The 72,089-nt window shown below is 37.7% G+C and overlaps 1 protein-coding gene, 1 long non-coding RNA gene and 1 other non-coding gene across 6 annotated transcripts in view; all 3 read left to right on the top strand.

Annotated features, from left to right (window-relative positions):
* Dach1 (dachshund family transcription factor 1) overlaps positions 1 to 7,949 on the top strand; it is a 381,684-nt gene extending 373,735 nt beyond the window's left edge. For all 3 annotated transcript variants that reach the window (XM_039093964.2, NM_001427593.1, XM_063274321.1), the window contains one exon: positions 5,210 to 7,949. In XM_039093964.2, coding sequence (XP_038949892.1) covers positions 5,210 to 5,247 — 38 coding nt within the window. In that variant the 3' untranslated portion in view covers positions 5,248 to 7,949. The remainder of the gene's footprint in view (positions 1 to 5,209) is intronic.
* Positions 7,950 to 22,313: 14,364 nt separating this feature from the next.
* Positions 22,314 to 23,172, top strand: Setl1 (SET-like protein 1). Its single transcript, NR_171897.1, has one exon. It is a non-coding gene; the product is annotated as an SET-like protein 1, transcript variant 1, non-coding (transcript).
* A 9,786-nt stretch (positions 23,173 to 32,958) lies between these two features.
* LOC134482001 (uncharacterized) lies at positions 32,959 to 61,815 on the top strand. Of its 2 annotated transcripts, XR_010057993.1 has the most exons (3): positions 33,089 to 33,200; positions 60,358 to 60,433; positions 61,599 to 61,815. It is a non-coding gene; the product is annotated as an uncharacterized LOC134482001 (long non-coding RNA). The 2 variants fall into 2 exon arrangements; XR_010057994.1 differs by lacking the exon at positions 60,358 to 60,433 and having other exon boundaries at positions 32,959 to 33,200.
* The last annotated feature ends 10,274 nt before the right edge of the window (positions 61,816 to 72,089 follow it).

Here is a 72,089-nt window from a genome sequence, read left to right as displayed (position 1 = left end):
CTAGGCATGAAATAGATAGGAAGGTTGCATTGGATCAAGGCAAAAGGCAATTTTAGCCAGTGAATCAATCTCCAGCCTTGAGCCCATTTGCAGACTCAGGACGCATTAAATGAAATGGTGGCCAGGTTAATCCTTAAATGAAGTGGTGGCCAGGTTCGCCTGAGGAAGGACCATGGTAAGGACTTGAGTGAAGTCCTAGGTTTGAGCCTTAACATCATGTAAATAGACAGGGGCATGTGACACATCCTGTAATGTCAGCACTCAGAGAGTAAGCAGGTGCATCATAAATTTGTGGTCATCCTCAACTAAAAATAAGTTTGAGACCAACTGGGCCAGATGAGACACTGCCTCTAAGATAAACAAACAGAAGAAAACTGGCTTCTAGGCAGCAAGGAGCAGGGTCTCAAGGCCTCCACAATAACACACTTCCTCCAACAAGGACATGCATCCTAATTGTGACACTGACTGGGGCAAGCATATTCAAACCACCACAATCCACAAACTTAATATTGTCTGTTTTTATGATTTTTAACATTAGTATCAAACTCTGAGGCCATGCTAGATTTCGTGTTAGATTGTTCGAACATTTGCCTAGCATTTCAAGACCGTGAGTGCAATTTTCAGAACAAAAAAAAAAAGCAAGACCTTAATCAAGTTCATTTTTACAAAGATATTTAAAATATTTCTTCATTTTGTTACGTGTAGATTTAAATCTGCATAATAAGAAGCAGCATACGAAAATACACACCTGTGATAAACTATTCAGTGATCAAGATACTTTCTTGTATACCAAATTCTGGCTGCCACTATCAAATCAGAATGAACTTGGAAACTATTAGGAATTTGTAATTTAAATAGTTTCGCTCAACCCGTACTCCCAAATGCTTTTAATTAGAGCAGACTTTTTAATTAAGTACTCCCATGCACAGAGTTTAGCCTGGTGATTTTCCTGTCATATCAACCTCCCATACAAAACCAAATAATCATTGTGTCACAGGAAAATCTGGGCTTGCTTTCTTGAAACTGGAATGTAAAATCTCCAGTTTGGGTTGCAAGCTACTCAGACTAAAGGGAAAACCTGGACCCTGGAGCAGAACAAAATGGATGAACTATGATCGGGGAGTGCAAGGCAGAGACTGAGTTTCTTCCAGTGTTCAATTAAGGAAAGGATACATAAAGGAATGGACACAGAATCTATATCCTAGTACTCTCAGACCATTGCCTTTCACATTTGTTGTTCTGTGATACCGTGTGAGACGCTAAGATTCCTCGTGAACTCTGATTCTTTTTTGGGTAAAACAATACAAATATCTGTATTTTTAGTTACAGGGAAGTGTAGACAACAATATTCTTATCAATTAGAATTTTGTTTTGTTCATTCAAGGTATTTTTATCATATTCACTTCATCCTAAATCCAGGTCCCCAAATTGCTCTGAAATCCGTTTTTATTTTCAAATATTTTAATAACCTAGTACTATTTGTGCTGCCCATATATATTCTCATGGGTGTGGGATTATATGCTAGAGCATAGTCCACCTACCGGGTGACCTTTAACAAAACTGCATCTCCTTTCCCCAGAAGCCATCAGCTGTCAGTAGCTTCTAGTGGGGTGAGAGGCTTGTGGTACCGTCCCCACTTCATGCTGGTTCAATCTACTGTAGATCTTGAGCCGGCACCCACAGCTGCTGTGAGTTCATGAGCTGAGTGGGACTATCATATGCAGAATATACCGATCCTCCAGTCTCACCTGCTTAATCTTCCAGAATGGTCTGGGAATCTTGTGGGAGTGGGTAGAGGGTCATATAAATGTCCCATTTTTAGCTGAGCTTCACAGGGACATATCCTGTGAAGTATTACCAGTTGTGAGTTTTGGTTTTAAATACTGGACACAGTAACCAGGAACTGTGATCAAATTCAAGAGCATCACTGTCCCATGTGTTTAGAGAGTCGAATTAGGAGGACAATTTGATGCTATGTCCATTTAGCAAAATAATAGAACTTTATCCTTGGGACCTACAAGCCATGAGTTCTTGGCTAGTTTTTCCATCATCAGGCATACCCTTCCTCCTGTGGTCCTAGCCTTAAATCCAATCAGAACACAGTTGATAAACCCAATACATTTGTGCCCTGGAAATATATCCATGTGATTCATACGTTCAATTCTTGGGAATATCTTATCACATTGGTCATGATAACTTTCATTCCTCCAGCTTCCTGCAGAGAACTTTGCGCTATTATAAAGGAAGGATCCTGATCCGTATCAACTTAATTTTGCTGTCTTGTTTCAGTAAAGTATGTACTCTCTGAAGCAATAGGGTCTTACCATGGTAATATGGCAGGCCACCCGTGACAATCACAATTGCTTGCATTGTTTAGGGGATCTCCAGGACAAATATGACCAGTAATCGGGAGGAAGTTTAAACATCTGTCAATGAGATTTTAATTTGTCAACTTCTAACTTCAGAGAGAAACATTCTCTCTCATGTAGGAAAACAGAAAATCAATCTCTTCTATATAAATGTGTGTGTGTGTGTGTGTGTGTGTGTGTGTGTGTGTGTGTGTGTGTGAAGTTCATGAAGTAGTAAATTTCCACAAGGCCTTTTCAAATCCTTCTTTGTGTTATCTCTGCACTTCACAGCCATCTCTGCTACCTTACTCTTCAATGTACCGCCACACTTAAGACTTAGCAACCTCTAATGGGTCTGGGGAAATGTTATCCCTGTGGATAAATAATCACTGTTGCTGATTTCTTTGAGATTAAAGTTTTTATTCTTTTGAATTGTGCATCTTGCAATACTTTCGGTAGAGTTTACTCAGCATCAGGAATAGAGGTTTTTCTGTGGCTGCGTTACACAGAAATACATAAACATAGTATAGATAATGGTGGCGGGATACTTGAAGGAGGTTATCTAGCCAGGGGTTATGAATAAAGCATGGTGCACCAAGCCAACCTTAGGACTGGAGAGTTTACCCTCCAGTGACTAAGAGTACTTCCCGTTCTGTAATAGGATAGACACTTGGTTCCTAGCACCTCAATCAGACATCTCATAACCTTCTGTAACTTCAAATCCAAGAGACCTGATGCCCTCTTATGGCTTCTGTGAGGCATATATATATATATATACATATATATATGTACATATATATATGTACATATATATATTCACTTACACATGCAAACACATGTAAATAAAACAGTTGATATGGGCTTGCATTTTAACATTTAGTAGTAATTTATTTAAATGTTTAAATACAAGCTTTGCAACATCCTGGTTACTGTTATCACGTACTCATTGCTTCTTCAAAAGTTTAACATTTGGGCTGGTGAGATGACTCGCTATGTAAGGGTGCTTACCTGATGATTTGGTTTCATTTCCCTTAACACACATGGTGGAAGGAGAAGACTGACTCCTGTAGTTGTCGACTGATGGCCCCACCATGTACACCCATGAAGGGTGGGGCGCGCACACAAATCCACATGTGCGCATACACACATCCACATAGCAAATATTCTAAGAAGCTTAACATGTGCTACATCAAAACATCTAAGGCAAGCACTGCGATAATCAACTGCTTCTAGCATCGGCAGGAACAGACAGATGGCTAATTTGTTTCTGTTGGAATTACTAGTTTGGAGGTTCAGAGAAGTTTTGTAGTGGATACAGATGGACAAGTGAGAGTCAGTCCACTCTAAATTACAAAATTTGAATAGGAAGGAGAAAGATAAACTGAATGGAGAACGTACTAACGTTCCAGGTTTATAAAAACATAGCTGAGTTAGTCTAGACAAAACAGAGCTTGATGTTGGTTACCATGGATGTACAGGACCGACATGTTTCATCATTGAAGTAATACTCTACTTCTACGAATCATGCTAATGGAAACCACAACAGAATTATGCAACTCGGCCAAATCGTTATTTCTATGACATAAAAAAAATGCTTTACCGTTGAAAGAAGCCTTGTACTAATTACTATCTAAACCTGCTGTGAATTGTGGGACAGCACTTCAGTGAGGTGCAGAAACACTTTCCTAGCATTCTGTTCTAGATTGTTCCTAATTCTTTCTGGATTGAGTTTAGAAACCACCCCTTTGCACACATTTAAGCTGATACGTATTTTTCAAGGTTTGCAAAGGTTACTTTTTTGATCATCCTACCCTTGCAGCTGTATGAGCTTGAATAGCCTAGTAAGAGCACCAGTGGAAGGGGAAGCCCTGGGTCCTGCTAAGACTGAACCCCCAGTGAACTAGATTGTTGGGGGGAGGGCGGCAATGGGGGGAGGATGGGGAGGGGAACACCCATAAAGGAGGGGAGTGGGAGGGGGGAGGGGGATGTTTGCCCGGAAACCGGGAAAGGGAATAACACTCAAAATGTAAATAAGAAATACTCAAGTTAATAAAAAAAAAAGAAAGAAAGAAATTCTTCATAGACATCTGAAATGTATCCCACAGAAAGGACAGGTTAGAGTGTAACATAGCCGAAAAAAATGTACTTATGGTTTGTTTATATTTTGCACTGGATAATTAATTTCTTATTTTTATTTCTGTTTCATTCATATGGTTTATACAATATGTCCAAGATTTCACTATTTTTTTTATTTCCCAAGGAATTATATTTTAACCTTCATTAATATATTTATATCCTAACTTATATTTATTCAATTCATCTCACTTCGATAAAAAAAATAACAAGTCTACTTTATTGATGGCTAAAATAACATGGGTGGCTTTCATGAAAACAGTAACACATGTGCACAATAGTTACATCACACAGCAGATTTAACAACTCTGCTAGAGAGGGAGCAGAGCCTCTGGCTTTCATGACAGAGACACACCTGAGTGCATTCTCAGAAAATTTGGTTCTGCAAGCTTGGTGGAAGTAATTGTCATTCAACAGAAAGTCACTAGCTTTGCATATCAGTAATGCACACACACATATACACATACTCTTATCTATTTTCTGAGTGGTCTGGAACTGATATCATTGTAGCAAATATATATTTATGAGAAATAAAAATTCTGTATCCTTCTTGATCCTACAAAATCACAGAATTATGAAATTAATTTTGAGAATATATGGAAACCGTCACATCCCGAGCAAATGAAAGTAAAATAAAGACCAGAGTTTCATACCAAATTTCATGTGTCCTATATCCTCATTTGCCCCTTGAATACTGTGCCACTAATTACGTTTATCATTTGTTTCAGATGGAAGGCTGTATTTGAAAACTACCGTCATGTACTGATCACTTCGTGTTGAAGAAACCCTGTCATCTACTACAGAACTCTGGAGGCCGACACTCATCGTTGGAAAGTTCAGGAGAAAAACAAAGTCCGTATAAAAGAACTTCTTTCAATTTTGTGTGTTAACGCTCTTTGTCATTTAAGTATTCCACAACAGCAGAAAAGTTTCCTCCATTGAGTTGTTTCACCTGTGGTTCACACCAGAGACTGAGAACGTTTGTAGATGTACACATATCAACCTCCTTACACTTATTAACTCTCCTGTGCTGCTGGACACTTGTGTACAGAGTTAAAGGCAGGTCTGAGGAAGACCAAGCGTTGGTTTGTTTTCTTTTCCTCCTTAATGGAATGAACCATTTTCTTTTCCTCTTCTGACAGTTCTGTAACCGAGCACATCAACTGACTTCGTAGCAGTGTTCACCCAGACTTACAGAATTGTGTCCCACAGAAACCAGCAAGAATATATGGGATGAACTCTTAAGGGGCGTAAAGGATTCTGGGGTGGGAGGGAACGAGAGAAGTAAGAGTATTCTGTTACATGCAATTTTAAACTCTACTATAATTGCAGGTTTTGTCCTGAAGACCTTTTTCATATACTTTCTGAAAGACCAACAAACAGATGTTAACGACTCAATGAAATTACATTTTGCATATCTGAAAAAGAAGCATTGAATATAAGCCAAACGGTTTCACTGATGGTCTCTTTTTCTTAAAGATAAAATATATATATAAATATATATATAAAATATAACATGTTTTCATTCCAAACTGGTAGCGGTATATAGGATTAAAAATAATAATGTTGCTTCTTTATCCAAATGGTTGGTCACATGTACAATATATAAACATAAAACTCACAGAAAGGGATTATGTATGCAGTAGTATACTAGCGTTTAGGAAATGAAAATTTTAGAAAATATGTTTTGTCACCCTGTTGGTCAGAAAGATGTCTTTCTGGTTTTAACGCATGCAGGCATGTAAATATTTGTCTGGAGTCACAGTATTAATGAATGAGATCTTATGCATCTGGTGACATCAGAACTCTGTGTCGGCCATTTTTATTTGTATATTGATCCCTGGTGAGTGCCCCAAACTGCACTTCAGAGGATGAATTGTGGCTGACCAGTAAATCAAAACACCAGAGATATTTTTATATGTTAATGTCATATTATGTTAATGTTGCTGAAAAACAAAACTTAACAAGCCCTTGGTGTATTGGTCCGAAACCATGTAGCCCTGAGTGGTGAAGGTAAAGTGTGCAGTGCTTCTCACCCTGTTCAGAGGTGGGTGGGTCTACATGTTCTTTTCACTGTCGTTTGGAAAGTTACAGTATGTGTTTTCATATCTGTGCATATAACTGGAAGTAAAGCTTCAAACAGAGCTCATCCCATGCTGAAGTTACCTTTGCGTTTATACATTGGGAGTAACCGTTCTGAAGACGTACATAAGTCACGCAGTTGCTCTACACTTTGATTTCCTGTCATTTTGAAGTTTTGTGATTATAATATTTTTATGACCATAAAAAAACAAAATAATCATTCTAAAGAAGCTAGCACCAGTGTTTAAGGATAGTTTTGATTGGGTAATTATTATTTGGTTAAGAATAAAACATGTCCTATTATGGATGTCACTGAGCTCCTATAATTTTTAGTCTTCCTTGCAGTTCTGAAACCTAACTAATTCTTGGCTGTAACTTGCTATTAACTGTTTAAGTTCATTTTTTTAATACAGCAAAGGGTTATATGTACAGTTCTTTTAGCTTGCATTAAAGGGGAGTAATATTTTAATTTAAAATATTGTTAGTAACTGCTTTGTAGAAACGGTTTGCTGAGCATAATTCTTCCATGGTCATGTTTTGTTGTTTGAGCAAAAGAGATTCTATTCTTACTTACATGTATTTTTGTTGGTTTTTCCCTACATACAGTCTTTAAATGATTACGATTCTTAAAATTGGATGGATTTTTGGAAAGGTTGGGCGTCATAATTTTTCTTTTTAACAGTCTGCTTTTTTTTTTGTTTGTTTTTTAAGACTACAACTTACGTAGGTAGGAGAGTTTGCCATTGCTCTGCTCCTGGCAAATGGGGTAAATAGTTTTAAAATATGTACGCGAAAGACCTCTGAGAATGCTTTAGTGTTTGGTTCAGCGTAAAAGGAAATTTTAGGATTGAAGACAAAAGCTGTCCACTATATGTTAAGAGACTCTTATTAACCGTTGTAAATATTGCAATTCACAAAATGTTATTGTAAGTTTGTAACTTAATTTTTCCCTCTTTTTAGTTAAACAGGTTTGTTTAGGAATTTGTGTTTTGGTGTAAGCAAGTAAAATTGTGCCCATTTTATGGTTCCCATGCTTTTGTAATCTTACAAATATTAACGTCTAGTTGTTCTATATTATAACCATATTTGCGCTCTATGCAAGCCCTCGGAACAGAACATACTCATCTTCATGTAGGACCTATGAAAATTGTCTATTTTTATCTATATATTTAAAGTTTTCTAAAAATGAAAAAAGGTTATTACGAATTTTGTTGTACAAAATCTGTACAAAAATCTGTTTTTACATCATAATGCAAGAATTGGAAATTTTTCTATGGTAGCCTAGTTATTTGAGCCTGGTTTCAATGTGAGAACCACGTTTACTGTTATTGTATTTAATTTTCTTTTTCTTTTCAACAATCTCCTAATAAAAATGTCTGAAATCGCCTTGTGACTTTATTTACCGTTTGTCTTTATTATACTTTCTGAGATGCATTACTTTGAAGGAATATTTACTTTCTAATGGGAGGCATCGAAAAACAACATAAGTCAGCTCTTTGCAATGCTCAGGGAGCTTTGCTCAATGATTTTATTTAACATGCAACCGCTTCTATCTCTAATATGAATTACTGTGGTGAAAACATCATAAAAGCACACTCTGTAGTTATTGTTTAACAAGCAGATTTTCCATATTTTGTTTCTTGCCAGCTAAGCAAACTGCCCACATATACATGATTTATTTATGTACATTTCTCAGTTTATGAAGCTGTTATTTGTACCTTTTTCCTTTATCTTCTTATATTCCCATGATTCTTATTTTACAAAGCCTTGTGGTGAATAACATAGAGCAGACATGTTGATGCAACAAAATATATAATTCGCATGTCTGTGAGAGTGCGGATCTGTAACTCTAACTCTGTGCTTTTCTTTCAACCGTAACAGCAGGAAAATACCATTAGTTACTTGAAATTATAATACCCTTTAACAATCTATAAATACTTTAATCGTTATTTGAAAATATATTGGGTTGTTACTTATGTGAAGATCCTAAAATATTCATGTGAGAATGGAAAATTTCATTTTTTCCTTGGTCAAAGTGAATGACCTGAGTTCATGAATATTAACAAAATATAGTTTTTCTTAATAAAACTACATGTGTATATAACCATTACTAATAATTTTGCCTTTAGTCATTACCTATTTATGCCAGTAAGAATTATGTTAAAAATGTCATAAAAATATCTGTAAGCTAAGTGGTTTTGTGGTAATTTAGATTTTCTTTCTGTGTTATTGTTCCAGAATAATCTTACAAATAGAAATCATTTGGGCTGCATTTTAAGATACAGAAAGTAAAGATTTTAATAGAATGAATTGTATTTTACTCCCTTGAAAAAATATGTAGAAAGTATCAGTTTTCCTCGTGTACATGCTTGTTACCTAGATTTTTGTTTAATATCCAAAATTAGTAGAGAAAATATGAACCAATCCTCATTTATTTATTAATTAAAAAGATTCACAAATATGGCCTTTCTGCTTCAAAAAGTACTGTGCTGCTGTAATGGTCCAATGATCGAATGTCCCAATGAATGTCTAATTTTGTTGGAATAGGGAATTTTACAGGGATAAGATCAAAAGATGTGCATATCCTTTGTACTATAGTGGAAATCAATAGATATTACTGGAGTATTTACTAAGACATTTTCACACCAGGTAGTTATTCCCTAGTAACTTTTTAGTTTTACTTCTAGATAATAGCAAAAGATTATGTGACAAAAGGATAAGAATTTTAAAATGGTAAATACATGTATTTTCTAATAAATATACCAGCACATCTGTTATTCTCTTCATGGTATTTGTTCATGCATTTCAACTTCTTATCAATGATCAAACCCTTTAAAGGTAAGTAACACATTCAGTCTCACACAAAAACAATGTTATAAACCAATTCCAAATGTATTTAGAAGATTGGCAATGAATGTACGATATTTAAGTCTTACTATTCAACATGTATGTACTGCTAGTGTAAGTAATGGTCTAAAATGATTCGAACACAGCCTAAGTTACTAAATCCTAATTCTGTGACAAGGTAATGAATAAACAGTAGAATCATAGCCTTATTTACATTTTATCTATAAGCTAGAAATGAGTTAGACAAGTAATCAGGTAGGACTCCTTTGGTTCTAGTAAGACAAAATTCTGAAATGTTAAGAACCCCAAGGAACCAGTTACAAAAATTAAGCTGTGCAGATGGAAACTCAGGGTAGTCAGGGAGTAATGCCAAGGGGCCAAGTTTCGAAGACCTCACGTCTCCACTTTTTTCCCTCTGCCCAGTGACTCTGCCTGTTTTTCCTCTTAAGGTAGATAGGCTTTCTTCTCTTGGTCATTCATTATTTACTCTTCTAATATTCGGGAACTTTAGGCTCACACTACATAAGCAAACGAATTACTTTCTCTTCATTGTTTAAGCTACACTACCTGACTGACTCTCCATTGCTAGGTGCATGGCTATAAGATATATTGGCGGGATATGAGATGCATTTAAGGAATTTTAAAGACTGTTGTGCTTACTGAATTTCTGCACAATTTCAGGTTCCTTCGTGGGAATGAATATCTGATGAATACCTAAGTTAGCAACCAGAATATGAGTTACAGTGACAGTATAGAATATGATTATTGGATCTGCTGCTGTAGAAAAGGAGAGAGCAGTTGTGAGATAAGCATTATGAATTATGAGTAAGTCTGATCCCAGTTCCACTTACCATACATGTAGCCATTGTAGAGGCATCCTCCTTCTAAAGGTTCCTTATTTTTCTTTCATTCTTTTTAATGGAAATACATTCTTCTCTCAGACAAAACATTCTGACCTTTCATCCACTCCTACTACCTCTCCCTACAGCCCTCTCCCCCATTTCCCTTCAGAAAAGTGTGATTCTCCAAGGCACCACAACAAGGAGGACAAGAGAGGACAAAATAAGACAGGGCAAAACCCCTTGTACTATAACTGGACCCAAAGACAATTTATAGGAGAAAAAGTTTCAACAGCAGGCAATAGAGTTGGAGACACACTTGGTCTCACAGTTCGGAGTCCCATGAAAATACTAAGTTAACAGCCATACATATATGCAAAGGACCTGGTACAGATCCATCCAGGCCCTGTGTTTGCTACTTCATTCTCTGTGAGCCCATATGATTTCTGCTTAGTTACTTTAGTGGGCCATTTTGTCTAGGTATCTTATATCTCCACTGACTTCTACAATCATTCTGCTTCCTCCTTCATAGGAGTCCCAAACTCTGAAGCTTCTTCAGGTTTTCTTTGTTCCATACCATCTATGAAACAACCTACCCCTCCCCCCACACACATGATCTACCTTTTTAGAGTCTCCAAATTTCTTAAAGCGCAAAACTTATAACAGCACATTGTGGATGCCAATGTGGAGGAAAAAAAAATCAAGGGAATGAAGTCAAATGAAAGGAAGAATCGTTTGTGTATTCGAGTCACACTGGTAAATATTAGTCAAGATAACAAGACTTCGACTCGTCTTGCAAATATGATGCAGTGCCTAAAGTAACCATTAAAATGCCACATTAATGACATATAGTTAGAAATATTATAGATTAAAATGAATTCATAAATGTAGTGAGGCCTTTACCACATGAAGAGTAAATATTTTTCATATTGGATTCAAAGTATGGAGCTCTTCTGCTCCATATTCCAGTTCTCTCCTCTCTCTCTCTCTCTCTCTCTCTCTCTCTCTCTCTCTCTCTCTCTCTCTCTCTCTCTGGAAACTTGGCTGACAAGTTTGGTAACATCGTTTTTCCACTATGTATCCTACAAAATAGGATGAGTTATCAGATACTTCTCTATTACTGTGATCCCCATAAGCAAACAGGTCTGTGATGTTAGAAATGGTTTTAGGGTGGCAAAGAAAGAGATCACCAATACAATTAAACTATCTCCACAGAGAGAAAACAAACTTATTCTTGATCAAAAGAGTGTGGTGCTCACAGACAGACAGAGCAAGCATCCCAGGATGGGAAGGACTCATGGTTTATATTCAAACACGGTCTGCCTCTTTTTCCATTTGGCTGGGCTGTCTTCTCATCATTTTGTCAGGTTGGCTAGTTTTTAAAGAATTGACAAGAAGAAAATCCAGGAACGAGGCAAAGGAGTCATGACTCCAAGCCATCAAGTTCCTGGGATGCAATAAAGCTTTTATTGTAGAGAAATTTTCATCCTGCAACCTGTCTGCTCTAGCAAGGGATCACATCCAAAGACCTCCTAGGTCTGTAAAATTTGACTGGAATGCCACACCTTTAGTACAACCCTTTGACACCAAACAATGAAGGAAAAGTTAGTTTTTAAAAGGAAGCAAACTATTTTCATTCATTCTGCTAGCCCTTGGGGCTTCTCTCCTGTGGGAGATAAGGGAGCCTCTAGAAAATACCAGAAATCATATAGATGGGAGACTCTCAGGACTGAAAGGGAAGGACCATAGAGTAAATGGTCAACAGTGGGAAGAGGGAACTTGTAGAGTACACTTCCAGTAGCAAAACAGGACATCAACTGGAGAGATGGGGCTGCCATTCCACAGTCAAAACTCTGACCCCAAATTGTTCCTGTCTAAAAGAATTATAGGGACAAAAAAATGGAGAAGATACTGAGGGAAAGGAGTTCCACTGACTGGCTCAACTTGGGATCAATCTCAAGGAGAGGCTACAAAACCTGATACTATTACTGATTCTGCGGTATGGTTACAAGCAGAACCCTAGCATGGCTGTCCTCCTAGATACCCAAGGAGCAGCTGACTGAAACAATGCAGATACTTACACCCAACCAATGGACTAAAGTTGGAGACACCTGTGGTTAAATTAGGGAAAGGTTGGAAGAACCTGAGGAGGAGGGTGATCTCATAGGAAGATCAGCAGTCTCAAGTTACACAGACCTCTAGGATCTCTCACACACTGAGCCACCAACCATAACCATATATCATACACCAACTGGTCCCAGGTCCCTGACACACATACAGCAGAAGACTTCCTGTTGTGGCCTCAGTGTGGGAAGATGAGCCTAACCCTTGAGAGACTTGAGACCACAGGGAGTGGGGAGGTCTGGGGGGGGGGTAGGGGAGATGGGGGTAGGAACATCTTCTTGGAGACAATGGGAGGAATGTGATGAGGGAAGACCAGGATGGGAAAAACCATAGCACAGGGAGAGAAGGTGACGTGTGTGGATGTAGTTTTACAGAAGTAGGATGCAGAAAGAACAAGCTAGACACAGGTGAGAACAAAACAAGCCAGAGAACGAGAGGCAGCCAGAAAATTAGAAATTATTGCTATAAGGAAAGAAAAGAGGCATTTACAGGTGGTACTCAGAGGAAGGGCTAGACAGAATGAGAAACTTGATTTCAAGTGTCATACCTCTATGGTAGAGGACAAAGGAATAAATATTTTGCTTCAAGACACTAGCAAAAGGGTGAAAGAAAGAAGAACCCATAAAGTAACAAAGGTTCCTATGTAGTATGTGCAAACAAATGTTTTACTGGGTGGGGAAATTAACATAGTTTCATAAGATTTTGCCAGTTGAGGGAGATGAAATGATTAGTCAAACAAGGTGGTACAGATAAAAGGATTTAAATTTTTGCCATGAAAGTCTTACAGAATTTGACAGAAGAGACTACTGTTTAATATTTCCTACACGATTGAACTGCATCTTTCAGATAAATTTATCGGCATATCCTAAACCCAAGTAAATTCATAGTGAATGGCTTATACTTTCCTATATCCATAAAATTTTATGCTTTTTACAAGTAAATCATCTAACTGCCTGATATATCTTTAGGTGAATACATTGAAGGGGAAAACTCTTAACCAACCAACATCTAGAATTGTAAAAGGTTTCTATTCTCTAATGGAATAGAACTGATAAAATAAAAACTAGCATATATTTATTATTATTATTATTATTATTATTATTATTATTATTAAAAGTGGACTTGTTGTGCTGTTTCATAGGATGTTATTCTAGTATCCTAATAATGTCATATTACACTAGAGAGGACAAGAATGTGGTAGTTGTCCAGTCAACTGGACTGAATATCTCAGTAGTCCCTATCTGGCAATGGAGGGAGGCCTGCAGAATTTCCAGGAAGCTTCTGCTCTCCATTCTCCTTTGGAATTCTAAAACTGGTTCTAATATTGATAAAAGAAAAGACAAAGCAATAAGGTAGATGGTTTTGACAGCGAGGAAGAACAGAGGCAGAAGGCAACATTTTCTTCTCCCATATTCTTTATTTAAGAGGGCATCCACCGGAGACAGTGGCCCAGATTTAAGGTCGGTTTTTCTGCTTCAAATAATATGATTAAAAATATCTCTCATAGGTCTACCTAGAATTCTGAGTTTTAGTTGCTTCAAGATGAATTCAAGTTGATAACCTTCAAGCTATCTCAAGGTGTATTAGAGTTTGAGGGACACGAAAGTCAGTGGGGGTGGGGGTTGGTCTTTCAACTGTTGTACCTTATCGAACCAGTCACATACATTTCCATTTTGCCTGAGTCCTCTGTGTCTGCTGAGTGTCAGTATTGGGCATAGTTACCATTCATTCACTAATATATCTATGGCACATATACTAACAGTGAGCGGTGAGATGTGCTTGTTTTGACAAATCCGAGAATACTAAAGCATTCTCACTATGCAGGAAACTGTATCTTGGTCAGATCAGTAAATCCCATATTTTCTTACCTTGGAAAACTCACCCATGAAATAGGCATTGTTTCTCTATGTTCACAAACTTCCAGGAAACAAAAACTAAGTGTTTCAAGCAAAATAGGTTTCTCTTATTTGGCTTATAGAACCCACATCATTTTCCCATCTATAGAGGTAACCTAAAATTCAGAATTAGGGAGTGAATATAAATCAAATGTAAATACAGTCCCTGTTCAATTTGACTAGCTTCTGTCTCCCATTATCAGCATTCCTGTCTCTGAACTAAGCCTAGAACGCTCTGTGAACCAAAGCAGGGATTAGAAGTCAAAAACAGCCAAGACAAAGCCAAGAGTACGCATACACTTCGGAGAAAATTACCAGTGGGTTGGAGATTCTCCACAATTAGAGTGTCCATATGAGATATTCCTTTTGAAAATGCTTTTATTCATACAATTCTCTAAAATTCAGTGATATTATAAATGTTACAGTAATCTGAAGTAAACAGCAATATCACCGAGTAGGAACAGTAATCAAAAACAAAAACAAACAAAAACCCACAAAAATCAAAACAAAACAAAGAAACAAACAAACAAACAAACAAAAAACCCTACATTTTCCCAGTAGGTTTTATGTTGAGAACCTTGATCCACCTGGACTTGAGATTCTAAGGTGACAAATATGGATCTGTTTTTACTTTTCTACATACAGACCGCTAGTTAGACCAGAACCATTTATTGAAGATGCGTTCTTTTTTCCCATTGTATATGTTTTTGCTTCTTTGTCAAAGATCAAGTGTGCATAAGTGTGTCGTTTTAATTCTGGGTCTTCAATTCCATTCCATTGTTCGATGTGTCTGTCTCTGTACCAATAACATGCAGTTCTTATCACTATTGGTTGAGGTCAGGGATGGTGATTCCCCCAGCAGTTCTTTTATTGCTAAGAATTGTTTTCACTATTCTGTTTTTTTGCCTATCCAGATGAATTTGAGCTTTGCTCTTTTCATGTCTTTGAAGAATTGCATTGGAATTTTGACGAGAACGGCATTGAATCTATAGATTGTCTTTGGTTGGAAGACCATCTTTACTATGTTAATTCTGCCAATCCATGAGCATGAGAGATCTCTCCATTTTCTGAGATCTTCAATTTCTTTCTTGAAATACTTGAAGTTATTGTCATACCGATCTTTCACTTATTTCGTTAGAGTTATCCCAAGATATTTTATATTATTTGTGGCTATTGTGAACGGAGGTTTTTTTCCCCTAATTTCTTTCTCAATCTGTTTATCATTTGTATAAAGGATAACTACTGATTTATTTGAGTTAATTTTATATCCAGCCACTTTGCTGAAGTTGTTTATCAGCTGGAGAAGTTCCCTAGTAAAATTTTTGGGTCAATTGTGTATACTATCATATCATTTGAAAATGGTGATACTTTTACTTCTTCCTCACCAATTTGTATCCCTTTGATCTCCTTTTGCTGTCTTATTGTCTAGTTAGAACTTCGAATACTATATTGAATAGATATGGGGAGAGCGGGCATCCTTGTCTTGTCCTCAATTTTAGTGGGATTGCTTCAAGTATTTCTCCATCTAATTTGATATTGACTCTTGGTTTTGCCGTAAATTGTTTTAATTATGTTTAGGTATGAACCTTGACTTCCTGATCTCTCCAATACTTTTAACATGAAGGACTGCTAAATTTTATCAAATGCTTTTTTTGGCATCTAAAGATATGATCATGTGACTTTTTTCTTTGTTTTTATAGTGGATTGTGTTCATGGATATCTGTATATTGAACCAACCTTGCATCCATAGAAGGAATCTGGCTCTACTTGGAAGTCTTTCTTATACCCAGGAGATCAGGATAAGCAAAGATATTGAGGCAGTAAGTTCAGGAATTTTCTTGGGGTATCTGTAAACTTGAATAGTAAAATTGGTGCAGGGTAAACAGAAACAAAATGATAGGCTCTGACTAGCTCAGAGAATAATTTTCAGATTCAAGGCTTCTGGAAATAGAGTTTAAAAATAGGGCATCATACAAGGTACACTCTTGCAGGAATATAATTCAGTAAATATGATACATTGAGTAGAATAAACTTTTTCTACTCTATATTATAGGTGATGAGAAAATATAGTAAATGGTGTTAGGTATTATTATTTGCTGTTCATGAAAGGGCTGGTTTGGATATTTTCTGGTGGTCTGGAATGCTTTAAAATTATCAATACTGCTGGCCTGAAAGCAGGCTGTCATATAATAAATGTATTTGCTTTAACCAAGACATCCTTTAGATTCTTTGAATTGGTTCATTCCCTTGTATTGCTGAAGAGTTAGCCCATAGTGTTAGGCCTTAAGAACACTTTAGCAATCTACCTTTTGGAGGTCATTTAGGATGTTTCTATTTACAGTTCCTATGAATAAAGTAGCTAGATGTATTAATATAAATCCTTTCATTGTCTATATGAGTGTATTTTTCTCTGGAATTCACTTAGTGAATAATACAGTAATCATAGAAATGGTTTTCTAAGGAACCATCATCATACTCTTTTGCAGAGTAGATCTACTGCTTCACAATTCTACCAGCAGTGTTTGAGTTTGCCTGCTGGCACAGGGCACAGAAAGGACTCTTGCAGCATCACACATTTGTCCATTCCGGGTCGATGTTCAGTCTTACTTTCCCATTGGGACACAGTGACAAGATTTGGTTGAGCTCTGAATTTAATCAGTCTCCAGTCATACCGTGCATACATATATCATATTCCTACCTGCCTGTTTCAGGATTTCAGGTTAGCATTTTGGCTTCTTCCGGCTGTGTGAAACAAAGCAGTTTCACCCACGGTGGTTGGCAGTAGGATTAGATTATGTCTCCTGCTTCTTCAAGAAAGTATGATGGTACAGAGGAGAGTAGTACTTGGCCTCTGTAGACATTATTTTTTGAAATTAAGCAAGTAGGGTGACTTAGGGCATGCAGTTGTAGTTTTCTGCAGTGTTTTGTCAGGCATGGCATGGTTATAAAGGTGACTGCATGACAGTTTCAGCTGTGGGAGTACCACCAATATGAAAATGCATGTGTAGTTTTCTAGCATACAAATGACATTGCTCTGTCTTGTATGCTCGCCTATTTTGCTGTTTTGTATACCAGATTTGTCCTCAGATAAAACTCTGGTAAAATTTTCTCTGAAAGGGATTGAGGCCATTACTAGAGAAGGAAATAGCTCTGGTGTCTACTAGGAACAAAGTGCTCTGGCACTGACCATTCAAGCAGTCAACCCAGGCATATCAGGACAAGAGGTTCTGGATGTGGAGGCTGACTGCATCAATTGTTCTCTGGGAATTTTAGACAACTCATGTTGATTAAGTTGTACCAGGAAATATTTGAAACAGAAAATGATTTGAGAAACCTAAAGTCTTAGTAGCTAAGTGATTTGAAGACCCCAAGGAAACAAAACAGTGAACCTGGGTCGCTAAGGAAAGGAACGTTCATAGGAAATACAAGGGACAAGACAGAGGAAGAAATAGCTGGGTCTATTGGATCAGTGAGCAATGGTGAGGCCCCCATGAGGGGAGATTTCTAATAATAAAAAACTTGATCTAGAAATATTATTGGGGAAAACTGTAATGTGTATATATAATAAAAAAGATAAAAGGACGGGTAGAAGAAAATGGATCCTTCTAGGGGACCACTGAATTAGTTTACTGACCTACCTGGAAATATTGGAACATACTGATTTGAATCCCTGGCATTGCCTGCCTAAGGAAATTAGGGTGTAAGTTTTTAAAGACAGAATTTAAGCTTGGGAAAGAGTCCTGGGGGAAACTAAAAGAAGAATTAATATTGCATATGGAAAAGAGTTTGAAAGCATTGACAATTTTGGGTATTTGGATGAGCTTAATAAAGAGATTTTGCAAATTTAGACAAGTTAAAAATATTAACATTATCCTGATTGTTTAGCACCTTTCTGTTCTCATGCTAATGCTCTAAATGCAAGTTTATGCCTGGACAGACTGTGATTTGGAGGCTTTTCTGAGAGTTAAAAGTTAATGTCTAACTTGCTTGAGCAGACACCACACTGGGCCTATGTGTGAACATTGTGCTCTCTGGAAACATAGTTACATGGGGGTTTTCAGAACAAATAATTGGCTTGAGGAAAATAATGAAAAGGTTTTTGATTATGTATTATTGTATAATGAGGAAGTGTGTAAGCAATAAAAGACTGAGGCGAACTCAGGGCATTGGGGGGAACTGTAATCTATCTCAGAGCATAGTTTAGGAACAGCAATGAGACACATGCATTTTCTCCTGAGTCTCTGATTTTGCACTGATCCAATTCTCCCATTCTTGAGAACCCCAAAATGACTGAGGCTGGTCTACAGCAGTGTTTTGCTCTACTTTTGTGAATATTATCTAGAAAAGTTTTGTTTTCACATTGATACACCAACTAAGTGGTGCTTTCAGTGAAGAAACAGGGAAATCTTGGGGGAAAAAAAGTTTGAATCCCTTCATGGGTCTACAATGGACATTTCAGTAGAGTTCTGCCTAGTGTCCAGGTTGGGTGAGTAAAAGCCAAGGAACTCACTTTGTTAATTTTTTTCCACCTTTATTAAATTGGGTATTTCTTATTTACATTTCAAATGTTATTCCCTTTCCCAGTTTCCAATCCAACATCCCCCAGCCCCTCCCATTCCCCTTCTCTATGGGTGTTCCCCACCCCATTTTATTGGTATGATAAAATATCATGGCAACTTAAAGATGTTTTTTTGGGGAGGGGGGAACCTTACGATTTCAAAAGAATAGGAGTCTATCACAATCATGACAATAGGAAGGCAGGCATTACAGTGGAGAGGAATCTTCGAGTTCCCATACCAATCTATGAACAGGAAGCAAACACTTCAGTGGTGGTGACAAGAGGCTTTTGATACCCCAAAGCCCCCGCCCCGACCGCAGGTGATAAATCTGTGTGGTTCTGCTTTCCACCTGACTGCTGTTCAGACAGATGGATCAGAAGGGCGCTAGGCTACACTATATCCACACCATCATGAGAGGGCAGGGGTTGTGGAACACACCCTGAGTTGGGGGCCCCAGCCCAGTTGAGAAACAGCCCAGACTGAGGCTGACGAGGTTCCCAAACACCCTAGCTGGCTATGAACCTGGGCCAGGAGAGGGGGAACTCTGGTTTAGCTCAGGGGTGAGTGTCTGTATAGGGAGGTGTCCAGAGGGCAGAGGAGCTTTCTTGAGGAGACTTAGGCAGCATATGAAGAAAGCTTTCCTCCACAGTGGTTCTTGATGAGAGAGACAGTCCTTGTTTGTCCAAACTGTTTGTTCATTGTTCATGGTGGAAAATGGGTGGATAGGACCAGAGATTAATACCTTTTGCATGAAGGAATGTCGGGAAAATAAGCTAATTGGCTAAAACCTCAGGGCCAGCCCATCTAAATACCTCATCAGCATGGAGAGCTCTGTGCTCTGTGCTCTGTGCTAAGTGACTAGCTGTACTGGTTCTCATGTTGGGGGTCATGGTCACATGTTCTGGGGCAGTAACTGGGTTGGGAGTAGATGAAATGCCTACCTTTCTCAGATGTAAGAATTTACTGGGTTTCTTAATTTGCTCAACTTTTCCAGTTTTTGTCTAGTGACCTGGTTCTACTTACCCCACATATCTTCCAGCAAGACTGCATGTGTGCAGCATGTGCAGTGGCCAAAAGATGGAGTTAAACCCTTGTAATTGTATTTGAAGACAGTCATTTATAACCAAGTGGGTAGTGGGAATCAAACCTGCATCCTCTATAAGAGCAGACAGTGTTTGTAATTACTGTGTCATTTTTCCAGACTGAATTTTATAATTTGAAAAGCAAACATGTGGTACTGAATTCTATGATCCTATATTTTGCTTTTAAGTTTTTTTAAAAATTTAAACTCGTTCTCTGATGATTTTGTGTGTGTATGTGTGTTTGCATATATATATATATAGTATTCTAGTAATGCTCATTTATAGCCCATTTTATATCTCTCCTATCCCTATTTATACCTTTCTTTTCCTTGTCTATCCCTTGCTCAAATTGTTGAACTTTGCTTTTGTCATATGATGCATTTAGTTTACCGGACCATCTGTATGACCTAATAAACATATCCTTTGGGTCACCCATGATCAGACAACTGTGATTATAAACAAATTAATGGGAGAAAAGATGACGAAGTGAAAGCAGTGATAATCAATGCTACGCCTTCTTTCTTCTACGCATTTCTTTATTTGTTTTTTCTTCTCCAGATTTAAAAAAAAACAAAAGTTCACTGGTTAATGTATATAAATGTATATAAATGTATATAAATGTAGGTCTATATGATTTGTATCGATGTGCATATATGATGCTCATGAATGTGTTTGTGTATGTGTGTGTACGTATGAATGAATGAATGAATGAATGAATGTGTGTGTGTTTATTTTTTATGGACAATGTGTGTGAATTCCTATGGTGTCAATCTTCATGTTCTACCCTATTTGTGACAAGTTACTGCTTTTCCTTGTTGGCCACTGTTTACACAGTTTTCCCAGCCTGTTAACTTAGAGACTGTACTGTCTCTACCTCACATCTCCCCAGATGTCATGACACAGAGTGCTACCTGCTTTATGTAGAACAGTACAAGTTGGGCTCTCACACTTGTGTGGCAAGAACTTCACCATTAGTCCAGGTACCATAAATTTGAATTTTGTTCTGGGTATTTATTAGAGATGTATGTTCTGCTTCCTTTCTCATTCAATTAAAGTTTTATTTCTAAGATCCCTTTTGGTCCTTTTTACCAAAGGCATAAATGTAATTAATTGCATTAACAGTTTTTAAGTATTTTAAGATTTGCAAGAGGTGTTTTATTTTGATCATGTGTCACTTAGCGGTGAGACTGTGTTCCGAGAAATGAGTCATGGGGTGATTTCATTTTTATATGAACACCATACAGGATACTTACAAAATCCAAGACTGATATGACATCATTATGAGATGCAATTTATGAAACCATAAGTAATAGATATAGCCTGACATTGAATTAGAGACACTCATGCTTCAGAGAACGTTTAGTGATTGTATAGGGAAACTGTCTCAAGCAAAGAGTCACATGTGCAATTTCGACAATTTAGAGAGAGAATATGAAGCAAAATCAAGATATATAAAAAACTATGAGGCAAAACTGATGTATGTTCCTAAGAATCCCTCCAGATTGTTATCAGAAAGGATACATATAAGTCACATAGCAGAATGCCCCAGCATCGTACCGAAACTGTTGACACACAGGGAAAAATCAATTGGAAGCTTACTTTTATGTACCAGGTATAATTGTCCTTCTAGAAGCTTACTGCTGAATAAGATCACCCTTTCTAGTTTTTTGTGAACTCTGGCTGGCCAGGTCACCTCAGCCATTCTGGCTCAAAACTCCATACAAAGCTGACTGATTCAAGTTGGCTTCTATTACAGTAATTATTAAAAAATGAATCTAACATCCCACACTAGTGCCGGCACCTAGGACCACTTTCATTAGTGGGTATATTCATCTCAGCGGTGGCCCGTTCTAGGGCACTATGCCGGGCTACTGCCAACTACTCTCTAGCCTAGGAGGTCTCTCCACCTACCATTGCGAGCCACCCTCTCCCAGCTCCAGCCGGGAGCTCGCTGGTCCCAACAACCTGGTAAAATCATGACTCTAGAGGTTTCTGCAGAGGCTGGCCTATTGCAGCTCCCTGCCACCGACTCTGTCCACACGCCCAGCAACCACCCCTGGTTCCAACAGCTGCTACCCTCTCTTAGCTCTCTTACACTGCTCTGTTTATATTCCCAGCATCCACCCCCTAAGAGTTAGAGCATGAACTCCCAGCAACCCTTTAAAAGCAAGACTCAAAAAGCTTATAATTTAGCGATCAGATTTATATGTTAAATCTCAATCCACAATATGCCCCCACAGTAAACGCAGAGTCAATTAAATAATGATATAAGCCGCCAAATAAATAACATAAGTTGACCTACAAAAATCCATCCCTTAAGAAATATTTATGAGTTCCTGCGAGTTTCCTCCTACTGTGAACATCAGGGCTCTGACTTCCGTCTCCTGGCCACCTCCCTTGCCCCATGGCCCCGAAGCGGCAATCTGCGATCCCGCCTCAGCCCAAGAAACCCAGACCCATTGCTGCCCCGAAGTTGGAGGACAAGTTGGCCTCTCCCAGCCTGCCGAAGGGAGAAAAAGAACAGCAAGAAACTATTGACCATATTGATGAAGTACAAAATGAAATGGACAGACTTAATGAACAAGCCAGTGAGGAAATTTTGAAAGTAGAACAAAAATATAACAGACTCTGCCAACCATTTTTTTTTTCAGAAGAGGTCAGAATTGATCGCCAAAATCCCAAATTTTTGGGTAACAACATTTGTCAACCATCCACAAGTGTCTGCACCGCGTGGGGAGGAAGACGAGGAGGCCCTGCATTATTTGACCAGAGTTGAAGTGACAGAATTTGGAGACATTAAATCAGGTTACAGAATAGATTTTTATTTTGATGAAAATCCTTACTTTGAAAATAAAGTTCTCTCCAAAGAATTTCATCTGAATGAGAGCGGTGACCCGTCTTCAAAGTCCACCGAAATCAAATGGAAATCTGGGAAGGATTTGACAAAATGCTCAAGTCAAACGCCGAATAAGGCCAGCAGGAAGAGGCAGCGTGAAAAGCCAGAGAGCTCCTTTCCCTGGTTTACTGACCGTTCTGACGCAGGTGCTGACGAGTTAGGAGAGGTCGTCAAGGATAATATTTGGCCAAACCCCTTGCGGTCCTATTTGGTTCCCGATATGGATGATGAAGGAGAGGCAGAGGATGATGATGATGACGACGACGAAGAAGAACCGTTGGAAGATATTGATGAAGGAGACAGGGATGAAGGTGAAGAAGATGACGATGAGGAGGAAGGGGAGGAAGGAAGACGAAGGCGAGGATGACTAGCACAGAAGACCGATGGATCCAACCTTCTTTTTCATTTTCTTTTTATTTTCTAAGTTTCTCCAGTCCCTGGGAGCAAGTTTCAGTCCTTTCCTCCCTGTCCCTCTGTGCTCGGTCGCCCTGTTTTTGAGGTCTCAACATCATGGTTCTCAACTAATTTGGGGAAAAATATCTTGAGCAAACTACAACAGGAAAAGAATCTTCGCGTTTCTGTTCTGAGTTCATTTTTATCCTTGTCTCAATCTGTGGATTCAACACCACCACCATGCTCTGTGGGAAGAAAGAAAAGCTCTTCAGTTCCCTCGGCTCTGCTGGAGGCTGGAGGGGGCCAGGCCCCTGTGTAGTCGTGCATAGAATTCTAGCTTTTTCTTTTCTCTGTATATTGGGCTCAGAGATTACACTGTGTCTCTATGTGAACATAGACAGCATTTACCAAAATGTATCTGTCCACTTTCTCTTGTTTAATAAACAGGAAAAAAAAGAAAAAAATGGGTGGGGTATAGACAGTGAGCAAGGGTGGGATTGAGGTGGGGGGGGGTAGGTGGGCCTCTGACAACATGGCTTCTCCTTTGGCATGTTTCATTGTGACGTTTAACAGACATCCTTGCCGTTTAAGGTGACACTTAAAATTCTCTCTTCTTTTTTTTTATCTTTATTAACTTGGGTATTTCTTATTTACATTTCGATTGTTATTCCCTTTCCCGGTTTCCAGGCCATCATCCCCCTAAACCCTCCCCTTCCCCTTCTATATGGGTGTTCCCCTCCCAACCCTCCCCCCATTGCCGCCCTCCCCCCACCAGTCTAGTTCACTGGGGGTTCAGTCTTAGCAGGACCCAGGGCTTCCCCTTCCACTGGTGCTCTTACTAGGATATTCATTGCTACCTATGAGGTCAGAGTCCAGGGTCAGTCCATGTATAGTCTTTAGGTAGTGGCTTAGTCCCTGGAAGCTCTGGTTGCTTGGCATTGTTGTTCATATGGGGTCTCGAGCCCCTTCAAGCTCTTCCACTAAAATTCTCTCCTGATGAAGACCTGAGCCCTGCCACTGGATGGCAGAATCAGCAGAAGCTGTAGGATTTTATTTGGAGTTGGCATTCTCTGTTGTAATTTTTATCTTTAATTTTTTTCTTTTTCTTTCTTTGTCTTATTTTTCTTTTTTGATTTTCACTGGAAGGAAAAAAGAAATGTTGACATGTACAAGTTGCTTTGTTACAATAAAATCAATGTGAATACAAAGGAAAAAAGAAATATTTATAATTACCTCTGGCCATTTAAGGCCACACAGATCTGGGTCATCCTCCTCTGCCGCCATCTTGGTTCTCTTTCTCTGTTTCTCTTCTCCCTCACCTTATAAAAACTTTGTCTCTGCTCTACTTTTTACTTTATTTACAATTACAGGCCTTGCCTGAACTTGTGCCAGCCCTCACCTGAATATAGACATCAATCTACAGGCTTCTCTAGGCTTCTTACTGAATGGTTCTCCTTTGAAAAACTGTCTCTGAGTTCCACAACCAGAACTGCATTGACTACATTGCCTCAACTCAATGGTACTGCACTCACTGGACTGTCCTCTCCCCGACTCTGCACTGTTCTTTTACGTCTCCCTCTTTCCTGTTTTGTGAGAATCCTATCTCTGAGTCTGACTAATTAGGTCAAATATTTCTCTCATTAATCACTTTGCTCCTCAGTTAGACATCGCTTTGAAACATGGCTGCTTCCTTCTATTAACTAATTTTACCTTCGTTGCATGGGATTAAAAGTGTGTATTAAAGGTCCGTCTGTATTACATTCAGAGGGATTAAAAGTGTTTTAGTCCAGCCAGATAATACAGACCTCGAATGTCCGGATGGGATTCCATGCCAGAGTAGCCATGCTGCTGTATTAAAACTCCTACAGGCATCCCTTGAAAGACCTGTCTACAAGGCTGACAATGGCTAGTAGCTAAGAATTTCGATTTGGGAAAATTTTTTTCATCAACTAGAAAGTGTGACCTCCCTGTGTCTTTATTGTATAAGCCATGTAGTCTATGCTGCCAAAGATTATCATTCGGGATTCTAAATTTTAGATACCTGCCAGACAGGTATCTATGATCAATCTCTATGATTGATCCTAAAGAACTCAAGAGATTAAGGTACAATTGATTTATCTTATCTCATTTTATGTCATACCCATTTGAATTTTGTGAGAAATATCACTTCATTCACATTTCAACTAAAGACCCTAACACTATGAACTGTCAAAAATAATTTTATCTACTCAGAGCCTCTGAATTTGAATATATATATTAATAAGGAAAGAGTGACATGACCAGTATGATGGAGTAAGCAATCTGTGACTACATCCTCCATACCAAAATATTTAGACACGGTTGACAGAATCTGGGAGACGTCAGGAATTAAGACTCTGTAGCCATCTCCTACAGCGTTACTCCATACACCGTCCCTTTGTCCTGGCCAACAATTCTAGGAGGAACATCCTGGAACATGCCGACACCAAAGGCCAGGGAATCAGGTGTTCAATCTCCTCTTTTCCTCCAGTTCTATAATCCTAACACAAACTGTGTAAAAACTACCTATTGCCATCCTGTTCCCATCCTCTGGGTTCTGCATAAATCCTAGTGGCACACTAGCTTTCCTCTTCTTTTGTGGAACCTCTCAGAACTCATCCCTCCTAACCCATCATAATCCCTTAGTGTCACCTGCCAATAACTAGAAATACTTTACTGGCGATCCCCAGTGACTCCTGGCAAGATGTAATTCCCTACTAGGGAACCCACAGTCACCATGTTGTCTAGATGTCCAGAGCAGGCAGCAGAAACTAAGGCACAGAACATACCCAAATGCAAATGATACAAAATAATATCTAAAATTACAGTCATCCCAAACTTACATGCCTAGATGCCAGCATCAAGGCATAATCAATAATAGCTAGAAAAATAGTTTTCTAGCAGAGCCCAGCAACCCTATGGAAGTGAGTCCTGAGAAATTAAACATAGGTTAAGCACATAATAATGACATTGAGATAACTCTTAATATGCTCAAAGACTTTAAAGAGGGTATGTATAAAGCAATTGGAGAAATCTATGATAAACAAACAGTAGGATTAAACAAACAACAACAACAACAACAAGGAAAAAGGTTTCAGATACTAAAAATAGAAATAGAATCACCAAAAAAAATCCCAAACTGAAGTAAACATAAAAATTTTAGAAACTCAAGCATGCACACAAAATATTTTCAACAAAATCATACAATAAATCATCTCAACCTAAAGGAGATATCTATGAAGATATGAGGAGAATACCAAACCCCAAATAGACTGGCCCAGAAAAGAAAGTCCCACAACACATAATAGGTCTAAACACTAAATTCATAGAACAAAGAAATAATATTAAAATCTACAAAGAAGAAGGAACAAACACCATAAAAACGGAGCTGTTAGAATAAAACATGATTTTTCAGTTCAGTCTCTGAAAGCCAAAAAGGTCCAGATGGATATTCTGCAAAATCTAAGAGACCACAGATAATATTGCAGAAAACTTACCCAGAAAAAATCTTAATCGTAGTAGATGGGAAAAAATGACAATCCATGCTAAAACCAAATTTAAGCAGTGTCTATCTGTAAATCCAGCTCTACAGATGGTTCTAGAACAAAAACTTCAACCTCAAGAGAACACAGAAAAAATAATTCAGACCAGAAAATCAAAAGAGAACTACAATTAAAACGAAGAAACAACAACAAAAACAATAAAGCAATTAAACAAACAGCGACAACAACAAAAATGAAAACCCACCATCACAACAAAAACAAAATAATGTGAATCAGCAAACATTGCTCTTGCTGTCAACCCCAATGATCTCAATTTCCTAATAAAAAGATACAGAATAGGAAACCAGCATCCATTCTTTTACTGTATCCAAGAAATACACCAGAACATCAAGAATAGACATCACTCCAGGATAAAATGATAGAAAAGATATTCCAAGCAAATAGACACAAAGAGCATGCAGGGGAGCCATTTTACTATCTGACAAAACTCATTTCAAGAGGTAGGAAAGGTCACTTCAGGCTTATCAAAGGGGAAATCCAACAATAATGCATTTCAATTTTTAACTTCTATGTCACAAACAAAAGGACTCACAAGTTCATTTTAGAAAATATCATTACTGCTTCTATCACATATTGGTGTTCACATAGTTATAGTGAGTTACTTTAATCCCCAACTCTTCACAAATAGTCAGATCATCCAGAAATATTTAACACAGAACTGCTTCAGTAAACTGATGTTATAAGCCAAATGAAGCCAATAGATACCTATGGAATACTACACACAAAAGCAAAGGTATATATCTTTTTCTCAACACATCACAGGACTTTCTCCAAAACTGATGACATAACTTTGTAAATAAAGGAAGTTTCAACAGATACAAGAAAATTGAAATAACTCTCTAACTGACCACCATGAATTAAAGTTGGATATTGACAACAGAAACAACAGAAAACCTACAAATTAATGCTAACCGAACAATTCACTACTGAATAACAAACAAATCAAGACAGAAATTTTAAAAAAGACTTTAGGATTGAATAAAAATAAAAACAAGATGCACAGATTTATAAAATGAAAAAGACTTTTCTTAGGCAAGTTCATAGTACTAAGTCCTAAGGCACATAAAAACAATTAAAGAGATTGAACACTCCTATCTTAAGAGTACTCCAGAAAACTCCAAAATTGAAAGAAGAAATAAAGCCCAAAAGAGTAGACAGCAAAAAATTATACTTCAATGTTGAAATCAGTAAGGTATAAACAGACAAACAGAAGCAAAAACAAAAGAAAGAATTTGTGGAGCCTGTATTGGGACTTAGAGAAACCAATTGACAAACCCTTAGCCAAATTATTTGAAGTGTAGAGAGTTGATTCAGTCTATTAAAATATAGGGACAAAAGAGGACCAGGCATACCAACTCAGACACTGAGGAAATCGAGAAAATAATACGGACATACTTAAATCTTGTCTTCTACAAAATTGGAAAATCTAGTGAAATGTATAACTTTCTCTAAATTTAGATAACCTATAAAAGTTAAATCAAGAATAAATAGTTCAAAACAGCCAATACTTATTCCTTAAATTATTCTACAAAACAAAAATAGGAGAAGTATTTTCGATTAATTTTTTATGGGCTACAGTTATTGGATACCTTAAACCACAAAAAAGATAGAACAAATACAGAGATTTCAGATCAATTTCCCTCATGAACATAGATGAACAAATTCTTTACAAAACATTTGCAAACCAAGAACAAGACTACATCAAGGACATCATCTGTTGTGACCAAATAAGCTTCATCATAGAGAGGTAGGGATGGTTCAATATTTGCAACCTGATAATTTTAATTGTTTCTGTCAGAGTGTGACAGTAGCAACCCTTATTAAGGAAAGCATTTAATTGGGCTGGTTTATAGGTCCAGAGGGTAACATGCACTGGAGAAGGAGCTGAGAGTTCTACATTCTCATTGGCCAGTGTCAGGAAGAGAGAGACACTGGGCTTGAGTTGAATTTTTCAAACCCAAGAGCCATCTCCCAGTAATATATGTTCTCCAAAAAGGCCACACCTATTCTAACAAGGCTACTCCTCCTAATTCTCCCCAATTACTGCCACTCTGTAATGATCATTTATTTAAATTATGAGCCTATAGGATCCATTTCTATTCAAATGACCACATTTCACTTCCTGGCCTCCAAAAGCATGTAGGCGTATCCTGAGGTAAAAATGCATTCAAGCCAACTTCAAAAGTCTTCATAGTCTATAAGATTCCCAACATTATTCTTAAAGTCCAAAGTTCAAAGTCTCTTCTGACACTCAAGGCAATATCTTAACTGTAAATTAAAAATTAATGAGGCAGATCATGCACTTCCAATATAGTGTCACAATACACACACTACTGTTCCAAAACAGAGGAAAGGGAACATACTGAGGAAATATTAGACAAAAGCAAGACCTAAAACCAGCATGATTAACTCCAATCTCTGCACCTACATGTCTCATGACAAGGGGCTCTTCAAATCTCCAACTCCTTTCAGCTTTGTTTATGGAAACACACTTCTCTCTCTAGACTGGCTCTGTCAGAGTCCAGGACTCACCCCCACAAACCACTCAGTCACCTATCTCAGTCTAACATGGATAGTTTATTGAACACATATCCTCCCAGACGAATCAATCAAGGATGCAGGTCAGACTGAAGAGCTGAGACTGCAACCCTGACGTTTCCCAGCAACAGCTTCTAAAGGCAAAAACTACTAACACTCATAGCAACCATAAAAGCTCTCACACACCCACAGGTGCAGGATGTGCTGTCAGGCAGATGTAATGGTTGATTTGGGTCAAAGCTTATTGTCACTAACCATATATACAAAGTAGTTCTAACTGACCTCTATTGTGATTGGCTCTAAAGGAGTGCAAGGGTCTGGGAAATTTCCAAGAACACCGAACCATAGAAATTAACAGGATATGGTTACTGATTACCTTGGACACAAGAAAGGTCCTTTGTAACCATGTAAGATGGCTGGCTATAGGCATAAAACAAAATGACTGCAGTAATGGCAGAAAGGCGGGGCTACCTAGGTCTTAACTGTTCCTCACCTGGTCTGCAGTTTTCCTCTCCAAGTGTCCCATGCTCTGCTATCTCCAACATCTTGGGCTTTCAAACAACATCCAGGCTTCATCTTCACAACTTCAATCAAAGGCCTCTAAGGGCCTCTGTTCAAGGACACTCCTGATGTGTGAGTAGCATCCCTGGCTTTTCTTAGTCACGGAAGTAGATTCCATAACCCTTTAGTCTATGCTTGAGTTGAAATTCAGAACCTGTTCACCAAAGCTCCCAAGTTCATGTAGCTTTCTGGGACTGAAACATGACCTACTCATTCAAATACATTTTCACCAACTTTCATTTTTGCCCAAGTTAGACCAGACCTACCTTAAACTAGGAGATGCTCCTGCCTCTGCTCCCCATGTGCTAGGATTAAACGTGTGCGCCATCATACCTGGCCTGAAACTTTACTTCCTTTCTACAAGTTGGAAGCTTAGCGGGGTGGGGTCTCGCCCTGAGGCCACCACTCCCTTTATTCCATTTATCATCAGTTTTCCTTTAACATTCTATATTCTTTTCATTGGACTTGACTCCGTTAAGATTACTGGTGCTTGTTTTCTCTGCAAACCGTACATTTTGTATTTTTTTCAAGTTTAGCATGCTTCTTTATGTTATAGGTTTGCTTAAGTATGACCGCCAATTACAAATAATGAAGTAAATACTAGGCTGTCTAGAACTCTTCTCTGACAAAGTTATTAATCCATAACTCTTAGCCTCAGGCAGATTTTCTTATAAGGTCAAAAAACAGCCACATTCTTTGCCAAAATGTCACAAAAAATGGTTTGCAGGTCACCTAATAATACTCTTCTCTGAAATCCAGGCCCCTACATCAATCATCAACCTGAATGAAAAGAAATTTCATTCTAAAATTTCTACTAAAATTAAGAATAAGACAAGGTTGTCTTCTCCATACCTAATCAATACAGCATTTGGAATCTTAGCTAGAGCAATAAGGCAACTGAAAACAACCAATGGGAAAAAAAAATAAAAAAGGAAGAAGTCAGAGTAATTTTATATGCAGGTGATATGATCGCACATTTAAATGACCTTTTAAGTATCTGTCTGAAAAACTCCTATAGCTGATAAACACTCTTACCAAACGCAAAGTTAATACACAAAACTCAGTAGCCTTCCCATATACAAACAGCAAGTGGACTACAAAAGAAATCAGGGAAGCAGTATCTTTCACTGAAGTCTCCAAACTAAATGAATAAATTGTCTTGGAATAATTCTAACAAGGCAGGTAAAAGACTTGTATAATAAAACATCTAAGACAATGATGATAGATCCTGGGAAAGATACCAGAAGATGGGAACAGCATCCCGTGCTAAATCATTGGTAGGAATAATATAGAAAAATTTGACATCCTACTGAAAGCAATCAACAGATTTGATGCAATCTTGATTAAACAAATTTCTAACATACTTCTTCATAGAAATTGAAAGGACAAGTTCAGTATCCTATGGAAACACATACAAACACACACACACACAGAGAGAGAGAGAGAGAAAGAGAGAGAGAGAGAGAGAGAGAGAGAGAGAGAGAGAGAGAGAACACAAATGAAAAGCAAGATTAAGAAAACATCTGGAAAACAGAAAATAATCCAGAATAAAAACCTGCTAGAGGTCTCACTATTTCTCATCTCAAATTGCACTGCAGAGATATACTAATAAAAGAAGTGTGATATTGATACAAAAACACTTTTCTTATTGGCATATAATTAAAGAAGCAAAAATAATTCTACAACCCACAAGCACCTAACTTTTGATTAAGAATTTAGAAATAAACCCTGGATAAAAGATAGCATCACCGAGGAATGATAGTGCTGAAACTGAATAGCTAATGTAGAAGAATGAAAACAGAGCCATACTTACATTCCTGAACAAAACTCAATGGCTAGTGGACCAAGGATATCAATTCTCACAGTCCATGGAGCCAAAGGAAGAAAAAGTCATAAATAGTCTTGAACTCTTTGGAGCATGAATGGACTTTCTGTACAGAATTCGGGTAGCACAGGTACTAAGACCACCAATTAATAAATGGGACATCATGGAACCGAAAATCTTCAGCAAGACAAAGTTACTATCACTTAGACAAAATGCAAAGCAAAAGAATGGAGATGATTCTTAATAACTACATATCCAATAGAGGGCTGGTATGTAAAGTATATAAAATGAACTCCAGAAACTAGATATCATGAACAGAAACATCCCAATTAAAAAATAGAATACAGCTCTAAAGAGAGAATTCTCAGAAGAGGAAACAAACAAACAAAAAAGGTTAAGAAACAAATATTTAATATCTTTAGTGGTCAGGAAAATTTCATTTTACACCAGTCGAAATGGCCAAAATCAATAGATTGAGTGACAGCTCATGCTGGCAGTGGTGTGGAGTAAATGTGCACTCATTCATTGCTGGGTAGGAGAAGGTAGGTAGTGAAAATGTGTATAGTTACTATGGAAATCATAGTGGCAGATTCTTAGAAAGTTAGGAGTAGATCTACCTCAAAATCTAGGTATATCACTTTTCGAATCCTATGCTGAAAGCATGTATCAAACTGAGACAAGGACAGTCACTCAACTATTTTCATTGCTGTTTTCCTCATAATAGCCAGAAATTGGAAGCAGCCTATCAATGGATGAATACATAAAGAAAATGTGTTTGTTTACATAATGGATTATTGCTCAGCCTTTAAATAACACAAAATCTTGAAATTCACATATAAATAGATTGGCTACAAAAAAAAACAAATGAAAACAACAAACAAATAAACACATTTCTGAGTGAGGTAACCTAGACTCAGAAAGAGAAATATGGTGTGTATTTGCTTGTATGTAGATGTCCTTTAAATGTAAATGTTTGCTGTTCAGACTTTAATAATTAGGGTACAATTCATGTAACCATGTAGGTCAGGTACAGAGTCAGGGACTATGCAGGAGGGATGGGGAAAGAAAGTAGGTATTTATAGATGGAGGAGGATCTAAACTGAGAGGAACAAATGGGGAGCGGAAGTGAAGAGGAGGGCGAATGGAAGGAACAAGGGGAGAGACAGGTAAACATAAGGACTGAGTAAAGGGTCACGTAGAAACTTAATACTGTAGAAGATTCCTAACATTAAACAAAGGTCCCAGTACAGGAAATGAGTTAAATCTCATTGTGCTACTGCCAAAATGGTCCTATGGGAACACCCAAGCAATCTGGACTGTCACCCGGGTCGCTGGTGGCTCACCGCAGACGGCAGTTGAGGCTCTCTTGCTGAAAACAACACCTACGAAAATCGTTGAACACTGAGAATTCCAGCAGCTGACTACCTGGAACCTTTACTCGTACTGACTGGTGTTCCTGGTACTTGAAGCTACTCTGTATAATAACACAGGAGAGAGGTAAACACAAGCACAGATACAAGCTGCTTGATCTACAAGGATTACTTTCCTTGTAAGATGAGCTAGTTCAATAGTGGCAAAAACGAGAGCAAGCCTGAGACAAACCCAGTCTGGTGCCACACTAGCCCACCTGGCAGACAATACCCAAGATGACCCAAGCTCAATGCAACACAGCATAGGCAGGGCATAGCACTCCTGAGATGAACCCGATACCCAGAGGTCCTGGGCCCCTCTATGATGATCAATATATGGTAGAGAGGTGGAAGAGAAAGCAAAGCATGTGGATGTGTACACAATGAAGAGAGGCGGAACTGAAAAGTCAAGGACAGCAAAGAACTGCCTGATATGAGTAACTAGCGATGCCACTTAAGGCCATGGTGAGGTCTGTGCTGTTAATGAGGGTCCTGCCTGGGTCTGTGACATCAAAGGTCAGACAGACATCTCTGCTCTGGCCTGCCACATGGGGCTATGTTGATGGCTGAGGACTGTGTAGTGCTGGCCCAACTCTTTGCCTAAGGATTGTGGGAGAGCTGGGCAGGAAGGCCTGAGAGCAGGAAAACAGGCCCCAGGAAGCACAGTACAGCTGGCCCTGGTTGTCAGGTTTGCAGTTAAGCTGGCTCCGAAGGCATGACAATGGTACAGCTGGCCTTGTCACGTGCCTGCCTCTTGGTGGCACAGGCAGGGGAGAGACTCATATAATCTGCAGCCGCAACATGGAGAGGTAGAGGAGACCACGAGAGTAGCTACACAGAAGTATAAGAGAAGGACTTCCTTTTGTCTGCAACCTGTTAATGTGAAGGCTAGCAACAGCAAATGTCCTGTGTAACTCTCAGAGCTTCTTGGTGAGGGTTAGTAGCCTAAGCTATCATCTTTCCCTGCATAAGGAACCTAAATCAACATATCGCTTACTCTATCACTCTAGCCTACTGCTGAGAGTGTCACAGAAGGTACATACAAAAACATTTTTGAGCAGAGAAATAGAAGTATCATAAAAGGTATTTCATGTAAATTTGTCATGCTACTGCTGTTCAATGTAAGTTCCCTGAATGTTTTAGCTATTCTTGTCTAATAAAATAATGCTTATTACTAACTCAGGAATTAGTATAAACTACAAGTAATATTAACACCTAATGGGATAGTATGCAAAGGGATGCATGTTTTTGAAAACTTGTGAATACTTTTGATAGGCATAATAATAAAGCTTTGAATAATCCTATGCCTAACCTCTACCATAAATATCAGCAGACATTACACATAAATCCCTATTGACTATGAATTCCTAAATAGAGCTTCAGCCTCTCCTAACAAGGTATACATCAAAAGCTTTGAAGTTTATTGAATCTGGGCAAAGTGCATTCCAGGCTTGTTGGCATACTGTACAACTTATATTCACATTATACTTTTTGGGATCTGTAATTTAAGCCTGATTGATTTTTTAAGCTGGTCTAGATCATACATTGCTCAATGAGTAGTCATATTTGTAGATGAGTCTGCATTAGATATATTATTTTCTTGGCCTTTGAACAAACACAAATCAATATTAGGACATAAACCTATTGAAAGTGTGCTCAGTGTTGTTCAGTCATCATGTGGAATGGAAATTTCATGCCTGCTTATCTTTACATTTTTGCTCAGAAGAAGCAGATGTTTGAAGCAATTGTTAAAATTATTTTTTTATATTTTGACAATATAATATAGTAACATCAGTGCCCCATTCCATTTCTACTTTCCAAATCTTTCCAAACCATCTTCTTGCTCTTTATCAAACTTAAAGCCTTTGAAAAACTGTTGTTACACACATACACACACACACACACACACACACACACACACACTCAAAAATATGCAAGTATAATCTGATCAGTTTGTATAATGTCATTGCATGCATGTTTTCTATTTCTGTGTAACCGTGACTGACCTTGAGCTCAATAACATAGCCTAGGCTTTTCTCAAGGTTAAGACTGTCCTGTATTCCACTGCTAAGAACTGTAATCACAAGTGCTTTGATGCCCAGTGTAACATCTTTTCCTGCATTCTAAACTGAATACAAATTTTACGAATATGGGGATATATGATAGCTATTTCATATGCATGCCTAGTTACAGAAAGAGCATAGAAATATCTGTTTAGGGGCTGGGGATTTAGCTCAGTGGTAGAGCGCTTACCTAGGAAGCGCAAGGCACTGGGTTCGGTCCCCAGCTCCGAAAAAAACAAAAAAACAAACAAAAAAAAAACAACAAAAAAAGAAATATCTGTTTAAAAATTATTTTTTAAATATTTGAAATTATTATAAGATGATAACTTATATTTCAACTGTGAAATTCTGTAGTTCATTTAACTCTGCAAACTCAGGTACACCAGGAATAACTTTCAGGAGAAAAACACTTCAATAGAGAAGCAATCACAGAAACTAACTTTATGCCAAGAAAGAATCTCAGGTTACTTACAATTAAGCCAAACCAACTTGAATTGCTTAATTTTTTTTCTGCTTTTTTGAGTCTTAGGTTAATTTTGGTTTACATGTTGCTAATATCTTTTGGTGATTAAAATATCAATTACTTTGTTTGATTTCTCCAGTAATATTTTTGAGAATATAGGTAAAATGTATCATGGATTAATTTCTCAAAGAAAGATGCTGATGAAGAAATTTGTATGTAGGGTGTTTATTGGGACATGTCTCTTGAAACATCATGGAAGTTGGATTGAAAAAAAATGAGGGGGTTGAAATTATGTGTTATAAGAAATACCCTAGTTGATTCTATGTGGTATATGAAGGCACATTCCTACATGATGTGTAAATCTTTAGATGTATCGTAATTCAAGGAAGATAATAAAAATTAGGGTACAAAACACAAAAACACTGGGAAATATCTTCAAGAGGATATGGTTGACAAAACCCAGGATCCATCATATTATGAAAATTAGTTATAAATTCTGTAATTACACTGTGCAGATTTGTACTCCAGATCACTATCACAGTATAATGCCTATGTAATACCAGGCACTAGTGGGCATTTTTACACACATCTACCTTTACTCCTCCTTGCTTTTCTGTTTTTTTATACACATTCTTTGATTTTACTCTTTTGTCTACAGCTGTCCCTAGGTAATCTTTTTCACAATGAATCAAATACCTCAGAAGTGCCCTACTATTTGCTGACTCTACATCTTACTCTTCCTATCCTATTTGCTTCTTATTCTGATTAATATGCCCTAAAAGAATATTATCACATTATACTCTCACTGTTCAAATTGTGAACAATTATCTTTTTGCTGAACCTATTATGATCAGGTCTATATAAATAACTACCTTTACATCTGTGATAAGGCCAAGTGAATAAGATCACAGAGCATACAACATGGTGCTTTTGCCTGTAAGGATCATCCTCAAATAAAGACTCCAGGCAAGGTAAACAATATTTTGCTTGGCAGGGGTCAACTTAAACAAGAAATTTTGTTTAGTCTGTTAATACATTTTCAAAGGGGGACTCTTTTGAAATTATTTTGACTTCCATAAATATTTGATACTTCAGGGGTTCTCAATTTCATTCTGCATCAAAATATCCTATATAGGTAACTTCAAACATAGATTTCTTGCCAGCAATAACAACAAAACCACACTGGTCAGTTCCGTATGTATGTGTGTGTGTGTGTTTTTACATGTGTTTGTCTATGTCTATGTGTATATTGTTTTGTGGGTATCTCTGCATTTGTGTTTCAAAGAGAAAATTGGATATTTTAAAAAATGTTAGGATTAACAGAGTTGATTCCAAGTTTAATTTTTAAGAACAGTTCCGGAATGATTCTGTGAAAATGGATCCCTGAAGGGGATCCCTTTTATAATTGAGAATTAGAGACTTTGTCTTGGATAAAGCATAAGACGATTATTAAAACACACACAAAATTTACATCTCATATTGTAAAACTTGAGTCTCAGTTCTATCTAGATAAATTAATTAGAAAATCATTAAACTTGTTCAAATTCTCAGGTTGTTTGGCTTCTGGTGTTGAATTACTATCTTGAAAGCAAAATTATCTGAAACATTTCAAACTAAAACCTCTACTACATTCATTTCTATATTTAATTCTTCAGTTAATTATTTCTTCAAGGAAGCAAAGTTTAAAGTTTATTTCAACATTTTGCTCATAAGAGTATCATGTTATGAGACATCTCTATATTTGTGTATTCCTTTCAGTCCTTTTTGAGAAGTTGGCTTTCAGCATAGAGAATCAATTTTTCTACCAGTACCATAGCTCACTTACACACCAGACTACATAAAACATTGTGCTTATCTCTCTGGACCATGCATAGTTACTAATTTGTTCTACTGAATTCTGAGTAACGTGCATCATTTAGAAAGAGTGCAAGATTCTACTATATCCAGCATGGAGAGTAACTTAGTGACAAGCTGGTCGTTCCGTTGTTAAATTTGACTTGAGATATCTCCCAGTACTTTCATAGTTGAGCTGTACAAACAGCACCATGCACCAAGGTAATGTTGCTAATGGCCCAAGTATCTTAAATTCTGTATATAATAGAGATAAGTACTTTCCGATGTGTGTCCTGAATTACATTGGTTTTTATCTCTCCCCACATATGCTACTGAGCACAGTAAAGATGTTAGAAAAATAAATCTGTAGAGTTAGATCCTATGGGATGATTAGCATAAGGGAAATCTACTGTTGTGAACGCAGACAAAACCTAGCTTTTCTGAGCACAATGAGTGTGATTGGCATAACTATTTGACCCCTGGTTTGGCAGGGGCGATCCTAGTGGTTTCATTCTTCCTCTGGAATCATAGTGTGAAATGAATGCAAAAACGCTCCCTTTCTAACTTCTTCGCCCCTTTATTCCTTAGCTTAAGGCGCTTTCACAGTTTGTCCTATGACCCCGGTTCTGAGATAAAGGAGCAAATGTTGCCATTGGAAACTTTAGTTGGGCTCATTTACTTTCTACAAAGTCCCTTGCAGAATCAAGAGAGAAATGCACATTGCAAGTGCTTTTACAAAGATTAACCAAATGTTTAAAACTCATTTCATGAAGAAAATTTGTAGATTAAACATCCAATCTTTTCAGACTTAGTAAAAAAGGTATTTAAACATGTAAGTGATATGTCACCTATTTAGAGAACATAAAACCAACAGAGAGTAAATTCACATGTACATAGGCTCTGTTGTATTTTGTCTTAGGTAGAGTCATCCCTGTGACTCAGTATCAAGTCACAACTATCACAGCTTGTACTTCTCAACAAATAACTTACAGAAATGGCTGCAGTGAATATTTAAAATATATTCAATAGTTTCTATATACCAGACCTTGCTCTAAATGCTTTATAATAATTTCCTTTATTCTATGTCCTTTTAGGTGTAGATAAATTGTAAGAATTCTTGACTTCCAAGAAGATGAATCCTTCCAATTATGTCATGTTCCTTGGCCATAATTTCCTCCTCCACATTTCATGCTCTCCTCCTCCGTCTCTATTCACTGGTATGCGTCTATTCTCCATTCTTGCTTCTGCTTTCATATGCATATGTGTTTATGAATGGTTGGATGGATGGATGGACAGACAGATATGGTTCCTATGTGTTCATCAATTGTAGGATCTACAAATAAGAGAAGAAAATGCAGAACAATAAGCTTTTGTACTCCTCACGGGAACACAGGGAGGTGAAGTTTCCAAGATCTCACGAGCAATCTAAGTTGAGTTTAAAGCCAAATGGTCTGACCTCAATGTCTATTACTCTAACCACTGCCTTTGCGAGATGTGACAAGACAAGTGATCTCATTTAAAAGATGACTGGATATTTCAAAAGTGGATTTGAACTCAGTTTACACAGACAAAGGCATATTCCTGAGTGATTGAGATCCTTCTACTTCTACTAGGTCTCATTTCTCTATGGGTAAGTTAAAGGCATCATTTCACATTTTCATGACTTAAGAGATCTCTTTTTCAATTTTTTTTCTAGAATCTCTTTTACTTTCCATTTATCTACTCTATAAAATAGGTCATCTTGAATGTTAAAATCACTGGAACTAAAACTCTCTGAGCAAAACAATTCCCTATCTTTCTACTATTACTTTTAAAAGGAGAAATGAAATCTTTTCATTCTGAATTACATTTCTTTCATTATTTATCTTACAGAATTTTAATTTATAGATTTGGTATTTATTTATTGTTTTATTTTTTAATTTTGTTATTTGGATATCTTCTTTATTTACATTTCAAATGTTTTACTGCTTCCCGGTTTCCCATCCAGAAACTCCCCATCAGATCCTCCCAATCCCTGCCACTATGAGGGTGCTCCCCCAACCACAGACTCTTTACCTGCCTCCACCACACCCTGGCATCATTCCCCTGCACTGGATCATCAAGAGTTCACTGGACTAAGGGCCTCTCCTCCACTTGATTTCCAACAAGGCCCATCCTCTGCTATATATGCAGCTGGAGCCATGGGTCACTCCATGTGCTCTCTTTGGCTTGTGGTACATCCCTGGGAGCTCAGGGGTGTCTTGTTGGTTAATATTGTTGTTCAATATTGGGTTGCAAACCCTCTCCGCTACCTCAGTTCTTTCTCTAACTCCTTCATTAGAGATCCCTCTCTCAGTCCTGTGGTCAGCTGCAAGCATCTGCCTCTGTATTGTCAGGTTCTGGAAGAACCTCTCAGGAGACAGCTTTATCAGGTTCCTGTCAGAATGCACCTCTTGGCATCCCCAACAGTGATTGGGTTTGGTGATTGTATGTGGGATGGATCTCCATGAGTGGTTATCTCTGGATGGCCTTTCCTTCAGTCTCTGCTCTACACTTTGTCTCAGTATTTCCACCTGTGAGTATTTTGTTCTCCAGTCTAAGTACTGAAGTATCCACACTTTTGTCTTTATTCTTCTTGAGCTTCCTGTGGTCTATAAATTGTATCTTGGGTAACTCGAGATTTTGGGCTAATATCCAGTGATCAGTTATTGCATACTGTAAGATGTCATACAAGTGAAGGCAGGTACAAGATAGAATGAGGCCTCTCATTGGACGAGAAGAAAGGATGGGCAGGAGAAAAGTTTTAGGGGGAGGGAGGAGACTGGAGCGAGGCAGAAGAAGCCACCAAGAGAACGTGAAGGCTGATGTTAAGATTTCACTCTGAGTCTTTATAGGTTGTTATGAATGTTCTTAAGGGATGGATGTGTACAGGGCTTTGTATGTTTAGGTGGGCGATTATATATTATCAATTGTATCTGAGGTTATTGTGTTATGTGTTCTTTATTTTTCTTGTGGCAATTAAAGTTGAAGAGAATACGTGGCAGCTTGGACACTAAATCATGGAATTGGGATGTATATTACTGGCATGGTGGCATCCTGCCTTGGGAATTAGATGGATAGATTGCTGCCAGGCGCAGAGAGAAACCTTTGGCAATGTGATATGGGATAAAGCAAAGCAGGTGAGAGGCTTTGCTGACTGAGATGATGATATCTACCAGATATCCTGGGGCATTGTGGTGCCTGACCTAGTGGGGGTAAAAGGCAACATATTTTTTTTCTAATTTTAGAGCAACGGTATACCATGTGTATTTTTTTCTGTGATTGGGTTACCTCAATCAGGATGATATTTTCTAGTTCTATCCGTTTGCCTATGAATTTCATGAAGTCATTGTTTTTAATAGCTGAGTAATATTCCACTGTGTAGATGGACCACATTTTCTGTATCCATTCCTCTGTTGAAGGGCATCTGGGTTCTATGAACTATGGCTGCTATGAACATAGTGGAGCATGTAACCTTGTTATATGTTGAAACATCTTTTGGGTATATGACCAGGAGTGGTGTAACTGTGACCTCAGGTAGTACAATGTCTAATTTTCTGAGGAACCTCCAGACTGATTTCCAGAATGGTTTTACCAGTCTGCAATCCCACCAACAATGGAGGAGTGTTCCTCTTTCTCCACATCCTCTGTAGCATCTGTTGTCGCATGAGTTTTTTTATCTTAATCATTCAGATTGGTATAAGGTGGAATCTCAGGGTTGTTTTGATTTGCATTTCCCTGATAACTAATGGTTTGGAACATTACTTTAAGTTCTTTTCAGCCATTCAATATTCCTCAGTTGAGAATTCTCTGTTTAGCTTTGTTCCCCATTTTTAATAGGGTTATTTGATTCTCTGGAGTCTAACTTCTTAACTTTTTAGAATATATTGGATATCAGTCCTCTATTGGATGTAGGATTGGTAAAGATCTTTGGCTGCAGTTTTGTACTAATATCAGTGACCTTTGTCTTACAAAAGCTTTATAGTTTTATGAAGTCTCATTTGTTGATTCTTGATCTTAGAGCATAAGCCATTCATGTTCAGAAAAATTTCCCCAGTGCCTATGTGTTTGAGGCTCTTCCCCACTTTTTCTTTTACTAGTTTGAGTATATAAGGTTAAATGTGGAGGTGATTGATCCACTTGGACTTGAGCTTTGTTTTTGTTTTTGTTTTTGTTTTTGTTTTTGTTTTTGTTTTTGTTGTTGTTGTTTTTTCGGAGCTGAGGACCGAACCCAGGGCCTTGCGCTTGCTAGGCAAGCGCTCTACCACTGAACTAAATCCCCAACCCCAGACTTGAGCTTTTTACAGGGCAATAAGAATGGATCGATTTGCATTCTTCTACATACTGACCACAAGTTGAGCCAGAATTATTGGTTCAAAATGTTATATTTTTTCCACTGGATGGTTTAGCTCCTTTGTAAAACATCAAGTGACCACAGATGGGTGGGTTCATTTCTGGGTCTTAAATTCTGTTCCATTGATCTACCTATCTGTCTCTGTACCAAAACCATACCGTTTTTATCACTATTGTTCTGTAATACAGCCTGAGGTCAGGGATGGTGATTCTTCAGAAGTTCTTTTATTGTTGAGGACAGTTTTCGATATCCTGAGGTTTTGTTATTCCAGATGAATTTTCAAATTGCTCTTTTTAACTCTATGAAGAATTGAATTGGAATTTTGATGGATATTCCATTGAATCTATAGATTGATTGTGGCAAGATGGCCATTTTTACAATATTAGTCCTGCCAATCCAAGAGCTTGGGAGATCTTTCCATCCTCTGAGATCTTCAATTTCTTTTTCAGAGACCTGCCGTTCTTGTCATACAGATCTTTCACCTGCTTGATTAGAGTCACACCGAGGTATTTTATAGTATTTGTGGCTATTCTGAAGGGTATTGTTTCATTAATTTTTTACTTAGCCTGTTTATCCTTTGAGTAGAGGAAGGCTACTGATTGTTTGAGTTACATTTATATCCAGCCACTTTGCTGAAGTTGTGTATTAGGTTTAGGGATTCTCTGGTGGAACTTTTGGGGTCACTTAAATATATTATATCATCCGCAAATAGTGATATTTTGACTGCTTCCTTACCAATTTGTATCCCTTTGACCTCCTTTCAATGTCTGATTGCTCTAACTAGGAATTGAATACTATATTGAATATACAGAGAAAGAATGGACAGCCTTTTCTAGTCCCTGATTTTAGTGTGACTGCTTCAAGATTCTCTCTGAGCAAAAAATTAGGGAAATGACTCATGTCATAATAGTCCAAAATAATATAATATACCTCAGTGAGACTTTAACCACAAAAGTGAAAGATATGATAAGATGTATGATAAGAACTTCAAGCCTCTGAAGAAAGAAATTGAAGAAGATCTCAGAAGATGGAAAAATACCCCAATGCTTCTGAATTGGTAGGATTAATATAGTAAAAATGGCCATTTTACCAAAAGCTATCTACAGATTCAATGCAATCCCCATCAAAATTCCAACCCCCATAAAAATTCTTCATAGAGCTAGACAGAACAATTTGCAAATTCATCTGGAATAACAAAAAACCCAAGATAGCTAAAACTATCAACAATAAAAGGACTTCTGGGGGAATTACTATCCCTGAACTCAAGCAATATTACAGTGCAATAGTGATTAAAAACCTTACTAAAGCTCAAAACACACATTGCACCTCACACAATAATAGTAGGAGATTTCAACACCCCACTCTCATCAATGGACAGATCATGGAAACAGAAATTAAAAAAAGACATAGACAGACTAAGAGAAGTCATGAGCCAAATGGACTTAACAGATATTTATAGAACATTCTATCCTAAAGCAAAAGGATATACCTTCTTCTCAGCTCCTCATGGTACTTTCTCCAAAATCGACCACATAATTGGTCAAAAAACGGGCCTCAACAGGTACAGAAAGATAGAAATAATCCCATGCGTGCTATCAGAACACCACGGCCTAAAACTGGTCTTCAATAACAATAACGGAAGAATGCCCACATATACGTGGGAATTGAACAATGCTCTACTCAATGATAACCTGGTCAAGGAAGAAATAAAGAAAGAAATTAAAGACTTTTTAGAATTTAATGAAAATGAAGGTACAACATACCCAAACTTATGGGACACAATGAAAGCTGTGCTAAGAGGAAAACTCATAGCGCTGAGTGCCTGCAGAAAGAAACAGGAAAGAGCATATGTCAGCAGCTTGACAGCACACCTAAAAGCACTAGAACAAAAAGAAGCAAATACACCCAGGAGGAGTAGAAGGCAGGAAATAATCAAACTCAGAGCTGAAATCAACCAAGTAGAAACAAAAAGGACCATAGAAAGAATCAACAGAACCAAAAGTTGGTTCTTTGAGAAAATCAACAAGATAGATAAACCCTTAGCCAGACTAATGAGAGGACACAGAGAGTGTGTCCAAGTTAACAAAATCAGAAATGAAAAGGGAGACATAACTACAGATTCAGAGGAAATTCAAAAAAATCATCAGATCTTACTATAAAAGCCTATATTCAACAAAACTTGAAAATCTTCAGGAAATGGACAATTTCCTAGACAGATACCAGGTACCGAAGTTAAATCAGGAACAGATAAACCAGTTAAACAACCCCATAACTCCTAAGGAAATAGAAGCAGTCATTAAAGGTCTCCCAACCAAAAAGAGCCCAGGTCCAGACGGGTTTAGTGCAGAATTCTATCAAACCTTCATAGAAGACCTCATACCAATATTATCCAAACTATTCCACAAAATTGAAACAGATGGATCACTACCGAATACCTTCTACGAAGCCACAATTACTCTTATACCTAAACCACACAAAGACACAACAAAGAAAGAGAACTTCAGACCAATTTCCCTTATGAATATTGACGCAAAAATACTCAACAAAATTCTGGCAAACCGAATCCAAGAGCACATCAAAACAATCATCCACCATGACCAAGTAGGCTTCATCCCAGGCATGCAGGGATGGTTTAATATACGGAAAACCATCAACGTGATCCATTATATAAACAAACTGAAAGAACAAAACCACATGATCATTTCATTAGATGCTAAGAAAGCATTTGACAAAATTCAACACCCCTTCCTGATAAAAGTCCTGGAAAGAATAGGAATTCAAGGCCCATACCTAAACATAGTAAAAGCCATATACAGCAAACCAGTTGCTAACATTAAACTAAATGGAGAGAAACTTGAAGGAATCCCACTGAAATCAGGGACTAGACAAGGCTGCCCACTCTCTCCATACTTATTCAATATAGTTCTTGAAGTTCTAGCCAGAGCAATCAGACAACAAAAGGAGGTCAAGGGGATACAGATCAGAAAAGAAGAAGTCAAAATATTACTATTTGCAGATGATATGATAGTATGTTTAAGTGATCCCAAAAGTTCCACCAGAGAACTACTAAAGCTGATAAACAACTTCAGCAAAGTGGCTGGGTATAAAATTAACTCAAATAAATCAGTAGCCTTCCTCTACCCAAAAGAGAAACAAGCCGAGAAAGAAATTAGGGAAACGACACCCTTCATAATAGACCCAAATAATATAAAGTACCTCGGTGTGACTTTAACAAAGCAAGTAAAAGATCTGTACAATAAGAACTTCAAGACTCTGAAGAAAGAAACTGAAGAACTCAGAAGATGGAAAGATCTCCCATGCTCATGGATTGGCAGGATTAATATAGTAAAAATGGCCATTTTACCAAAAGCGATCTACAGATTCAATGCAATCCCCATCAAAATACCAATCCATTTCTTCAAAGAGTTAGACAGAACAATTTGCAAATTCATCTGGAATAACAAAAAACCCAGGATAGCTAAAACTATCCTCAACAATAAAAGGACTTCAGGGGGAATCACTATCCCTGTACTCAAGCAGTATTACAGAGCAATAGTGATAAAAACTGCATGGTATTGGTACAGAGACAGACAGATAGACCAATGGAATAGAATTGAAGACCCAGAAATGAACCCACACACTTATGGGCACTTGATTTTTGACAAAGGAGACAAAATCATCAAATGTAAAAAGATAGTTTCAGCAAATGGTGCTGGTTCAACTGGAGGTCAACATGTAGAAGAATGCAGATCGATCCATGCTTATCACCCTGTACAAAGCTTAAGTCCAATTGGATCAAGGACCTCCACATCAAACCAGATACACCAGATACCAGATACCAGATACACAGAAGAAAAACTAGGGAAGCATCTGGAACACATGGGCACTGGAAAAAATTTCCTGAACAAAACACCAATGGCTTATGCTCTAAGATCAAGAATCAACAAATGGGTTCTCATTAAACTGCAAAGCTTCTGTAAGGCAAAGGACACTGTGGTTAGGACAAAATGGCAACCAACAGATTGGGAAAAGATCTTTACCAATCTTATAACAGATAGAGGCCTTATATCCAAAATATACAAAGAACTCAAGAAGTTATACCGCAGGGAGACAAATAACCCTATTAAAAAATGGAGTTCAGAGCTAAACAAACAATTCACAGCTGAGGAATGCCAAATGGCTGAGAAACACCTAAAGAAATGTTCAACATCTTTAGTCATAAGGGAAATGCAAATCAAAACAACCCTGAGATTTCACCTCACACCAGTGAGAATGGCTAAGATCAAAAACTCAGGGGACAACAGATGCTGGCGAGGATGTGGAGAAAGAGGAACACTCCTCCATTGTTGGTGGGATTGCAGACTGGTACAACCATTCTGGAAATCAGTCTGGAGGTTCCTCAGAAAATTGGACATTGAACTGCCTGAGGATCCAGCTATACCTCTCTTGGGCATATACCCAACAGATGCCCCAACAGATAAAAAAGACACTGCTCCACTATGTTCATCGCAGCCTTATTTATAATAGCCAGAAGCTGGAAATAACCCAGATGCCCTTCAACAGAGGAATGGATACAGAAAATGTACATCTACACAATGGAATATTACTCAGCTATCAAAACCAATGACTTTATGAAATTCATAGGCAAATGGTTGGAACTGGAAAATATCATCCTGAGTGAGGTAACCCAATCACAGAAAAATACACCTGGTATGCACTCATTGATAAGTGGCTATTAGCCCAAATGCTTGAATTACCCTAGATGCCTAGAACAAATGAAACTCAAGACAGATGATCAAAATGTGAATGCTTCACTCCTTCTTTAAAAGGGGAACAAGAATACCCTTGGCAGGGAATAGAGAGGCAAAGATTAAAACAGACACAGAAGGAACACCATTCAGAGCCTGCCCCACATGTGGCCCATACATATACAGCCATCCAATTAGACAAGATGAATGCAGCAAAGAAGTGCAGGCCAACAGGAGCCGGATGTATATCGCTCCTGAGAGACACAGCCAGAATACAGAAAATACAGGGGCGAATGCCAGCAGCAAACCACTGAACTGAGAACGGGACCCCTGTTGAAGGAATCAGAGAAAGAACTCGAAGAGCTTGAAGGAGCTCGATACCCCTTATGAACAACAATGCCAATCAACCAGAGCTTCCAGGGACTAAGCCACTACCTAAAGACTATACATGGACTGACCCTGGACTCTGACCTCATAGATAGCATTGAATGTCCTAGTAAGATCACCAGTGTAAGGGGAAGCCCTGGGTCCTGCTAACACTGAAACCCCAGTGAACATGATTGTTGGGGGGAGGGCAGCAATGGGGGGGAGGATGGGGAGGTGAACACACATAAAGAAGGGGAAGGGGAGGGGTTAGGGGGATGTTGGCCCGTAAACCAGGAAAGGGAATAACATTCGAAATGTAAATAAGAAATACTCAAGTTAATAAAAAAAAACTATATGTGACTGGTACAGAGACAGGCAGATAGATCAGTGGAATAGAATTGAAGACCCAGAAATGAACCCACACACCTATGGTCACTTGATTTTTGACAAAGGAGCCAATACCATCCGATAGAAAAAAGATAGCATTTTTAGCAAATGGTGCTGGTTTAACTGGAGGTCAGCATGTAGAAGAATGCAGATCAAACTATTCTTATCAACCTGTACAAAGCTTAAGTCCAAGTGGATCAAGGACCTCCACATCAAATCAGATACACCCAAACTAATAGAAGAAAATGTGGGGAAGAATCTCAAACACATAGTCACTGGAGTAAATTTTCTGAACAAAACGCCAATGGCTTATGCTCTAAAATTAAGAATTAACAAATGGGATCTCATAAAACTGCAAAGCTTCTATAAGGCAAAGGACAGTGTTGTTAGGACAAAATGGCAACCAACAGATTGGAAAAAGATCTTTGCCAATTCTACAACAGATTGAGGCCTTATATCCAAAATATACAAAGAACTCACAAAGTTAGACTGCAGTGAGACAAATAACCCTATTAAAAATGGGGTTCAGTTCGCTTCTCGGCCTTTTGGTTAAGATCAAGTGTAAAAATGGGGTTCAGAGCTAAACAAAGAATTCACAACTGAGGAATGTCGAATGGCTGAGAAACACCTAAAGAAATATTCAACATCTTCAGTCATAAGGGAGATGCAAATCAAAAGAACCCTGAGAATCCACCTCACACCAGTCAGAATGGCTAAGATCAAAAACTCCTACAACAGCAGATGCTGGCAAGGATGTGGGAAAAGAGGAACACTCCTCCATTGTTGATTGGATTGCAGACTAGTACAACCATTCTGGAAATCAATCTGGAGGTTCCTCAGAAAATTGGAAATTGCACTACCTGAGGACCCAGCTATACCTCTTGTGGGCATATACCCAAAAGATGCTCAAACATATAACAAAGACACATACTTCATTATGTTCATAGCAGCCTTATTTATAATAGCCAGAAGCTGGAAAGAACCTAGATGCCCTTCAACAGAGGAGTGGATACAGAAAATGTAGTACATCTATACAATGGAATACTACTCAGCTATCAAAAACAATGCCTTTATGAAATTCATAGGCAACTGGATGGAACTGGAAAATATCATCTTGAGTGAGGTAACCCAATCACAGAAAAACACACGTGGTATGCACTCATTGATAAGTGGCTATTAGCCCAAATGCTCGAATTACCCTAGATGCACAGAACACATGAAACTCAAGAAAGATGACCAAAATGCGAATGCTTCACTCCTTCTTTAAAAGGGGAACAAGAATACCCTTGGGAGGGAATAAGGAGGCAAAATTTAGAACAGAAGCTGAAGCAACGCCCATTCAGAGCCTGCCCCACATGTGGCCCATACATATACAGTCACCAAACTAGATAAGATAGATGAAGCAAAGAAGTGCAGGCTGACAGGAACCGGATGTAGGTTTCTCCTGAGAGACACAGCCAGAATATGGCAAATACACAGGTGAATGCCAACAGCAACCCACTTAACTGAGAAGGGGACTCCTGTTAAAGGAAACAGAGAAAGGACTGAAAGAGCTGGGGCTTGAGACCCCATATGAACAACAATGCCAACCAACCAGAGCTTCCAGGGACTAAGCCACTACCCGAAGACTATATATACATGGACTGACCCTGGACTCTGACCTCATAGGTAGCAATGAATAGCCTAGTAAGGGCACCAGTGGAAGGGGAAGCCCTTGGTCCTGCCAAGGCTGGACCCCCAGTGAACGGGATTGTTGGGGGTAGGGCGGGGAGGGGAACACCCATATATAAGAAGAGGGAGAGGGCTTAGGGGGATGTTGGCCTGGAAACTGGGAAAGGGAATAACATTAGAAATGTAAATAGGAAATACCCAATTTAATAAAGATGGAAAAAGAAAGAATAGCTATTTCAGATTGTTTCCTGGGACCACTTGTGTGGCAATTGTTTTCTAGCTTTTTTCTCTGAGAAAGTAACTGTCTTTGTCACTGAGGTGTGTTTCTTTTATGCAGTCAAATATTTGGTCCTGTTTATGTGTTCAGTCATTTAGTCTATGATTTTCTGGGGGAGAATTGAATCTATTGATGTTAAGAGATATTAAGGAAAAGTAATTGTTGCTTTCTGTTATTTTTGTTGTTTGATTTAGAATTATGTTTGTGTGGCTATCTTCTTTTGGGTTCATTAAAAGAATATTACTTTCTTGCTTCTCCTAGGGTGTAGTTTCCCTCTTTGTGTTGGAGTTTTCCATCTATTATCCTTTGTAGGGCTGGATTTGTATGAAGATATTATGTAAATTTGGTTTTGTCAAGGAATATCTTGGTTTTTCCATCTATTCTAATTGAGAGTTTTGCTGGGCATACTAGCCTGGGCTGCATTTGTGTTCTCTTAGGGTCTTTATGACATTTGCTCAGGATCTTCTAGCTGTCATAGGCTCTGTTGAGAAATCTGGTTTCTTATAGATCTTTTATGTGTTACTTGACCTTTTTCCTTACTGGTTTTAATATTCTTTCTTTTGTGCATTTGGTGTTTTGACTATTTTCTTTTTGTTCTAGTCTATTTTGAATTCTGTAGGCTTGTATCTTCATAGGCATCTCTTTCTTTAAGTTAGGGAAGTTTTCTCTTATTTTTGTTGAAGATATTTACTGGCCCTTTAAGTTGTGAATCTTTCCTCTCTTCTATACCTATTATCCTTAGGTTTGACCTTCTCATTTTGTCCTGGATTTTCTGGGTGTTTTTATTAGGGATTTTTCCATTTTGCATTTTCTTTTACTGTTTGTCAATGTTCTCTATGGTATTTTCTGCCCTTATTATTCTCTCTTCTATCTCTTGTATTCTGTTGGTGATGCTTTCATCTATGACTTCTGAGCTTTTACCTAGGTTTTCTATCTCCTAGGTTGTCTCCCTTTGTGATTTCTTTATTGTTTCTATTTCCATTTTTAGATTCTGGATGGTTTTTTCAATCCCTTTGACTGTTTGATTGTGTTTTTCTGTAATTCTTTAAGGGATTTTTTTGTTTCCTCTTTAAGGGCTTCTACCTGTTTACCTGTGTTGTCCTGTATTTCTTTGAGTTATTTATGTCCTTCTTAAAGACGTCTAACATCATCATGAGTTGTGATTTTAAACCAAAATCTAGCTTTTCCAGTGTGTTGGGGAATCCAGGGCTTGCTGTGATGAGGAAACTGGGTTCTGATGATGCCACGTGGTCTTGATTTCCGTTGCTTATGTTCTTGTGTTTGCCTCTCCCCATCTGATTATTCCTAGTGTTACCTGCCCTTGCCATGATCACTTGTATCTCCTGCATTCCTGGTTTTGTCAGAAGTCCTCAGAGTTCAGCTGTCTCTGTTATTCTATGATTCTATGATGCTGTGATCCTGATATATACTGATTGTGTCTAATCTCCTGGGAGCCAAGTTTCCTCTGATCTCTTTTTTGTTTGTTTGTTTGTTTGTTTGTCTGTTTTTCACAGAACCTCTTATCCTAGGCGTGTTAGAGCACCTCGGAGTAGGGCTTCCTTTGGGTGTTGTGGGACTGAGTGCACAGCCAGCACACAATGTCTGCTCAGGGCACTGGTTCAGACTGGAAGGGCCAGATTTAGTATTTATAGATATTGATGATTTTTTTTGAAATTAGATATACCACAATCAGCTTGTTCCCACACCCCTGCAAGGACTATTTTCCAAATCACAAAGAAAATATAAATTTGACTACTTTATTCAAAGAAAACAGAAGGTGATGAAGATAATCAGAGAGATAATGGCTATACCAAAAGACAATTACCTTAAAAAAGAAAATTACCCAGAAAAAATAAACAGTGATTATTTTGTTAAGGCATTAACATTTCAGGTTATAGTAAATTTTATGTATATTCATTGTCAAAAATAAGAGGAAAAAGAGAAAGAAATTTTAAAACACTTTACTCTTCACTCATTTGAAGATAACAATTACATATGTCTAATTTTCATTCCATGTGACTAGTCTCAGTTCTCTGTACTAGTAAAATAAAGACATAATTGAAAATAAACAGAATAAAATATGTTTAGTATTTTGACAGAGCCTGATTTTTTCAAGGAAGTTTACCACATTTAAGTACTTATTAAGTGGGAAGTATTATGTACTTGCCATGTGCACCTTTGGTGATCAGAAGGCAATGTGTAGGAATTGATCTCTCCTCCTACCATGTAATCCTGAGAATTGTATTCACTTAAGCAGGATTGCTTGCCACCACCTTAATCTACTGAGCCATCTCACAGCCATTAACTGTCTTAATATCAAAACTGTATGGTGAGCAGTCTAGAGTTCTATTAATTCTACAGAAACCAAACAAGACGAGTCATTTTTTATCCCTTTTTTCACTGTCTAAGTTGAGCCAAATACATCTATGAACCATATCATTGTCAAAAATGGCAACATAACTCTGATAATGGTAAGCATATCTTGGTAGGAAGTGATAGCTTTTAATTTGGATTTTTAGACCTGATCAAAATTATTAAGATTATGCTTGGTACTAAAAGCATAGCTAATTGCTCCATGCTAGTGATCTTACATTTATTAAAGAATCTAAAACCTCAAATTAACTAAAATAGCAACCTCTGACAAGACTCCATAAATATATTTTATACCCACAGACTTGTATAGTTTTTATTGCTCATCAAGGAAATGTCTCTGTGCAACATAGAGCACAAAACAAAGTCACAATCAATCGAAACATAGAGTTGAGAAGCCCAGTCTCCATGGATACAAATACAAAATATTCCTGAATGTAAGGCTCAGGTAACATTGTGGAAGAGAGGGCAAAGAGACTGTAAAAGCCAGAGAATAAGAAAGTTCACTATGAGAGCCTGTCTCCTAGTACTGCCAGTAGCTACACCCATTAAACCTCGCCAACATAGTCATAGACTACCCAAAACATGACCTGAATGAGAATGACACCAATAGTCATGCCAAAGTAGATGAATAAAATATTAGCAACCCTGTACAGAGATCTGCAAGCAATTGAATAAAGCTGGGAGCAGAAGTGGTACACCCTAGGGAAGAACATGCCATTCCAGGGCCAAATGGTCAACCCTAAAAACATATGTATAAGAAGCACTATGTGGATTCAAAGCTTATATTCAGTGTCAGTATATTTAGCATAGATAGATATAGATAGATATAGATACACAAAAATACACACAAATATACATACATACATACATACATACATACATACATACACAAATACATATAAGCATGCAGTAAAAGTTAGTGAAAAATGAGGCCATATATTACAAGGATACCAGCGAGAAATATATGGGAGGTTTGAGAGGGAAGAAAGAAAAGGGAGAAATTTAATTAAATATAATATTAAAAATTAAAATTTCAAAAGGTAAAAATAAAAGAAAAACTACTTTAAAGTTTTAAGTTTTTTTTAAATCTAATGCTTAAGCTCAAATTTCTCTCTGATGAAATTATTGACTGCATCAGATTCTTAATATTTCACATTTGACTATTGAATGTGCATTGAGGGTATATTTTGAGCTATCTTGTCTCATTTTTAATTTCATTATATTTTGTACACAGACACAAGGGATAGTACTTGTGGACTATCCCTTATACAATGTGCACACACACATCTGTTTCTTAAAATACACATATACATATATATATATTTATATATATGTTTTTATATATATGTTTATATGTATATATAACCACTTTTATATAGAGAGTCAGTGTTTAATTTCTTATTAAAATGTTCAAAATTGCATTTGAGTTTCCATTATTCTCAAAAATGGATTGAACTATCTGTCTGACTTAGTTCCTCCTCCAATCAAGTAATCTATCTCTAGTTATCTAGTATGGATGGCAGAAAGACTCACAAGCCTAATTTTCTAGGGAAAGATCTACAGTTGATGGCTGCTAATGAATTTTCTTCAGAGACTGGGAGTCTGGTAGGTTGCTCGTACCTAACTGAATGACCATATACAAGAGCACACACTAAGCCCCAGACTTGATGTATTGTGATATAAATAAATAAATTAGAAAGAGGTCACAAACTTGGGAGAAGGGTTTATGGAGGTGACATCTCTGAGAAGTAGGAGTGAGTCATAGGTAAATATGATTTAAATATCTTGTGATATGGGTGAAATTTTCTAACAATATATAAAACAAAAAGTAGTGAAAATCAAAACCAATAAAAGATTTCTAATTCTATCAAGTTAATATTGTACTCACCTTGTGAGGAATGTTATCTGAAATGTTAATCACTGAGAAATTTACTAAATAAACAGGAGAAGTTTATTAACACAGTCCTTTGGAATTCCCTTAAGAAATTCATAAAATACTCCCAAGCTTCACTTCCAGTATGGGATACTTCATAGAAGTTGTTGTCTAAAGTAGCCACATAAGTTTCCTGAACAGTACAAGCTCCTGACATTCTTCTTGTACAGTCATGTGAAGAGTCATAGAAGAGAACCTAATTTTGAAGATGCAATATGCCTTAGATATAAGATATTAAAAAAGATCAACCCAGATCTGAATTAGATGTTTCCTTCTGGCTATGTAGTTTCTGTAGGGCTCCATATTTCCATTCAGATCATCAAGAAGTAAAGGTTTCAATGGTCATGCCTAGTTGTAAACTCTGTGAAGAGTAATACCAACCTGGTAGACAAAATGTACCCACAAGGGCAATAATGGTATAACTGATAAGGTTGTAACGAACTTCTCACTTATTTAGATGTGAGACCCATTCCATAAGAGGAAAAACATGCCAGGTTTTATAAATTTAGCAAAACAAACAAAGAAGCAGAACTGTGACTAAGGATGTCTTAGGCTCCCAAGTACTGCTTAACTAAATTGGTTAGTATGAAAAAACTAATATATTCATACCCACAGACAAAGGCATCTATCTACTTTAGGATGGGGGAACCTATTTCTGCAATAAACAGAGGCAAATGCACTGATTTGTAGTTGTACAAATAGGGGGAATGAGTGCTGGTTGACGGAGCTGCCTTCAACAATTTAATTAATTAAACCATCCTCATTAATTAGGGGGTTAAAGAGGATACAAGAAGAATATGAGATGCTGAAGATAAGGCGATGGGTTATGAAATGTCAACTTCTAGGACAAGACAGGCAATAGTATCATGTACTCAGTAATTCTACTTACTAGCTCTGACTCTACACATGATTAGTTGACCAACATTCAGCTACTGAATAGGACAGGAGCTCATCCTATTTACTGCTGATATTGGCAACTAGCGGATTTAGGGATCTAGGTAGGCATAGTATGTGTGCCCACTGGTAGCCTCACCAGGTCACAATGTGCATTTCTAAACCTATGCTCGCACAGATAAATCTAATTAAACTGAACATGTAAACAACAAAGTTCATAAATATGGAAAAGAGATTTTTGGGGCGGAGACAGAGATTGGCAGAGGTGAGAGGAAGATAAGAAGTTGGGAGGAGACTAATCAGGATGCATTGCCCATGCATATGACATTGCCAATGAAAATTCATTAGTGTACAGAGAATTTAAAAATCCAAAGAAATTAGTGAAGTTTTCATAAGTTACTCAACAATGAGAGGACAGGATAAGGTCAAACAACCCTGAACTTCTGATCTCCCTTTCTCAGAAAATAAAGTGGTGGATTACTTGCATGTCACTTCTCCCTGTTTTCTGTTACTGGGGATAAATCCCTAGGTGCTCTGAATGCTAGGTAAGCAAGCACTCTACAACCTGAGCCATATTCTCAGACTACAACATTGATATATTGATAATTAGAATTTATGTTTGAAAAGACTAGGAGTCATGCAGTTACAGGATAGAGAAAACTTTTGTTGTAAAAAATCGAAATCAAAGTAACAACAGTATTACAATTATTGTTCAGGTAGCATAAAGAGCAAACTCTTTAAAATTATAATCTGAATCTTCAAAGATATAACAGTAAAAGAATCAACCACAGAAATGCTATTGGTACAAAATTTAAATATTCCAAAGTCAGAAAAACTTATAGAAATGAAAAAGAAAGCAAAGTCAGGTATTAATATTTTAGGGAATAAAATTAATAGCCCTATGGAAAATTAAGACAAAAGAAGTAACGAAATGGAAGAATTGAAGGAAAATGAAAATAAAATTTTCTCTACATCAGAAGGTAACATGTAAGGACAATTTAAAACATATAATAGAAAATTTCAGAGCAGGAAATTACATAGAAATTATGTAAATTTAGAAAAATAGTCATGCTGAGCATTTGGGAGAACAGGAAACAGGGCAAAATTAAATAATTCATACTAAGATATATAGTCTTCAGTTCTCATAAGATCAATGTGCGGAATGTTTCAAAGCAGTCAGGAGGTTAGAAATGAATAAATACAGATATGTGTATAGACACCAATTGTTCATCATTATTATTCATGAATTTCAAGTTTACAAATATGGTCAGTCTCTAAAACTTACCTACAACACTAATGAAATACTTGGCTGCATTTTTGTTTTGTTTTGCTTTTTATAAATATAGGAGAGTTCTGTACAATGTGAGTAGCCTGATCTATGTTCACATCTACACTTAACAAGGTAATAGTGATTGCCTCCTGCAGCCTTCTGTCCTTGGAGAGTTTTACTGCCTTGGTTTGATTCCATAGATAAGAAAAAAGTCAGAAAAAAAAACATTATTCTTTAAAGAATGCTCATACTCTGTAATCATTTTCACTCAGAGCTGGATCAGGATGTTCTCTGGTAGCAGATATAGGGATCCTATTCTCATTGGAGGGCATAAGGAATTGTCCCCAAAACTTCTGTTTTTTTTTTTTGCATTCATTACTTCATTGACATATTAGACACTCCTAGATTAAACTATGGCTTGGCCTTTTGCTTTAGTTTCTATTGAGCAACTAGGACTTCAAAATCTTTTAAAGACAGGGAGGAGAGGGACTTTCTGGGTAACTGTCTTAGTTTGAGTTTTACTGCTATGAACAGACACCATGACCAAGGCAACTCCTTAAACAGTTTAATTACAGCTGGCTTACAGATCATAGGTTCTATCCATTGTCATCAAAGCATGGACATGGCAGCGTCCAGGCAGATGTGGGGCTAGAGGAGCTGAGAGTTCCAACTCTTGTTCCAAAAGTAGGTAGGTGAAGCCTGGCTTCTAGGCAGCTAGAAGAAGGGTGTTAAAAGCCAGAGGCACCGTGACACACTTACTCTAGCAAGGCAACATCTCTGAAGAGTGCCACTCACCAGGCCAAGCATATTCAAACAACCACAGTAACATAACTCAAGATCCTTCTTCATGTTCTCTTCAATGTCTTGTTTTCTGTATTTGAGTGCTTTTTTTTTTTTATTAACTTGAGTATTTCTTATATACATTTCGAGTGTTATTCCCTTTCCCGGTTTCCGGGCAAACATCCCCCTCCCCCTCCCCTTCCTTATGGGTGTTCCTCTCCCCACCCTCCCCCCATTGCCGCCCTCCCCCCAACAGTCTAGTTCACTGGGGGTTCAGTCTTAGCAGGACCCAGGGCATCCCCTTCCACTGGTGCTCTTACTAGGATATTCATTGCTACCTATGAGGTCAGAGTCCAGGGTCAGTCCATGTATAGTCTTTAGGTAGTGGCTTAGTCCCTGGAAGCTCTGGTTGCTTGGCATTGTTGTACATATGGGGTCTCGAGCCCCTTCAAGCTCTTCCAGTTCTTTCTCTGATTCCTTCAACGGGGGTCCTATTCTCAGTTCAGTGGTTTGCTGCTGGGTGCTTTTTGCTAACAACAAATGTCTTCTAATTTTAGTGCTGAATTTGTCTACTGCTGCAGAGTTTAACAACAAGTGTGGAATGCCTTACAGAGAAATATATCCAGGTCAGGTAAATGTCTTTAATAAAAATACACCAACCTGGCTGTGAACTCAATGCTAGTGAAACAAAAATATATAACTATTAGGGTGATTTTGAGTAGAAATGCAACAAAATCAAGTTAAACAGACACCTGTTGATAAAAATGTGAGAAAATTGACTTTTTAAAGGCAACGTGCATTTGTTACTTTTCTATTGTTGTGATAAAAACACCAAGCAAGGCAATTTATTAATTAAACCAATTACTTTGGCTTGCAGTTTTAGAAGGTTAGAGTACATGACACAAAGCAAAGGCATGCTAAGGCCAAAGCAGCAGCAGAGACAACAAGCCTTAAACAGGAAGCAGAGCATAGGGGAGAATGCCTGAAAGCTTTTGAGCCTCAAACTGTACCCATGTGACACATCCTCAACAAAGCCACTCTTCCTAATCCTTCTCAAACCATTCCAGCAATGAAAAACCAAGTTCAACATATGGACCTATGGCATTTCTTCTCATTCGAACCATAACAGAATTTCTTTTCTGCATTAATTGGGAGATATATATATATATATATATATATATATATATATATATATATATATATGTGTGTGTGTGTGTGTGTGTGTGTGTGCATGTATACATATATGTGTGTCTGTGTGTATACATACATATATATATACATATATATATATATGAAGAACAGAACTGTAGGTATTTATTAGAATTATGTGGCTGCATACTGAACAAGAGGTTTAAACTTCCCCCACTTGGCATTCAAGGATTGGGTTGTAAACACATCTGATATCTTACATCTGCAAGCATTCTAAAATCACACAGCAATGAAGAATGGTCAGGCTTGAGTCAGTTACCTATATGGGAATCAAGCTTAACTTCTTTGGATGAAACCTTTTATAGCCAACTTTGGTCATCTCACACTCTTTGAAATGTATTACTATCCTTTGTAGACCTTTGAAAGTAGTCACTTGTTAACAGCCTTCTAGCCATACCCTGGCAAGCACAAATACTTTATTTCATATATTGCATTTCGTCAGATGAAGTTTACTGTGCAGGATACAACTTTTATGTTTTTCTGTAAACTAGGGACATGAAACATGCACAACTAAAACAACAACAACAGCAACAACAACAAAAACTGTATGCTTGCCCTGATTCACTTTATATCAGTTCAAAGTAACTTTCTTCCTAATCCTTTTTCTTAAAATTCTTTTGTAAATGGTTGGAGAGATAGATTTACAGAAATCAGAAGATATTTGACCCCCTCGAGCTGCCTTCAGGCAAATACGAGCGTTGGAGCCAAGGGACACTTTAAAAAGGCCTTTCTTCTTGAATATGTGCTTCTGTGGGAAGTGTTCCTACTTAAAGTCTGTGTTTTTCACTCACTTTTACGAGGTTGTCCATCTCCTTTGAATTTTTCTTGTATTTCCCATGATTGTGTTCTGTGATCTCTATGGATGTTTATTAGAAAGTCCCTTCTGTAGGCTTTCTTCTTAAATTTCTATTTTGGCCTCAAGACTGTACAAAGCAGAGACTCAAGCGGCTGTGGTAGCATGTCTATAACCTCAGCACTCTGAAGCTGTGCCAAGGAGAAGCATGAGCTCCAAACACACGAGCTGTAGAGTTAATACTTCAGTTACTGTGTCTACTGTGTTGATGTGCCCCCCGGTTAGGATAATCGAGGACAATAGGGCAAATTTTATAACTTTAACGGTTACACTCCAAAGTGTCTGAGTGACTAAAGTATATAATGTATCTTCTTGTAGAAGAAACAAAATGTCCTGCAAGTTTCTTTTGTTGTTGTTGTTGTTGTTGTTCATTTTTGTTTGTTTTGTTTTTGCAACAATGTGGTGAAAAGGAAAAACCAACAGGAATAGGATAGAAAAAATATATCCCACTTTCATATATTGGAACCAGACCATGGTAGCATGGTGGGCCCGAGCCGGAACCAATACTTTGCATTTATTTAAAGATACTGTTCAAAGAATAATAACGATAAATTCTATTTAGCCGAAAGAGCTATGAAAGCAATATAATTTATAATTTCATGTTTATTTTTATTAAATTATTAAATAGCTGTAAAGACACTTCCGGGTTTTTTGGACTGAATAAGCCAACATAGACTATACCAGTTAAGTTAGTAAACTAGTGCTCTACCTACCACAGACTAATAATAGCAACAGCAATAGACGCCAAGCAATGGAGGTGTAGACTACAATGCAAACTCAAGTGTAAGCGTTTGTATTTCGCCCTGCGGTATGGATGCTGAGCTCCAAAGCACTAGACTGTGTTTACCCAGTTCCGTTTAGGGTGCTGTGCTCTAATTAAGCGCTAATACACTCACTGCTCGGGGTTTAGGAAAATGCAACCTAGGAGGTGAGAGGCCAAAGCTGTGGTTCCCAAGCTCCTGGACATCCAGTCACTGCTGGAAACACATAAAGTCAAAAAAGGGGGCAGGGGTCTGGGATCTACAAATCTGCAGTGAAATGCCCGGGACTGGGGGCTCCAAAACTCCTGGACATCCCAGGGCTACTGGGCCATAGGGAGTTGGGAATAGAGTTGGGGGCCCCAGGCCTGAGGAGGACATAAAATCCAGGGCCAGGGGAACAGAGAACTCTGGCTTAGCTCATTTGCTATTGTCTTTACTTAGTGGCGATTGTCTGGGAGCACAGAGTAGCCTTTTTCTTCAGGAGAGTTAGCTGTGGCTCTATAGGTGAAGGCCATCTCCATGCTCCCCAGGGCAATTTTTGATTGGTGAGACATCCTTGCTTCCAAACTGTTTATTGATTGTTCATCATGCAAAATGGGTGCAAACCACCTCCTCAGGATAGATCAGAGGTTAAATACTTTTTGCAGGGAGGAGTGTCTAGGAAGGAAAGTTTACTGGCTAAACCTTCAGGCTTCTAGATACCTCTCGTTTCGTATATGGGAAGCATGGCACATGTTTCAGGCCAGGAATCTGGTAGGGAGCAGGGAGCCACCTAATGTCTCAGATATGTGCTGGGTGCCTGAGACTCTGAACTCACTCAACCTCTCCAAGTTTTCTGGAACGGTTCATTGTCCCGCACAAGTGGACTTTGAGAACTACTATCACCATTTTGCAGTCAAAGGTCTTTGAAAAAGGACATGAAATGAATTATCGTGGATAGAAAGCAGGAAGTCGATGTTAAATAAGTCTGTACTGTCTTGAAATATGACTAGGGACATGTTGAAGGAACGCCCTCTCCATTGATGATGCAGAAACTCATGTTGGGTCAATGCTGAGAATACATGATTGGTGAGTACTCAGTCTGAGGTGGGGTTTTCCAAGAAATGTAATGGACAAAGTAGCGGCTAGATTGTAAGTGTTGGAAGAAAGGAGTGGTATAAATTTTAATCTTTTGGGCATGGCATCATCACTGGAACCAGGAGCACAAAGAGATTTTTTTGCTATCTGCACAAGACTGGGTCCTTCCATATTACATCAAGAATGAGGGAGGTGCCCATGGGGGCACTGATTAACGTTTGCAAACTATGGTTTACCAAGGAGGGCTTTCCTTCTTTAGCGCAGAAACTTGTAGATGGTCCTGCTTTAGTGAATAATCCTGTATCAATGCTAATGGAAACAATCCTCATTAAGCACAATGACACTCTCTCTCTCTCTTTCTCTCTCTCTCTCTCTCTCTCTCTCTCTCTCTCACTCACACACACACACACACACACACACACACACACACACAAGAATAAAGGGAGACTAGTTGAAAGAAAGAAGTCAGCATTGCGGATATTACAGGCAATGGGGATTAAAGTCCCATAATACATTTTATACATTTATGAAATTGTAAAAAAAAAAGGAATTACACTTTTCTTCATGACTTTATAGCAACACACATTTTAAAAAAATATACCCTGTTGAAGGAATCAGAGAAAGAACTGGAAGAGCTTGAAGGGGCTCGAGACCCCATATGTACAACAATGCCAAGCAACCAGAGCTTCCAGGGACTAAGCCACTACCTAAAGACTAAACATGGACTGACCCTGGACTCTGACCTCATAGGTAGCAATGAATATCCTAGTAAGAGCACCAGTGGAAGGGGAAGCCCTAGGTCCTGCTAAGACTGAACCCCCAGTGAACTAGATTGTTGGGGGGAGGGCGGCAAGGGGAGGAGGATGGGGAGGGGAACCCACATAAAGAAGGGGAGGGGGGAGGGGGATGTTTGCCCGGAAACCGGGAAAGGGAATAACACTCGAAATGTATATAAGAAATACTCAAGTTAATAAAAAAATATATACCCCAATATATTGCCATGATGAATAACGTATGCTTTTCTAAATTGATGCCTCTGGAAGATTCTCTGTCATCATTCCCACACTGCACTCATGGGCTTTTCTTATCAAAGCCTTGCTAATCATATTCCTTCTACCTTTATAGTTGATCTTTTACATTTTTCTTGTATTTTAAGTGTGGATAATTCTCTGGCCTTGCAAGAAATTCCACCCGTGATGCTCAGTGATGACTTCCTCAAATGAAGAGGTGATGCTACGCTTTGGAAATGCAAAATGTTCTGTGGCGCATCCAGGAGTCTAAACGGATCATCATTCTGCACATAATCCATGGTTTTCAATTATCCGTGCCACTGGTTTGCCACGTTAGCATGACTAATAAAAAGTTATTATTATTGTTGTTTCTTATTTTTCCTCTATTGAATTACAACTATGAACAATCCACAAAGAAAATGAACGATCCACACCATCTCTAATTACTACTGTCATTGATTTATTCGAAGCTGGCAATACACAATCGCTACACTTTGCTTAATGATTTAGCCGTGCAATTAAATATGCACAGGGCTTGAAATAAACTTCTTATACCCTTGCTTTTCTTTTTATTCTAGTGAAAGGATTTTCTTTGGATAATTGCCTAAAGTGTGTCATTATTACAAGTGGCAGATCTTTTCATTGGCTACCAAGTAGTCCATCCTTTCATCCTGTGCTTAAGGTGACTATATTTAAGTGAGCAGCAGGCAGAGAGATCCCTTAATCCTACAGAAGACTCTTTTTTTTTTCTTTTTTTTTTTATTAACTTGAGTGTTTCTTATTTACATTTCGAGTGTTATTCCCTTTCCCGGTTTCCAGGCAAACATCCCCCTAATCCCTCCCCCTCCCCTTCTTTATGGGTGTACCCCTCCCCACCCTCCCCCCATTACTGCCCTCCCCCCAACAATCACGTTCACTGGGAGTTCAGTCTTAGCAGGACCAAGGGCTTCCCCTTCCACTGGTGATCTTACTAGAATATTCATTGCTACCTATGAGGTCAGAGTCCAGGGTCAGTCCATGTATAGTCTTTAGGTAGTGGCTTAGTCCCTGGAAGCTCTGGTTGCTTGGCATTGTTGTTCATGAGGGGTATCGAGCTCCTTCAAGCTCTTCGAGTTCTTTCTCTGATTCCTTCAACAGGGGTCCCGTTCTCAGTTCAGTGGTTTGCTGCTGGCATTCGCCCCCTATTTGCTATATTCTGGCTGTGTCTCTCAGGAGCGATATACATCCGGCTCCTGTCGGCCTGCACTTCTTTGCTGCATTCATCTTGTCTAATTGGATGGCTGTATATGTATGGGCCACATGTGGGGCAGGCTCTGAATGGTGTTCCTTCTGTGTCTGTTTTAATCTTTGCCTCTCTATTCCCTGCCAAGGGTATTCTTGTTCCCCTTTTAAAGAAGGAGTGAAGCATTCACATTTTGATCATCTGTCTTGAGTTTCATTTGTTCTAGGCATCTAGGGTAATTCAAGCATTTGGGCTAATAGCCACTTATCAGTGAGTGCATACCATGTATGTCTTTCTGTGATTGGGTTACCTCACTCAGGATGATATTTTCCAGTTCCAACCATTTGCCTATGAATTTCATAAAGTCGTTGTTTTTGATAGCTGAGTAATATTCCATTGTGTAGATGTACCACATTTTCTGTATCCATTCCTCTGTTGAAGGGCATCTGGGTTCTTTCCAGCTTCTGGCTATTATAAATAAGGCTGCAATGAACATAGTGGAGCACGTGTCTTTTTTATATGTTGGGGCATCTTTTGGGTATATGCCCAAGAGAGGTATAGCTGGATCCTCAGGCAGTTCAATGTCCAATTTTCTGAGGATCCTCCAGACTGATTTCCAGAATGGTTTTACCAGTCTGCAATCCCACCAACAATGGAGGAGTGTTCCTCTTTCTCCACATCCTCGCCAGCATCTGTTGTCCCCTGAGTTTTTGATCTTAGCCATTCTCACTGGTGTGAGGTGAAATCTCAGGGTTGTTTTGATTTGCATTTCCCTTATGACTAAAGATGTTCAACATTTCTTTAAGTGTTTCTCCGCCATTCGGCATTCCTCAGCTGTGAATTCTTTGTTTAGCTCTGAACCCCATTTTTTAATACGGTTATTTGTTTCCCTGCGGTCTAACTTCTTGAGTTCTTTGTGTATTTTGGATATAAGGCCTCTATCTGTTGTAGGATTGGTAAAGATCTTTTCCCAATCCCTACAGAAGACTCTTGCCTAGCTCCATTGTTACATTCAGTGGATAGTCACAGGTTAAGTCTACTGCAGACATTTCTAACCCTATGTACCTTAGTAAAAGTCTAATCAGCACAGGACATTTTGATCCATTTTGTATTATTTCTACACTTGATTAAAATTCATAAAAAATGCATTTACTCATAATTTTTGTTACTTTGGGAGTTACTGAGACAGTAAAGATAAAGCAAGATGAAGGTAAAGGATCATTGAGTGAAAAAATAAGAACCCTAGGATGCTAGAACTAGAGCAAAATCTGAATTCTCCATTGCGTCACTGAACTGCTGGACCTAAACTGTCCCAAGCTGCCCTGCTTGCTGTGTGCACAGCAATTATCTCTTGGTGTCAGACACTCAGTATTTTAAGGATTTTCTGTAAACTTTGTATTTTCAATGATAGCTTTATAAAATTCCACTCCATCATTAATTTCCCAAATTCCTATTTTAAAATGGTCTTCAGAACTCCATTCATGGGACAACTGTTTTTTTGTTTGTTTTTTGTTTGTTTGGTTTTTTTTGTTTGTTTGTTTTTTGTTTTTAATTCGACATTGGGATGTAAGACGGCACCTATTGGTTTAGAGTCTCTCCCAGTTTGGAACCCATCTTCACTGTAGGAAATGCAGGATTAAAAAGATTGATTCCAAGTTTTGAAATGGAATTAAATGTTGTTTGCAGATTCTGTGCCATCATGCTGTAATTGCACCGCCCAGGGTTTGGAGTTTTCTCCCTGGTTTCAGTGGTGCAGCATAGGAGTTAAGCTCGAGACAGTTTCAAGCCTCTATGCTGTCAGTGATAGGTTTTGTAAGTTCTGTATGCTAAATTTTGGAGGTTTTTGTTTCCTTCGCTGTCAAATGGAGAAGATGCCAACAGAGAAAATTGTGAAAATAAAATAAAAAGTCCCCCCACCACTGTCTTAGTCAGTGTTGGTTACTGTAACAAATGCCTGTGTTCTGCATGTGTTCCCTTTGGAGACCAATCCTTCTTTCCTTATGGGTGCACAACAATGACAAAACCAGGTCTATTCCAAAATGCTTTGAGAGCTAGTGAGAATATGATGGGTATTCAATTGATTCGAATTTCTTTTCACAATAAGTATATTCAATCTGTAAATTTTTTCTATACTATAAATAAGGTATAAGAAGAAAAGATGAACCTTGCTTCCCCTCAGCATCTAATAATATACTTGAAGAATCTCATAATGGGAATAGAGTCAGTCTTTCAATGTTAGCCCTATGATGCTCAGGGAGACTTGATGAATTATCCATCATTACAGAGAAGTCATGAGTCAAGAAATAGTATTTATGTCAAGCTGAATTTTTTCATTTGTATTCTGGCATGCTGTCACACTTCGAACTTGATCAACTGTAAGAACATTCATTTTCTCATTTGTTTTTAAAAGCAGTTCTGTTAGTGTAAGACCCCCGGCCACTTTCAACCCCTCCCAACTCTCACTGTTTACCAAAGGAGTTGGATGACGATCCACCACTCCATTTCTGAGTAATTTTAAGACACCTCAGAAATGTTTGTGGAGACAATTTTATTGTTCTGTTGTTAGAACAATTGTTTTTTTCAAAGGTTTATTTATTTATTATATATAAGTATACTGTAGCTGTCTTCAGATACACCAGAAAAGGGCATCAGATCTCATTACAGATGGTCGTGAGCCACCATGCAGTTGTCAGGATTTGAATTCAGGACCTCTGGAAGAGCAGTCAGTGCTCTTAATCACTGAGCCATCTCTCCAGCCCAGAACAATTGTTTCTTAAAACATCTAGAACAAAGTGGGTTTTGCTATTCTGAAACACAGAGATCCTATGGTTTGGGATTAATTGGATTCTGACCTTGTTTCTCTTAATGCCTCTAAACAATTATAAAATAAAGTAGTGTAAAGAGTGAAGGATAATGACTACAATAATCAGGATGTCTTCAGAAAGATGGTGAAGAATTGAGAGCACAAAGTCCTTTTTCTCTTTTGCACCCAAATTTTATGATTTTACATCTGGTGCCTTGTACACCGGTAGGAAGCCCACGATGAATCATGGTTGCACAGTCATTAACATAATGCCCTCATGCAGATTTATCAGCAGACTTTCCGTTTGATAAACTGTTGGCATGTAAATATTTCCTCGAAGAAATTCCAGTCCAGCTGCTTTTGTTTACAAATCTATCAATGGCTAAAACCATTGAATGCGTTTTGCTGGTTTCTGAATTATAATTATTTGTGTAATTTTGAATTAATTATAAAAGAGGGAGATAAAAAAATCACATAATAAACATTTCTCTACTTCTGGGTCTGTGCCAGCTTTTTTCATATTTGTGAAATGTGAAATCTCATTCTCATCTATTATAATCTTACAATATTTGTATTTATAAAATAATAGATAAAATGTATTCTAAAATAGTATACGATTCTTAGGAAGTGTACTAATTCCCCTGTTTTACATCATCTTCTCCTGCACTTAATCATTCCAAGGCTTTAATTAAGATCCGATTTTGATATGCTAGTCATGCTAACACCTAAAACAACCTGAGTCCTGAACATGTGCAGTGTTTCCAAGTTTCCCTCACTGGCAATCAAAACGATTCTGTCTTCCTGTCCCCATTTTATGTTATAAACCATAATGACCAAATATAAAAAATTCGCAAATTCATGTTAATGTTTAAAGCAATTTAACAGGTTTCTGTTACTGATTATTTGTGATTTCATCCATGATACAATTCCATTCACGTGAAAATATCATCTATATGCCTTAAATCAATTCAAAGACATCTTCTTATCATTGTGTCTCCAAAACCCAGTATGTATATTCACAATGGAGGAGTTTGTGTCCTCCGAGGGGCAACCAGAAAGAGGGCATACTGAACAAGTACCACACCCAAGTAATGTTTGTACTTCTGTCCGGAGAAGAGAAAAGGGATGCAAGAAACAGCAGAAGCTGGTACAGCGATCAGAAGTACTGCGCTCGTCTCAAAGAAGCTTTCAGTTTCCAAAGCTGCTCTCTGCCTTGCTAGAGTTTTTTCATAGGTGTTCGAATCAACTGCAGAAGCTAAGTTCCAAAGATTCTTAACTCAGTTTAAACACCAAGATAAGAAGCCCCAGCACAGAGTCCAGAGTGAAGCTAAAGAGTGCCATGGATCTTCTCAGGCAGACGTGGAAAGAACTCAAGTTTGCTGGACTCCTCGGAGCAGGCAACACTTTGCATGCTCTTTCTCTTTTGGTTTAAGTTGCTTAACACCGAAGTACTAATTCAGCCATCTTCTCGGCATGCTCAAAGACTTCCTCAGCTACTCTGATGATAACAATAGCAGAGACTAACAGTACAGGATGGAGGACTCCTCAGGAATAACTTTAAAAATATTACATTATTTAACCCTCAACTGTTCTTTTGGGGTAGGTGTTACTATCATTCTACTTCGAAGAAACCAAAAGGGTGCCATTTGTTGCTGTTGCCTGAAGAACTGAAGTGTTTGTGTGGAAGGCTCAAAACCCAAGTTGGTTCATCGCAAATTTCAAACTCTGCTCTTAAATATTTACTTTCTCAGATAGCCTCTCATTTGATTTTGTGATAAAGTTACCTTAGGTTTTATACCATATGTTCTTGCTCTGACTTGGAAAGGGACCTAGGGAGTAGGTTGGGTAACCAAATTATAAATAAGCAGAAACGTTAATTTAATTTGAATGGTTTTACTTAACTTACCCACCTTGATCAAGAAGAATAAATGGTTGATATAAGTGAGATGCATTATATACATATACGAAATTTTGTAAGAAGAATAAAAGAAGCATTAGATTAGAATTAAGGGTGTGTTCTTTAAAGTGATCACAGGAAAGAGTATTGGGGCTTCTCTTCTACCTTTTGAGATGGAAGACATATTTGAGAGAGAAATAAATTCCTGAAGTTATCATGTCCCTAAGAATCATGTGTGAAATGCACTATGATTACCTCCTTTTTGCAGACAGAAGATTGCATGTTGGTTTTTAGTTTTTAAAGGGAAAGTCTTATTATATACCCATTTCTGGCCTAGAACTCTCTACATAAGCCATGATCACCTTGAATTCACAGAAATCTGGCGGTCTCTTCCTCTCCGATGTGGGCATTAAAGGCATTTGTTGACATGCCTGGCTTATAGTCTAAAGTCTAACATTGTGCTAATTAATCCCCGATGAGCCTTTCATTGAATATTGTTTTTATATTCAAGGGCTTTATTTATTTCTTAAATTTATATAAGTACCACAAGTTGATTTTAAAGGAAAAATAGAAAAGACTTGAGTCAGTATAAAAAGTCCCATCTGTAACACTCCCAAGATCTTGTCATGCATGAATTCACCATCACCCAGCCAAGACATACAGAAGCTTGCTTACAGTCAACTTTGCTCCCATTTTAAGATGACATTTGTTCTCTCATGCAGACCTGCTAGAGCCTGCCCAAGTCTTAGAAGTTTACATTTTAAGTCACTGAAAGTCCCTACTGTGGAGAGAAATCAAGGATACAACAGGCAAGGGCCCAGTGCATCATACCATTTCACACAGACTTTGGCATAAACAATTTTGACAGGATTTCTAGTTGTTTATTCTACACATAGCTCATTTGGCTACACTATATTTAATGAACTTGTGCCATAAGCAACTTTCCAAGTGATGGTAACCAAGAAAAATAGTGACAACCAGAAACATGTAAACTTGACAGATGGGTGAATAAAAATCCTACAGGTTGTGTAAATGCAGTCTCTGCATCACAAAAACTGAATGGCTAATGGCTATTCCACTCTGCATTAGCCCACACTAAAAGGCTTACTTACTCAGGATACAAGAGTAACTACCTCCAACATTATTGATAGCTATGCAACAACACATGGAGGATAATACTTTCCTGTGTAAGAAATCCAGAAGTTATAGGCCCACTATGCATTTGAGTTTGATTCATTACACTTACATTTAGCAGTCCTCTATAGGAGCCTCATGAATATGTATTCAGGAGGAAAATATGAAGCAAAAATCCATAAAGTACTCCAATCATCTCAAAATGCTTTGCATCTAGTTTTATAATTTTCATTTTTCTTAAATAATAAAATATAAAAATACCAAAAATATGCCTTAATGTTAAAAATGCAAGTCAAGATGTCTATGGTAGTTGTGTACTAGAATCATAGCTAATATATCTTTGAATTTCTTTTCCAAACAGACTTTAGTGATTGCCCATTCTCTCTCTAGAGACAAGAGGGAACAGCTCAATAATAATCAATAATATGAAGATTAAGCTATTCTTGCTTTTTCAATTGATAATAAAACACATAGAATTTTATAATTTTATTTATTTTGTTTTATTTTTGATTTGGAGTATGACTATGTAGCCTTGATTTGTACAGTAGTATAAAGACTATAGTTTGCATCATTTATTTGCTTAAAACTCAATCATTTTAGAATTAACAATATCTCTTAGAGAAAATATATGCATCCATATACTTCAACTAGAAAAAGAACAGTTCAACACTCCCAGTTAAGGATCATAAGTCCATGTGTAAATATTTTATATTAAACATGTAGTTGTGATTTTAAGCAATAAATACTGATTGAAAAAATAATACAAATTATCAAAGTTATCCATCTAGAAAATCTCAGATGTGGATCTGAGTCCATCTGAACACTACAAAGACTTTAACTCAAATGATATATTCTTGAACTAAAATTTACAAAGGGAGAATAAAAGATCAGTGAAAACCTTTAGGTGGAGAACAAAAGATGAGTAAAGAAAAAGTAAGGCATACAATAGGCTGCCAGGAAAGACAAGCAATATGTGGGATGCTTCCTTAATGGGTGTCTTAAAGCAGGCAACATCGTATCAGTAATGAGAGAAGACAACATCTGTTAGAAGTTTTATTCTGCCAGGAACAGACTGTCTGACAAATTCTTGACTTGTCTTATTAAATATTTCATCATGGAAAATGTAGAGGAATCAATATGGGAAACTGTATCTCAGAACTCCATTATGATGACTAAAGAAAATTGGGAGCAGAAACAAAATGATCTTTGGGAATAAGTGACCATGTCATTTTTTGAGTATATTAAAACCGAAGAATGGAAGGCTAGGGTTTGCTAAACATGCACTCAGAACATTATAAAAGGTGTTCTTCAAAATGTTGAGTGGAAGATACCTATATCTGTGCTGTTCATTTTACAAATAAGAATTGCTTAGGAGAAGTTCATTATATAAAGCAAACCTTTGCTCTTTCTATAGCATAAGAGTTAGTATTTGTAATCTGTTTTAGTGCTTTGCCAAAATTTATATCCCATTTATAAGAGTGTTTGTAATTAGAAATCCCATATGGATTGGGAATATATGCAGTATAATCTGATATGATATATACACAAATGATATACGTTAAATTTATCTATATTGGTTCAGAAAGATACATTAAACATACATGAAGTATATTACATATTCCGCAGCAGGTCAGAGTTAGTCCTCTGTCCTACGCGAAGAGTTAGTCGTATGTTCTATGTGAAGAGGTAAACAGAACTCTAAATGCATAGACATTTTCTGTATCCTCATCTTAATTTGAAGCTGTTTCCTCTGTGATACATTTCACTGTATCCTTCAGGACTCATTTTTCTCTCACCATTATGTGAAGGGAAGATCAGAGTTCCGTTTGTATGTAGTCGTGCAAACTCAAAGTTATTTCTTTGATCATTTCTCAACTTACTGATTTAATTCCTGGAAACAATGTTTTAACTAGCATAACTTTCCCACAACAGGATTGCCAAGACATATACATGCTAAACCGTATACATTATACACCAATGCATGCAAAACAATGTGCATGCAAACCCACGTGCATTTTAAATCTCATAGAATGCACTCTAACATAACTCTAACATGCTTTATAAATAATGATCTTGTATGGTTGACAAAATCCTGTCTGTTTTCTACTTCTGTATGCTCTTGCAATTTCCCTAATTTAACTGCAAACTGAAGGTATCAACTGCAGTCCAACAAGGAAAGTCTCTTTTATCTAATCCTTGTACCTTTCTTTCTGACTGTTTCTTTTCCGTGCTCCTTGTTCTCCCTATTAGAACAACCCTTTTCCTTAAGTCTTTTGAGTAGAAGGGAACTCGTAATATATTGATCTTATGTTACACATGAAGCAGCTTTTATGTGCCCAAACAATTTTTAAGTTGTGAAACATATATCCATCATATTTCGCAGTTAATGACATTGTGTCTTCTCTAGCAACTATGGCCACTACTGTCCACCATAAGATAAAATACTATCATGAGTTCTGGAGATAAGTGTATTGCTCTGGTACCCTCTTCAGTATGTCTGTGGTTCCTGACATTTCCTTGTCTCCGTTTTGAGGTTTTCTAGTCTAGTCCTCTTTCTTCTTAGAAATGTCAATCCTCCTGGAAACAGTTGTAATGAGAGAGCTCTGAATCTCCAAGTTCTTGGTCACGTGCAAGCATTTCCATTTAACTTGTACTTAATCTTACCTTTACATACAACCTACTCCACACACAAATATATTTCACCTGAATTAGTAATAGTTTCTACTATAACATTCAGAAAGCAAAAATTTGCAGTTGTCTTAGAAAATTAGCTCAAGAGATCTATACAAGATCAAGGAAACAGTGTTGGGACAAGTTTCTCTTTCATAAAACTAATATGTTAATATATTTCCCTGTGGTACTATATAATACATAATTGTGGTAATATATTAATTTATTATCTATGGTATATTATATACAATTAACTATATATGGGAATACATAGTGATGGATATATACATAGATGCATACATATATTGTACCTTATAGAGACAGAGTTTCTTTGTGTAGCATTGGCTGCCCTGTAACTCACTCTGCAGACCAGGCTGGCCTTGAACTCAGAGATCAGCCTGCCTCTGCCTCCCAAAGGCTAGGGTTAAAGACAGGTACCTTCTCTGCCAGGCTCTATTTGATGGTTTTGTGTTAGATAAGTTAGCTATAAAATCGAATCAAGCCAACTAATACTGAATCTAAAACTTTCCTGACTTAGACACACATAATCATAAAAAAGTTAATATTCATTGAGGCCTTTTTAAAATAAAAATGTTAGAATCAGTGATATAAACTTATCTCTTTGCACATCTAGGAACACAATAAGTTTTATTTCTATAAAGATTGTTTTTTTATAAAAATATTAAAAATCCTCATGACTTGGATTTTTAATTTAGTTTAAATTTGATTGTATTTTGCATTTAGAGTTATCATTTCTTAACATTGTTATAATAACTAAATTATAACTCGCAATTTTTTAAAAATAAGTTTATTCATGGATTTCATACCTCTATATTGTGTATTCTATCCTAAGAAATATACCAGAATGCTCTAAGTTGTACACTATACATTATTCATAGAGCAAAATAAAT

This window comes from Rattus norvegicus, chromosome 15 (genome assembly GCF_036323735.1).
Source record: "Rattus norvegicus strain BN/NHsdMcwi chromosome 15, GRCr8, whole genome shotgun sequence".
NCBI classification, from domain to species: domain Eukaryota; kingdom Metazoa; phylum Chordata; class Mammalia; order Rodentia; family Muridae; genus Rattus; species Rattus norvegicus.
This window is presented reverse-complemented; position numbering and strand designations above follow the sequence as displayed.